Source organism: Sinohyriopsis cumingii, chromosome 16 (genome assembly GCF_028554795.1).
Source record: "Sinohyriopsis cumingii isolate HCF-2022 chromosome 16, ASM2855479v2, whole genome shotgun sequence".
In the NCBI taxonomy this organism is placed as follows: domain Eukaryota; kingdom Metazoa; phylum Mollusca; class Bivalvia; order Unionida; family Unionidae; genus Sinohyriopsis; species Sinohyriopsis cumingii.
This window is the reverse complement of record NC_142976.1, coordinates 69,507,724-69,579,812: the sequence shown is the minus strand read 5'-3', so window position 1 is coordinate 69,579,812 and position 72,089 is coordinate 69,507,724. Positions and strand designations below refer to the sequence as shown.

Below are 72,089 nucleotides of genomic sequence, written 5' to 3'. Positions count from 1 at the left end.
GCACCAACATGTCATGAACATGTGCAAGGCTGCATATCTTGAGCTGAGTCGCATCAGCTCAATTCGCAAATATCTTTCAGTTGATGCCACTAAAACACTTGTGTGTTCATTAGTACTTTCAATACTGGACTATTGTAACTCAATTCTGTCTGGTTCATCTCAATATCTGCTCCAGAAACTTCAAAAAGTTCAAAACACAGCTGCTCGGATAATACTTACAGTACCACGATCAGAGCACACCTCCCCGCTGATCTGTACCCTACACTGGCTATCCATTCGATCCAGAATCAAACACAAAATTTGTTCTCTGTGCTACGTTTCACTGTCGGACTCTAGTCCAACATACCTATCCGACCTCACCCATGTGTACACACCAGCAAGATACTTACGCTCCTCTTCTGACAATCGTATACTCATTATTCCACTATGAAAACAAAGTCATATGGACAGCGTTCTTTTGCATACCAGGGCCCAGCAACGTGGAATGAATTGCCCACTGAACTTAGACACAAAGACACAGTGATCGCATTCAAGAGGGCTCTCAAAACTCACTTATTTCGACAGCAAGAACAAACTTAAAGACCTAATAATATTTCCTACCTGAAATAGTCTCAGCATGTTTTGTATTTTTAAATGTTTTTCTAATTTCATGGTGTTTGTTTTTGTAATAATATTATTATATGTTTTTTTATCTTATAGGTGTTGTTTAATGTTGTAAAGCGCTTAGAGCTTCTAAAGACTGGGCGCTATACAAAGTCCTCATTATGATTATTATTATTATTATTATTATTATTATTATTATTATTATTATTGAACAGGCAAAGGAACGTGAACTTTTTTAAAACAAAAGTTGAACTTCCCATCAGGCAATATTAGAATGTATATTTTAGGTGAGGTACCCTTGGAACCCTCTCACACATAATCAACGTTATCGCGCTATATTCGTTTGACTTTTTATTGTATCGTAATCACTTTTGTACGATGCAGTACATGTTTTTCCTTACAGCCATTAGGAACTTTGCCAAGTGGGGTTCTACGAGATTGAAGAATATAAAAAGCAATGCTCATTTTTACAAAACCTACGTTTGAGCATCCCGTCGTTGGATTATCGGCTGAATTGGACTGAGAATTAGATTCATCGAGAGAGACTGCTGTATTTTCGGCTGACAGTCCGTTTTCTAGTCATGTTCTAATTAATTAAAAAAAAAAATTCTATAAATAAAACGACTTTGTATACTCTAAATATTTAAATATCTCTTACAAAATAGTGCGAAACAAACTGCTATTGATCTATAATTGTTTGCAAAATTAGCTACTATAATTACTTTACAGTTTGAGTTGAGAATTTAAAAAATATTAGGAAAGTTTCAATCTAAGCAAGCACCCCTTGAACGGTGTGAAATAATAATACACAAGTCTAGTCGACTATCCTGCGCATTAATTGGAAAATAAATAATTGTTGGGAGTTTGAATGAATGTAAATAAGGACATAAACACTTCTTCGATAGCACATGCTTATGATAAAGAAAATCTTTCTTCTCTCATCGTCGTAATTTATCTAATTCGTAAAATGTGCATTTCGTGATTTCATATTTTGTCAGCTGAAACCAACTTTATATACAAACATTAGAGATAATTAACCCAACAAATTTCGTTTTAAGTGTGGAAAAAAGCGCGTAATGTTTATTGAGCTAAAAAGGTACTCATTTTAAGAACTCGCCTCTGTGGGCTCTCTTCTCAGCACTATTGAACACAAAAGCATAAAAATCCCAGGATGCCAGTTGCATCTAAATCACAAAAACATGCATACTTATTGCATATTGGGGTGTACAGCCGTTTGAAAGAAGGAAACAGCCGCTACTTGGACGAATATATTCAAGTCTCAACTGAAGGCTGGAATTCCTTATTTATATGCAAAATAATTAAAGTGCGGATAAATTACATCCCTATATGTCACCCTGTAGTGCAAATGTTTTGAGCTGCAAATTGAAACCCAGTTTCGCTTATAGAGCATAAGATTTCAATTATCTGTACGCTTACATTGCAGTAATAAAATTAAATCAAAATCTGTTTGAAAAGAGATACAAATCTAAGTTATATTTTGGTATTACACGATTATTCCGGTAATTACTTTTATTCCGGTATTTATTCCAATAAATACGCTGATTCCGGTTAATCTATTGACCGGTGCTTCGTATGCTATTTAAGTGTGAAGTTTGTGATAGAAGGTCTAGTCAACATAAACATTAGAAGGTGTACATGATGATACATTGTGGCGAAACGCCATATAAATGCGAATTTTGTGACAAGATGGCTTAGACAGAGTGAATGTTTGAAGGAGCACACGATGATACATACTGAAGAAACGCCATTTAAATGTGAATTGTGTGACAAGAGGTTTAGACAGAGTGAATGTTTGAAGATGCACACTATGATACATACTGAAGAAGAACCATTTAAGTGTGAAGTTTGTGAAAAAAGCTTTACAGAGAGAACGTCTCTGAAGCTACACATGAGGATACTACATATGAGGATACATACTAGAGAAGAGCCATTTAAATGTAAATTTTGCTATAAAATATTTAGTAGCAGTAAACCTCTGAATGCGCACATGATGATACATACTGGAGAAAAGCCACTTAAGTGTCAATATTGTGTTAAGAGGTTTAGACAGAGTGATAGTTTGAAGGTGCACATGAGAAGACATACTGGAGAAGGCGCATTTAAATGTGAAGTATGCGATAAAAGGTTAAGTCGAAAGGTAGGCCTGAAGAGGCACATGAGAATACATACTGGAGAAAAACCTTTTAATTGTAAAGTTTGTGATGAAAGCTTTACACAGAGGAAGTCTTTGACGGTCCACATGAGGATACATACTGGAGAAATATCATTTAAGTGTGAAGTTTGTGAAAAACGCTTTACAGAGAAAACGTCTCTGAAGCTACACATGAGGATACTACACAGGATAATAAATACTGAAGAACAGTCATTTAAATGTGAATTTTGTTATAAAATGTTTAGTAGCAGTGAATCTCTGAATGAACACAAGATGATACATACCGAAGAAAAGCCATTTAAATGTGGATTTTGTGATACAATGTTTAGTAGCAGTAAACCTCTGAATGCACACATGATGATACATACTGGAGAAAAGCCATTTAAATGTGGATTTTGTGATAAGATGTTTAGACAGAATGAAAGTTTGATGGCACACATGAGGATACATACTGGAGAAAACCCATTTAAATGTGAAGTATGTGATAAAAGTTTTAGTTTGAATGGAAATCTGAAGAAGCACATGAGGATACATACTGGAGATAAACCATTTAATTGTGAAGTATGTGATAAAAGGTTTAGTATGAACGGAAGTCTGAAGAGACACATGAGGATACATACTGGAGAAAAACCGTTGTAAAGTATGTGATGATAGCTTTGAAGAAGTCTTTGAAGGATACATTTTGGAGAAAAGCAATTTAAGTGTGAAGTATGTGATTAAAGGTTTAGTGAGAATGGAAGTCTGAAGAATCATGTGATGGTACATACTGGAGACCAGCTTCAGGTGTGAAGGTTTTAATGAAATGTTTCTTGTTAGTAAAGCTATTAATAATCACATGATGATACATACTGGAGACAAAGCACTGAAGTGTGCATCTTTAGTTGGAATGGAAATCTGATGAAACACATGAGGATACTTACTGGAGAAAAGCCATTTGAAGTTTGTGATGAAAAGTTTAGTAGGAATTAACTGATAAAAATGCACATGGGGATACTGTTATGTATATCTGATTTAATTTATATTTGATTTAATTTAATTGTTTGTTTGTTAATTGTATAAAAAAATTATTCCATTACATGCTATTGTAATTTAACTTTATTTACTAGAGTTGACATTGTCCAGAAATTCAGTTCAGTTTTATGTGTTTTTCGTAAACAGATAATGATATAAACTTTTATCTAATGCTGACCAAGTTCTTGACCTTGATTCAGAATCATTGAGAATTGAAGTAAACAACTTTTTTTGAATATTTTTGTTTCTTTCTTTCCAGAGTAAAAATCATTAGTTTTAGTCAAGGCCATACTGGGAGTATGTGATGTTGGCATATAAAAAACTTCTTTGTTGTTCTAGAAGGGTGATCATGTGACCCTTGTATGGGAATCTGTTTGCTATAGAGAATTTGGGTGGTAGGGTTTTAAACCATTGACACTTAAAGTTGTTTTGTTGTGACCAGTTTGAGTTGAATTTTTAATTTTTCTTCAAATTATTTGGATTCCAAGAGATTATTTTTCCCTGGAAATACTTGTGCTCTAAAGTAATTTTGGACAAGGACAGTTATCAAAATTTACACAGAATTCAAACACTGGAATATTATTTTCTGTGATTCAACAAAGAATTGTTGACACATCAAAGATGACGCTGACCACAGCATACATCATCGCCTTCCATTCTGGATTTGAACTCAAATTCATTAGGACATTTTATTACTAGGACTTTTATTTTTTAATTCTTGGATTATTTTCTGGTTTGATTCGTTGAACCGTAAGTTCTTTTTCTCATTTTTACCTTGTTTTTCTAGATAAATAAACTATTTGTTCTTCACTCTTTTTTTGTTTCATTTTGTAAGAGCCTAAACGTAACAATACATTCTAAAGAAAAATTATTCAAGTGTGACATTTGTGATGAAATGCTTTGTCAGTGGACAGCTGAAAGAACATATGATGGAGGGGAAAAAATTAAGTGAAATTTGTAACAAAATGTTTAGTATGAGTAGATATCTGAAATAAAATTTGAGTACACATGCTGGAGAAAAAGCATTGAAATGTGAAGTTTGTGATAAAATGTCTAGTTAGAATGGAAATTTGAAAAAGCTTATGACAGTACATACTGGAGAAAACCATTGCAGTTTGAATTATGTGATACACCAGACAATGTTACAAATGAGGGGATATATATATATATATACAAACTTTAGTATTAATTTCTTTCCAGATTTAGTGATAATTATATCACTACATACAGAGAGTGATATTGTCGTAGAGTAGGTAGAAGGAATGAGGTTTTGAAACTTCTTCTGGAATTGTTTTTTAAATGACAACAGGAGAACTGAAAGTACAGAAAAATTCAAGCCATCAAAATGATATCCTTATTTTATAAAAGAAAATTCTCCTTTGGCTAGTAACTCAGTCATGTTTCATTGAAATTTTAATAATGTTGTGAAACTTTGTGTAAATCATGGGTATTTTAAAAGATAAACTTCTCATAGATATCAATATAGGAATTCAAATAATGATCATGGAGTGTTTATCTATGTGTACATTTTATATAATCATATAACTGTGTTATAATCATAATACTACTACTTCTATTTCTTCTTCTTTCGTAATGTCAGCAGATTTCATGAACCGAACACTGGAGTTTATTTATGTATCATGTATTTTTTAAAATTACCCTCTATCCTGAATCACTTGTCAGAAAATGCAGTCAGTGTACATGGATAAGAAGATATGGATATATGAATTCTTGTGAATTAAATATTTTTTGTAACTTACATGAACTGTAAAAAGTACATTTTGAAGTGTTTATAAGGGTTTAAAATGATAATGTGATCTTTTTATATTCAGTCACAATGTTATAATATATCCATGTTAAATGAATAAATTTCCTTGTACAAAAATCAAACATAAAAATACACAAGTTATGATACACATTTAGTGACTTTATCATATGAATGCTGTTGAGAGTGATGTTTTAAATGTGGGCCCCAAGTGGTCCAAAGTGCTCACCTTTACCAATCACTGCAATCTCACCTCTGTCTCATAGGCCAGTGTGGGTATGTGAGAATGCTGCCAGTAGCTTCCCATGTGTTGGTGGTTCTTACCAGGGTCTACCCCATGTTCTTCCTCCATCAGTTACACTGGCTGCCATATGTGAAGTGTCAAATTTTGAATTACAGAAAATGTTAAAGTTGAATGCATTGAGCAATTAAAGTTTTATCGCAGTTAAGCCAGAAAAGTCTTTGTGAAGGGTCACTTTGACCTTTCTTTGTTCATCTCCCCCCATATCAGTATAAACTTCAAAAGAATAGCATTCTGACCCAGTGAAATTGACCGAGGTATCTTAACACGGTCCTTAGAAAGTAAACATTTGAGCTACCAACCCTGACCACTTGGTAGGAACCTATGTCCACTTATAATATTTTCAAAGGGAAATTGTCATGCGCTGTTGTACACAGATTCTGAGCTGTCTAAATCTGATCAAAGGAATTATTTCTTTGGGAAAGATTGGGGACCACCGCCTACGCTTGGGTAGAATAAATTAGAGTGTACACTTTAGAGCAATCTGACTTTAAAGTGACAACCCTAGTCAAAATTCTTTAGTCTGAAGATTTCCTAGAAGAAACTTAGTTGGCTTAGTAGAAGCATAAAAGTGGTTAGTGCTTTCCTCGTGAAACAAGGAAGGGACCAGGTGGTCTTCGTGTAAAAAGAAAGGCATGTTTAGTGCTAGGACGCAGAAGTCCTGAAAGAAACAGAAGCAAGATGCGCAATTTTAGTTTCACGTAATATTCTATTATTTGTTTGTTTTATGAAAATGTGTTTGCTATGATTAAGTTTCCATATTATGTATCGTTTATTCAGTTCATGGGAATGGGTTGATGCTAGAGATGTTATGCATTTTTTTCTTCTTCAATTTCATGGAATGTGTTTGATGCTTTAGTTATTATGCAATTTATTTTATTCAGTTTCATGGAAAGTGTTGTTGCTAGAATTGTCATGCAATTTACCTTTTAATTTTACAGTTATTAGTTCATTGGAGAATTGATTGCATTCAATCCAAATGTTTATATGTATAGGATTTCATATGGTTATATGAAATAACTTCCTTTGTCATTAGGATGATACAGATCATTGTGAGTTAACGATAATTACCTAATTATATCTGATTTTGTAATGCTTGGATAATCTTGTAGTTAAGGAATGCCATGAGTTACATTTCTTTTGAATTTCATGCAATAGATATTGAACATGTAGTAGCATATGTAAAATAATACGTTGATATTTGGTAAGACGTTCACTTGGTAATTTAAGACTTGCTGCTGGAAAGCAAGGTCAATGTCCTACCGTACTAAGTCAGAATTTATGCGATGTGTGGATAGCAACATGCTCTCAATAACATTAAGTGAATTGTATGTACCTCTCGATAGAAGGTATACGGAATTATTGGGTAAATTTGTCCTTTAAGGAACAGCTTTCGGAGAGGAAGACGAGACAGTCCGAAGACAGGAGTACAGGAAAAGAAAGAAAGAAGGACGAGGTCAGAATAAAGGACCAGGAAGTCCATGAAGGGGCAGAACCTAGAGTTTAGGAAGGATGAACTAGGAGACGTTGATATACGGTCAAAGTGAATGAAGGTGATGCAATCGATCGTGGACATTGTGCTCTTTTCACCTCGTTATGATGTAACAAATCCAAATTGGACACTCCTGTTAAATTCTACTTGGATAATCTAACTTGAAGTGGAACTGCCGTTTTAATTTGTATTTTCTGTAAAAAGGGGGCTCATATTGTTTATTTCTTCCCAGTATTATCACTCAGTTCTGTTGAAATTCCATTCCACTCCCGCCAGGCTATAATATCGAGGGAGGTCATCATTTGGATAACGCCAGCCAAACCCAGTTAACCATCCATCTTACTAAGAGGGCGACGTTACACCATATATACCCAATCTTGCACTGAGAAATGGCATTAAACCCAAAACGGCAACAACATGTAATGAATGCACTTCGGTCATAAAACGCTTAAATATCGTTCCAAGCCCCTATATTTGTTCTTAGTCCGAATTTACTGTCCAAATATCAAAAATGTGGTGGCAAGGGTCAGAGGACACTCGGACTAGTTTGTTCAATGACAGGCTGCAGCAAAAATATGAATCAGTCGGTAATGGTGGAAGTGTACATACAGTTTTCACAGCTCTCATTTCTTGAGCTTTTTAATGCAATTTTATTTTAAATCTAGCCTTCTGTTAATAATATGTATTATTCTGCATCTCTAGGTATAGCAAAGCAGCGTATCGCTGGTTTTATAGCCAATTTGTATTGCATTGCTCCCTTTAACCAATAATAAGAATTCCAACGTAGTAGCTTCGAGCGAATTCGACCAGTTTCCCATTCAGAATCTTGAAATATTTTAGTATCTTAAGATTTTGTCTTTTTTATTTTAAACTTATTCCACTATTTTTTTTAATGTAATGATGTGTATCTCTATGTATATCACAGAAATTTATCGCCTGGTTGTGTAGCCAATGTATATTAGTTGCTCTCTTTAACCAATAATAAGAAATATGATGTATTAGGTAGTAGTCCGATAAATCAACACACCCCATCTTTGTTGATCCTGGTGGTCGATTTATGGGTGTGATGTCACCTGTTCTTAAAAATTTGAAGTTTTGCTGCATGCAACTCTTTCCGGAACAAATTTGTGTACGCTTTAGACACATAATTAGCAACAGCCATATCTAGCGCGAAATTCAAAATAGCCGCAGAGCACATGGCCGTGCTATTCAACGTGGATTTAGTCTCCAAAGATAGAATTTGCTCCAGAAACATAATGTACATGTCACCAAAAAGCTACGGTAGCTCCACAGACGCGAGAAATACCAGTAAATCTATAAAATGTACATCGATGTGTGCAGCCAAAATTGTCTGCACACATCAACGTAGCTTTTAATGTATAGGTGATATCATCCCCATAACCGAAAATCAAGATCGTCACAAGTGAGAGGCTGATTTATTGGCCTAAGTAGGTAGTTGCCACCATTTTTTCTTGGAGCGAAATCTACCACAGCGCCTCGTTCAGAGCCTTGAAATGTTTTACTATCTTAAGATTTGTTTTTAAAGAATGTGATAAGTATGTCATGATTAGGTATTTATATTGTAATACAAGAAATACCATCAGAAATCAGTATTACCTATCGGCCTGACCATAAATGGAGCAAAAGTTGAGAGTGAAATATAGGCCCACAACAAAACCGCAAAGAGAACAGGCGGCTCAGATTCTGCATAATGCTCTACTACACAAGCTCCAGTATGATGATCAATGGGAAATTCAAATAGCTTTTCTATGTTGATGGTAGTAACGTACTAGGTACCTTAGGTGATCATAACATTTTCAATTCTACAGATTCCATTCTTTGCCTCAGCATTTTATATTAGCTATCAGACCTAGAACAGATAGACGAGATCAGCAGTTATGTCCAGGGTACTGGGCCTGATAAAACTGGATTCGTCCCCATAAACTGGTCAATGATTCAGATGTCAACAGCGCAGATTTATGCCGCCACTGCCAGTAAGATGTGGAGAATGACATCATTGATGCACTTCTTCTGCAAGGGAATCAGAAACACTGAATTCAATAGTCATCTGACTGACGATTATCCCGTAAATCTACTCCATATGCCAAATTCTGGATTCTGAAGAAACTGTACAAGAAAACTACAATATTATCAAAGATACAATTGAATAACAAAGACCCCCCCCCCTTGTCTCCAATTAGGCAAATAGATAACAACCTTACAGTACTGAAGCAAGTGGCTTCATGCATCTCAGAACCCCTGCCTCCCCAGCAACCTAACGATACAAAACAAAAGCAGACATTTGACGGGACAGTGCAGCTCAGTAGAAGAGGAAACACACAACAGTAGTGTTTTGGGATACCCTAGGGACAATGGGACTTCTATGTTAAACTAGGGAGGCTGTACCCTGGGGACATTTGGAATTTAACATTGTGGGATACTCTAAGGGGATTTAACATAGGGATGTATAGCGACAATGGATTGGGACTGTATAATGACAGTATAAATGATGACGTCACAGTACTGGACATTGGCAACAATGTCCGCCAGGCGTTATATAAAGTTATATGTCCCGCTCCGCCAGGCGTTACATAAAAGTATATGCCTGGCGGGGCGGGACATGTAACTTTATAGACACATAATCACCCACCAAACAATCGATAGTGATGAGAGTGCTAATCTAAAATAATTTTTTTATAATAAAATCAAACACTCGTACTAACAAAATCCGTGTTATTTACTATCAATACATTGTGGAGATGGATCTTTTTTTATTATCTACAAAACACATCATTACCTACAATCACATCAACAAAAGAGTTAGTGGATATAGTCACACTATTCCACATCCACACAAAACAAACACATGGAACAGGGACAAAGTTTTTTTTTGTTAAGAGAAAAAACAAAAACACATACAAATGTGCGCTCGCACACAACAAAATACACAAACTAATGCGTGCATACAAAACCACATACAAACACTTTTTTGTTAAGGTAGAAGTTTTTTGCTAAGGGAGGAAAACAAACACATACATACACAAACACACACATGCAAACATCCACTAATGCACACAAACATACACATACAAACACTTGTTTGTTAACGGATAAGTTTTTTTGCTAAGGGAAGAAAATAAACACATGCACACATACAAACGTACACGAATGCACACGGACATACAAACACACGTACAAACATTTTTTTTTTAAGGGAAGAAAACAAACAAACACATATATACAAGCGTATGCTAATGCATACAAACTCATACAAACACTTTTTTGTTAAGGGATACGTTTTTTGCTAAGGGAAGAAAACAGACACATGTACACACATACAAGCGTACGTGAACACACACAAACACATGCAAACACACACATACACTTTTTTGTTAAGTTTTTGTTAAGGGAAGAAAACACAGAGACACACACTTTTTGTTAAGGGATTAAAAAAAAAATTGGTATGGGAAGAAAACAAACACACACAGGACTTCTATTTTATAATTCTTGGATTATTTTTGGATTTGATTCGAAGAACCATAATTTCTTTTTCTAGGTAAAAAATTATGTTAAATTTTACAAAGCTTGTTGTCTTCACGCTTTTCTTGTTGCATTTTGTAAGAGCCTAAATGTAACAAAGAAAACTGGGCGCTCGTCCTTGGGATATATGAATTTTGGCTAAATATTTCAAAAAACTTTTTTTAAATTTGAATTCCTCTAGTTTTTGAACTTTTTTAAATCCTAAGTATTATTTTACATTTTTGGAATCTTTAGTGAAATCAACAGTCTATTTTTTTTTTATACAATGTCATCAAAAGTGGAAATCTTTCTTTCAAAAGTAGTATATGGGGCCACCCTAGCGACAATGGGAATTAGCATTACAAAACCCCTTGGGCCACTCTAGCGACAAGGGAAATTTAACATGGAGAAAAACCCTGGGTCACTCTAGCAACAAGGGGAATTGAACATGGAAATTGAACATGGGAATGTCACCTGGGGATCAGTGGGAATTAAACATTGGTAACGTCATAGGTTTATAGGGTCAAAACCTTTTATAGGGTGAAATGTATTTGTAGGGACAAAGGGTTGATAGGGACAAACATAGACATACAGAAACAAACAAATACACATTGAAACACACAGAAAAGAGGGCAGAAATATTCTAAAGAAAGACTCACAGATAGAATAGAGACTCGATAAAGAAAAGTCTGTTGTATGGGTTCAAAACATTTATTCAAGTACATATATACATGGGCTCTCTGGCCTGTGCTTTGGTCTAAGCACTATCCATTAAATACATAAACATTTGAACATAAAAGAAACATATTTACGAGTTGTTTAGTTATTGACTCTAGTAAACTAATGTTTAAAATTAACGTTCACTCCTTTCTAAAATCACTTCATATGCAACGAATTTACATTAAATGTTCGTTTATAAGAAAAAGTTAAAACAAAACAAGTAACAAACAATCAAATAAGAGAAAGTTCGTGTTTGTCTCTCTATCCGTTACACACGTTGTTTAAAATCTGGTCAGCTACCACTTGTGTCCCAGCATAGATGTTTCCGATCTCGTATTCCCGGTCAGACGTAAATCTGCTGTTACGTCCATCGTGCTAGGTACACTTATCGGTAAGCAGATCAAGAGCAGTGATCGTCTTCTTCCCATGGAGGTACAACATATGCCATATGAATAGTCACTTTTCCATCGGTGATGTCAAATTTTTCTCTCACCGACCGCACGTCTTCAATAGCCCTCAAAAGTTTGGAAGAAGTTATTTCTGCAGGTGTGCTAAATCCGAGACATACAGGCGAGTTCAAACTGTCGTGATACATAGATAGGCTCAAACGACCTTCATCTTTGACTTGGCAATGACATTTGAGTTCCTCTAACAGTGAGTCAAGTAGATCCGTAATGAAACCTGATACTTCCTCGGCTGGAACGTCAGACGCGAAGTCTTTAAATTTCACCGTGTAGGTGTAAGTTGTCGTTCTAAATTTTCTCGAGGTCGCTGTCTGGGTCATTTGGATGCTAAAATACTCCTTTAGGTCTATTGAATCCTTTCCCTTCTTGAACGCACTTTGCTGTGACGGTATGGTGGTGAAAGAGGTCAATGATGTTTGTTCCTTCTCTTTTTTCTTCTGCGTAGAGTTATTCATCTTTCTCGTCGCTTGTCCTCGCAATGAAGTGTTGTTCTTGGAAGTCGTCCCTTTTTATACTGGGTGATATCAGCATGTCCATAAGGTAAAGTTTTGTGGTCTGGAAGTTTCACTGGTTGCACGTAGTTTGTCATGGCATTAGTACATAACAACTAAGATGTGGTATTGCATTGGTGATGTGATCGTGAGGCATAGAATCACACTCGAGTTTCTCGTTGGACTTGAGTCTTACGCTCTATACTTGCTGTTTGAAAGGATTAAATTTTGTCGATTGGTCTTGGTAGTGACAATGAACTATTGGTCTTGGACGTTGTCCCTTTTTATATGCTGACCAATATCGATGTGACCGTACGGCAACGTAAAGTGATTGGGAAGTCTCACTCGCTTCTGGTACACGATTTGATAGATTTTTTCCAGGGGTCGACTGACGATGTGGTGAGTGGGTAAACGTACAATCTTGTTCGGTTGGTGAGTGGTCACTTTAAAGTTTCCATCCTCTCCCGATTGCAAGGCTTCTTTCAATACCCCAAAGTTGACCACTCGACTGGTACGATAATTCAGAGTCAGTCCTTTCACTTTGCACTCCGTGTGCACTTCTCCTTGTTTGTCCCGGTATTGGTAGCCGTAATTTTTAGGACCGCCACTCGCGAAACTTAGAATCTTGTCGTCGGGGTGTTCGTCTGTCCAGGCTCCTAAACGGTTTTCTTCGATGTTAGGGTGTTGCTGACCCGGTCGATCGATGTAGATGCAACTGTCCGTGTCAAAGTACAGGACGCGTTCCCCTAACAGTTCTAAAGCTTCGTACAATTTTAAGCGAGCATGAGCTGTCACGTAAGCCGCAATGATGACATTTCCAAAAGGGTCGTCTTGTACAAAGTCCAGATCTTCTTCGTAATTGACCAAGATCAAATTCTCTCGAACGACGTCCACGTGTTTCATGTATTTGGTTTTGTCGTGAATCATCTGGAAGTAATGGGAAGGTTCTGTCAAATATTCCGTCTTGGGTAAACACGGTCGTTGTGCCATTTTACCCCACAAGCAATTTAACATCACTTTGGCAAACGATCGCCTGCCTTCGTTTTTCTCGATGTGGTCTAAAGAGATGCCTTCTTGTTCATAGTATTTCTCTTTGAATTGTATTTGGTCTTCGGGAGTGTGACACCAGGAAGGATAGCCGCTGGCTTCTTGTTTCAGTTTCAAAAAGGCATCCACGTAGTCAGCGAAAATGCCTTTCTGACTGGGATCACCCTTGTGGTATTGTTGTGTCTTGGGAAAGTGGCAAATTTCGTACACTTCTAACAGTTGGTATCCCATGTCCAGAGCTTTGAACAATTCTACGCTGACCCAGGTTCCCGTCAAGGCACGTTCTTCCTGGGTGTGCTGACAAGGCTGGTCTTGGTTGCACGTTTCGACACAAGTACGGCACAATGGAAACATCAGTTTGCCTTGACAATGGTGAGGTAAGACGGGATGGTATAGGTTCGTGGGAGGCAAAACTTTACACTTGATCAAGCCTTCGTATTGTCGAATGTTTTTCAGGTCGATGTGTTCCGTCAGTAATTGCGGGTGCCCTACAGGAAAGCGACAATATTTGCACACGTAGGGATACAGCGAACACACGTCCAAGTATTTGATTTCTTCTCCTTTCTCTTCGTCGGCTTGGTACAGCAAACAGGTGGCATTGGTCCTTCCTCCGTACAAACTATCCCTCGGGTTCAGCGGGTCCATGAACTGGTAACTTCCCACGAGGCGTTTAAACTCGGGATCGGTTTTCATACGGTGATCGTACTCGTGTTCCCACATTTCCACCACTTGGTATCCTTCCTGTTCCAACTTTAGGCGCCGCTGACAAGTGTCCTGGTACAAGTCTTCCATGGTTCGTTGTAAAAACTGATTTTTAGTGCTACGATCAGGGTAACAGACGGGACATCCGTGAAATAAGCAACCGTTAAACTCGTACACGATCTTGGGGTTTTCTAAGTCCCAGCCATCTACCGAATACGTTCCGATGGTCTTTTCACCCCCTCCGTTGCGGGCATGCTGAATCCATTTGTTTTCCTTGTCGCACAAGTAATGTAACCAACGTAGGGCTTTGACCGAGTATTGACGTTTGACATAGTGGGTCGTTTGAGGGCTGATGACAGCCACGGTGTTTTCAGGCATGAATCGTTGTCGATACACTAAGGAACACGCTTTGGCAATGGTGCAAGCTTCTTTCAAAGGATCGACCCCTCCGTGTTCCATGAACAGTTCTCGAAATTTTCCACAGCAACGCCGTAAAATGTCCACATCGGAACGACAATACTTTAGCATTTCTTCCTGAAAGTCGAAAGGGTCCGAGGCGTGAGCCTGGTACCAAGCGTAGAAAGCTTCTCGTTGTTCGGTACGCATGTTGTCGGGGTCGTAATAGTGAGCCTCAGGTAAATGGGGTAGAACGGCGTGTTGATTGGCTTCCGTATTGAAAAAGTGTGGAAAGTACCCTTTAGCCATTTCTGTCATTCCAAACGTTTTAGGCATTCGACTCAAAGGCATGGCCAAATAGCTCATCGAATCTTTAAACTGTACTTGTCCCACTTGCATGAAAATGATTTTGGCTCCGTTCAAAGTCACTTTAGGACGTTCGGTGCCATGTTCCGTATAGTATCTGAGAAGAAACTGTCCATCGTATCCGGAGAAATTGTGAGCCATCACTGTGGCATGACGATGACAATCTCCGTAACGTTCGATGTCCTCTTGGCTCCATGTCTTGTCGATGGGGTCTAAGACCCATCGAGCGAAATCGGCTAGCGTATTCGGTCCCCGAAAGATTTTTTCACGTCCTCCAGGAATCTTGCTGCAGTGAGGGCAATGACTGAAGATAGGTTCTTGAATGCACTTCTCGCACGCTCGATGAGCCACGCAGAAATTAGGAATGTGAATGCCAGTCTCTTGCATGCATTCGAAATCGAAAAAGATGAAATTGCTTTTCTTCTTGTGACCATCCTCTTTCTCTGGTTGGGGTTGGTATTTTTGCACGTAGCATTGGTGTTTCAAGTCCACGATGTGATGACAAATGTGACATTTTTTTTTTCCTGAACATACGTGTGCCTTGGTACTATTGGTACGTATGCCTTGTCCACACGTAGGGCACAATCTCAGGAGTTGACAAGCACATTTCTGCTGTGAACCTTGCGTCTTCAGATGTTGTTGGTAACAGGCAGGGCTGACAAACGTGCGCAGACAAGCAGGACAATGCAATGGTTTTTGCCCTTCGCTCAGACAGGGTGGAGAGGCCAAACATCCTCGGCATTTCGATCCACAATGTTTGTGTTGCTCTCGATTATTATAACCACGGTCACATTTCTCACAGTAATATCTGTATCCCAGGAATCCGGGGATGGCGGTAATGGTATCGAAATGTTCATCGTGATAATAGACATGAATGTATTTTCCGTCCTTAAAGTCTTGGCCTCGAAACAACAGAGGTCCGCGCACTTCTTGAGGGTGCACTTTCAAGGTGTATCGTGGAGCTAGGGCATCTTGCAATTTTTGCATCTCAGGAATGCCACAGGGTGTGTCTTTGGACAGTCCGGCTTGTTGTAACAGGAGTTCTGCTTCATTTCGTTGTTTGGCTCGATCGGATCGTTGAATAGTTTTCCAGGTTCTTTTCCATTCTACCGTGTCGTTCTTGTTGGCATAGGTTCGTCCCACCACGATGGCACGGGCTAAACACATCTGGTCTTGAGGGTTGTTAATTCGGACGAGACTTGTTTTGGTGTTGCGAAGGTCGTCCACCAATAAGACCTTTTTGCGTCCAGTCCCTTGAGGAGGAGAGACGTGGGCCATTTTCAGTGTGGCTTTACCATCGGTGATGTCAAACTGATCATTAGATTGTTGCACGTGTTGAATCTTGTCCATGACTTTGGAAGGGGTTAGTTCTGCGGGTCTGCTAAACTCGATCCAAACAGGGGATTTCAAGCTGTCGTGATCTATGGATAGTGTCAAGAAATCGTCTTCTTTGGGTTGACATTGTCGCTTTAGTGTGGTGAGCAAAGAATCCCACATCTCGGTGATAAACCCTTCTGCTTTCTCCAATGGTACGTCGGACTTGAAATCTTTAAACTTCACCGCGTAGGTGTAAGTCGTGGTTCTAAATTTTCTAGAGGGTCGCTTTTCCGTCTCTCGAATGTGATAGTACTTTTCAGGGTTAACTGGTGGACTTTGGTTTGGAGTGGGCTCTCTATGTCTGGTCGCAGACGTGGAAGGTGTTGGTTCAGGTTTGCTCATGTCTTCGTTTTGAGCGAACACTTCTTTTCGTGTGTGAGGCGATACGTCACTTCGCTGCCTCTTACGGTCTTCTTCTCTCTCACTGAAATCGTGCGATCGTTTCATCTCGATTGCTGATTCAGAAATGATTTAACCAAGTTCATTCTCTCCATATATATCCTCTCTACCTCTTGTTGTCACAATGACTTGGTATATTTCACAAGGGCAAGTGAAAGCCAAGCATATAGGAGCCCAACGACAGCGGTGCGTCTTAAACACCTCATGCATCTTGATGACCCTTCGATTCAAACCCTACCACGAAAGAAAAAAGTTGCAAGAAAAAAACCCAGACAGTTGGTGTCTTCAAGAGAGCTAGAGACGCAGGCACTGTGTCGCTGGGACACGTACGTACTCCAGAAAACTACGCCACTGGACAACGTTGTCTCCTTCTCTCAGTCACTTCTACTTTGTCGCTGAATACATTCTACCAACCCTGTTTTAACACACGTTTCTTCATCTGATATTTTTAAAAAATATACTAAACGCATTTTTAAAAGAACTACCCTTTTTCGACAGCAGTGACGGCGTCTCCTCCTGCTGTTACCACTGTTGCTGCACAAAGATGATCTTTCCTTAAGATCAAAATATGAGACAGAGCAAGTAAGTTGTGAAGTTGAGCGGAGGTGTCTAAACAACAACTGTCAAGCCCCTATGTTCCATTTCTGTTTGTGATAATAACTTGTGATACTTCACATTTTCTAAAGTGGAAATCTTTACAAACCGTACAAAAGTTATATGACTTTGGCTTCTGACAGTTGTACAGACTCTTCACTTTATAAGTGTCACGAGAAAATAGTGTATCCAAGTTTTACCATTTTCCAAAACACCCACACACTTGCAACGTGACCAGAATCTGTACTTCTTTATTTGTGGATATCCAACAGACCCGTCCCAGCATATATAGCTGGTTAAGAACTGTAGGAATATCACCTCATTTTTTTCAGAAATATCAAAGCTTTTATGTGTATCTTCCCTGTTCCACCCTTTATTAGTGCTTAGGTATATTCCCTAAAAAACACAAACAATTTGGAACAAAATTAAATTTTGAATTAAGGTTTCTCTCTGTTTATACATTTTTTTTTCAAGTTGTTGGTACATGGCATATGACATCCAAATACTTTCTCAAACTGAGAGGCATTTCTACACATGTCATTGCCTTTGTTAAATTCGGTTTTGTTGGTTAGTCATCGTTAATCTTTAATTCTATTTTTATGATGTATTTCTTTTTTGCTAGAAGATTTAATTTATTTATGTTGTTTAGTCTGTTGCTGCAAAAAAGAAAATGCATGTATCTATAGCAAAGTGTTTAAGTTTGTTCAGTTTCTTATTTCAAGCTCTACAAAAGGTACCAAGTTTGTCTTGCAAGGGGATTGAAACTTTAAGTTACGCGGACGTGAAGGAAAACATACCTTTGTTACTACAATTTGCTGTCTTTGTGTTCGTTCTAATCATGCTTGCCTTATATATTTTTGTTTTAGGATCATATTTTTTCTGATGTAAATACATACATCAATGGATAGACAGCTTGGGTTATCATCCTTGAGGTTCACTGTACTTTTAGTTTCTTTACTTCATACAAATCCCAAAATCACTAGCTTGAAAGGAAAAAAATAACAAAAAACTGACACCTGGTACTGTAACACATCTGTCTCTGTTGATGTGAGTGTGCTTGACAAAATGTTTGAGTAAAATTAAAAATTTTTGTCAGTTTCAAAACTCGAACCAGTACTGTGGCCGTTTAATATTTCCATGTGGCAAGAAGAAATGGTACAATACGCAACAAAGGGATTGTACATTACACTCCAATCTGTCTGCACTGCAATGGTAACAACGCTCTTGCGTTGACATTATTTTGCCACACTACCTAAGAAAAAACAATTCATCACTCATCATAAACGATTTCATTGGCTATACATATTTTCTTACCGCTTTCGCTTCGAATTGACTTCACTACCTTTTCGCACAGTGACAAGATCGGACGTGTTTTTTTTTTTTTTTTTTATTCTGCGGCTGGTCGCTACACTACTTGCTCTGAATTTACAACCAAACATTGTGTTACGCATTGTAAGTGACTTCATTGGGCCAACCGATATTTTACACTTCTGTCTCTATTCATGTGAGTGTGCTTGTCAAAATGTTTGAGTAAGATTAAAAATGTTTGTCAGTTTCAAAACGCGAACCAGTACTGTGGCCGTTTAGTATTTGATCTGGCAAGAAGAAATGGTACAATACGCAACAAAGGGTTTGTACGTGTACACTCTCCAATCTGTCTGCACTGCAATGGTAACAACGCTCTTGCGTTGGCATTATTTTGCCACACTAGCTAAGAAAAAAACAATGCATCACTCATCATAAACGATTTCATTGGCTATACTTATTTTCTTACCGCTTTCGCTCCGAATTGACTTCAGTACCGTTTCGCACAGTGACAAGATCGGACGTGTTTTGTTTTTTTTTTTTATTCTGCGGCTGGTCGTTACTCTACTTGCCCTGAATTTACAACCAAACAATGTGTTGCACATTGTAAGTGACTTCATTGGTCAGTCGATATTTTCCACCGCCTTAGCTTCAAATTGGTTTCACTTGTTATTCGCACCGCGAGATGATCAGACGCGTTTTTCTGTACCTGACCATTAGTCACTTCACAAACAATAAAACTAACACACAAATGATCACGCCATGGGCGACTCATGGAAATTATGTTAGTCATGTTACGAAATATATCACGACTTGTTTGGATGTACTTTTCTGTGGTCACTCTTTAATCACATGCGTCTTCAGTTCACTCTTGTGATATTTTTTAAAGGGTGTATTTTTTCTATGGATGTGATTGTTATGTTCTATATGTTCTTTTATGTTTTCAGTGATTTTACTTTATATCTGTATTTTAATTTAGATGTATAGACTATGTAGTCTGAAATAAAGAATTCTTATCTTATCTTATGTAAGTGGAATGAGTGTTTCTTTGAAACTTTCATAAGGAAAATATACCGTAAAAAAACAAACGTACGTGTCGTGATATTTTTAAAGTAGGAATACATGCTTTCTCTCTCTCTCTCTCTCTCTCTCTCTCTCTGGTTTTGATTTATACCCTAATGAAATATGTTCCCGTTTGAAGATACCTCTCCAAAATTGTGATCAGTGGTCACCATAATTACGCGAACTGTTCCGTTTGTCATCTTATTTTTTTTCAAAAGTTTAAACTCTAAAAAATTGTAGAACGATTTTTTTTCTTCCATCAGTAAATCTTTGGATAAAATAAAAGCTTGAGTTTGCACAATTCTGGTATCTTAACTTTATCCTATTTTGGAACTGCAACATGTCACGGAATGTTTTTTCTTCTAACATTAGATTTACAGTTTTTCAGAAAAAAAGACAATCACACGGCTTTTTCAAGAATGAAGCAAGCGACATTGCACTGTATAACCCTGCCTATGGTTAACTCTGAATTCTAAAGTCAAAACATGGGTTCAGGAGAAAATGTAACAATGTTCGTCCTATCCTCCTAAGACGAACATTGTTACATTTTTTCCTGAACCCATGTTTTGACTTTAGAATTCAGAGTTAACCATAGGCAGGGTTATACAGTGCAATGTCGCTTGCTTCATTCTTGAAAAAGCCGTGTGATTGTCTTTTTTTCTGAAAAACTGTAAATCTAATGTTAGAAGAAAAAACATTCCGTGACATGTTGCAGTTCCAAAATAGGATAAAGTTAAGATACCAGAATTGTGCAAACTCAAGCTTTTATTTTATCCAAAGATTTACTGATGGAAGAAAAAAAATCGTTCTACAATTTTTTAGAGTTTAAACTTTTGAAAAAAAATAAGATGACAAACGGAACAGTTCGCGTAATTATGGTGACCACTGATCACAATTTTGGAGAGGTATCTTCAAACGGGAACATATTTCATTAGGGTATAAATCAAAACCAGAGAGAGAGAGAGAGAGAGAGAGAGAAAGCATGTATTCCTACTTTAAAAATATCACGACACGTACGTTTGTTTTTTTACGGTATATTTTCCTTATGAAAGTTTCAAAGAAACACTCATTCCACTTACATAAGATAAGATAAGAATTCTTTATTTCAGACTACATAGTCTATACATCTAAATTAAAATACAGATATAAAGTAAAATCACTGAAAACATAAAAGAACATATAGAACATAACAATCACATCCATAGAAAAAATACACCCTTTAAAAAATATCACAAGAGTGAACTGAAGACGCATGTGATTAAAGAGTGACCACAGAAAAGTACATCCAAACAAGTCGTGATATATTTCGTAACATGACTAACATAATTTCCATGAGTCGCCCATGGCGTGATCATTTGTGTGTTAGTTTTATTGTTTGTGAAGTGACTAATGGTCAGGTACAGAAAAACGCGTCTGATCATCTCGCGGTGCGAATAACAAGTGAAACCAATTTGAAGCTAAGGCGGTGGAAAATATCGACTGACCAATGAAGTCACTTACAATGTGCAACACATTGTTTGGTTGTAAATTCAGGGCAAGTAGAGTAACGACCAGCCGCAGAATAAAAAAAAAAAACAAAACACGTCCGATCTTGTCACTGTGCGAAACGGTACTGAAGTCAATTCGGAGCGAAAGCAGTAAGAAAATAAGTATAGCCAATGAAATCGTTTATGATGAGTGATGCATTGTTTTTTTCTTAGCTAGTGTGGCAAAATAATGCCAACGCAAGAGCGTTGTTACCATTGCAGTGCAGACAGATTGGAGAGTGTACACGTACAAACCCTTTGTTGCGTATTGTACCATTTCTTCTTGCCAGATCAAATACTAAACGGCCACAGTACTGGTTCGCGTTTTGAAACTGACAAACATTTTTAATCTTACTCAAACATTTTGACAAGCACACTCACATGAATAGAGACAGAAGTGTAAAATATCGGTTGGCCCAATGAAGTCACTTACAATGCGTAACACAATGTTTGGTTGTAAATTCAGAGCAAGTAGTGTAGCGACCAGCCGCAGAATAAAAAAAAAAAAAAAAACACGTCCGATCTTGTCACTGTGCGAAAAGGTAGTGAAGTCAATTCGAAGCGAAAGCGGTAAGAAAATATGTATAGCCAATGAAATCGTTTATGATGAGTGATGAATTGTTTTTTCTTAGGTAGTGTGGCAAAATAATGTCAACGCAAGAGCGTTGTTACCATTGCAGTGCAGACAGATTGGAGTGTAATGTACAATCCCTTTGTTGCGTATTGTACCATTTCTTCTTGCCACATGGAAATATTAAACGGCCACAGTACTGGTTCGAGTTTTGAAACTGACAAAAATTTTTAATTTTACTCAAACATTTTGTCAAGCACACTCACATCAACAGAGACAGATGTGTTACAGTACCAGGTGTCAGTTTTTTGTTATTTTTTTCCTTTCAAGCTAGTGATTTTGGGATTTGTATGAAGTAAAGAAACTAAAAGTACAGTGAACCTCAAGGATGATAACCCAAGCTGTCTATCCATTGATGTATGTATTTACATCAGAAAAAATATGATCCTAAAACAAAAATATATAAGGCAAGCATGATTAGAACGAACACAAAGACAGCAAATTGTAGTAACAAAGGTATGTTTTCCTTCACGTCCGCGTAACTTAAAGTTTCAATCCCCTTGCAAGACAAACTTGGTACCTTTTGTAGAGCTTGAAATAAGAAACTGAACAAACTTAAACACTTTGCTATAGATACATGCATTTTCTTTTTTGCAGCAACAGACTAAACAACATAAATAAATTAAATCTTCTAGCAAAAAAGAAATACATCATAAAAATAGAATTAAAGATTAACGATGACTAACCAACAAAACCGAATTTAACAAAGGCAATGACATGTGTAGAAATGCCTCTCAGTTTGAGAAAGTATTTGGATGTCATATGCCATGTACCAACAACTTGAAAAAAAAATGTATAAACAGAGAGAAACCTTAATTCAAAATTTAATTTTGTTCCAAATTGTTTGTGTTTTTTAGGGAATATACCTAAGCACTAATAAAGGGTGGAACAGGGAAGATACACATAAAAGCTTTGATATTTCTGAAAAAAATGAGGTGATATTCCTACAGTTCTTAACCAGCTATATATGCTGGGACGGGTCTGTTGGATATACACAAATAAAGAAGTACAGATTCTGGTCACGTTGCAAGTGTGTGGGTGTTTTGGAAAATGGTAAAACTTGGATACACTATTTTCTCGTGACACTTATAAAGTGAAGAGTCTGTACAACTGTCAGAAGCCAAAGTCATATAACTTTTGTACGGTTTGTAAAGATTTCCACTTTAGAAAATGTGAAGTATCACAAGTTATTATCACAAACAGAAATGGAACATAGGGGCTTGACAGTTGTTGTTTAGACACCTCCGCTCAACTTCACAACTTACTTGCTCTGTCTCATATTTTGATCTTAAGGAAAGATCATCTTTGTGCAGCAACAGTGGTAACAGCAGGAGGAGACGCCGTCACTGCTGTCGAAAAAGGGTAGTTCTTTTAAAAATGCGTTTAGTATATTTTTTAAAAATATCAGATGAAGAAACGTGTGTTAAAACAGGGTTGGTAGAATGTATTCAGCGACAAAGTAGAAGTGACTGAGAGAAGGAGACAACGTTGTCCAGTGGCGTAGTTTTCTGGAGTACGTACGTGTCCCAGCGACACAGTGCCTGCGTCTCTAGCTCTCTTGAAGACACCAACTGTCTGGGTTTTTTTCTTGCAACTTTTTTCTTTCGTGGTAGGGTTTGAATCGAAGGGTCATCAAGATGCATGAGGTGTTTAAGACGCACCGCTGTCGTTGGGCTCCTATATGCTTGGCTTTCACTTGCCCTTGTGAAATATACCAAGTCATTGTGACAACAAGAGGTAGAGAGGATATATATGGAGAGAATGAACTTGGTTAAATCATTTCTGAATCAGCAATCGAGATGAAACGATCGCACGATTTCAGTGAGAGAGAAGAAGACCGTAAGAGGCAGCGAAGTGACGTATCGCCTCACACACGAAAAGAAGTGTTCGCTCAAAACGAAGACATGAGCAAACCTGAACCAACACCTTCCACGTCTGCGACCAGACATAGAGAGCCCACTCCAAACCAAAGTCCACCAGTTAACCCTGAAAAGTACTATCACATTCGAGAGACGGAAAAGCGACCCTCTAGAAAATTTAGAACCACGACTTACACCTACGCGGTGAAGTTTAAAGATTTCAAGTCCGACGTACCATTGGAGAAAGCAGAAGGGTTTATCACCGAGATGTGGGATTCTTTGCTCACCACACTAAAGCGACAATGTCAACCCAAAGAAGACGATTTCTTGACACTATCCATAGATCACGACAGCTTGAAATCCCCTGTTTGGATCGAGTTTAGCAGACCCGCAGAACTAACCCCTTCCAAAGTCATGGACAAGATTCAACACGTGCAACAATCTAATGATCAGTTTGACATCACCGATGGTAAAGCCACACTGAAAATGGCCCACGTCTCTCCTCCTCAAGGGACTGGACGCAAAAAGGTCTTATTGGTGGACGACCTTCGCAACACCAAAACAAGTCTCGTCCGAATTAACAACCCTCAAGACCAGATGTGTTTAGCCCGTGCCATCGTGGTGGGACGAACCTATGCCAACAAGAACGACACGGTAGAATGGAAAAGAACCTGGAAAACTATTCAACGATCCGATCGAGCCAAACAACGAAATGAAGCAGAACTCCTGTTACAACAAGCCGGACTGTCCAAAGACACACCCTGTGGCATTCCTGAGATGCAAAAATTGCAAGATGCCCTAGCTCCACGATACACCTTGAAAGTGCACCCTCAAGAAGTGCGCGGACCTCTGTTGTTTCGAGGCCAAGACTTTAAGGACGGAAAATACATTCATGTCTATTATCACGATGAACATTTCGATACCATTACCGCCATCCCCGGATTCCTGGGATACAGATATTACTGTGAGAAATGTGACCGTGGTTATAATAATCGAGAGCAACACAAACATTGTGGATCGAAATGCCGAGGATGTTTGGCCTCTCCACCCTGTCTGAGCGAAGGGCAAAAACCATTGCATTGTCCTGCTTGTCTGCGCACGTTTGTCAGCCCTGCCTGTTACCAACAACATCTGAAGACGCAAGGTTCACAGCAGAAATGTGCTTGTCAACTCCTGAGATTGTGCCCTACGTGTGGACAAGGCATACGTACCAATAGTACCAAGGCACACGTATGTTCAGGAAAAAAAAATGTCACATTTGTCATCACATCGTGGACTTGAAACACCAATGCTACGTGCAAAAATACCAACCCCAACCAGAGAAAGAGGATGGTCACAAGAAGAAAAGCAATTTCATCTTTTTCGATTTCGAATGCATGCAAGAGACTGGCATTCACATTCCTAATTTCTGCGTGGCTCATCGAGCGTGCGAGAAGTGCATTCAAGAACCTATCTTCAGTCATTGCCCTCACTGCAGCAAGATTCCTGGAGGACGTGAAAAAATCTTTCGGGGACCGAATACGCTAGCCGATTTCGCTCGATGGGTCTTAGACCCCATCGACAAGACATGGAGCCAAGAGGACATCGAACGTTACGGAGATTGTCATCGTCATGCCACAGTGATGGCTCACAATTTCTCCGGATACGATGGACAGTTTCTTCTCAGATACTATACGGAACATGGCACCGAACGTCCTAAAGTGACTTTGAACGGAGCCAAAATCATTTTCATGCAAGTGGGACAAGTACAGTTTAAAGATTCGATGAGCTATTTGGCCATGCCTTTGAGTCGAATGCCTAAAACGTTTGGAATGACAGAAATGGCTAAAGGGTACTTTCCACACTTTTTCAATACGGAAGCCAATCAACACGCCGTTCTACCCCATTTACCTGAGGCTCACTATTACGACCCCGACAACATGCGTACCGAACAACGAGAAGCTTTCTACGCTTGGTACCAGGCTCACGCCTCGGACCCTTTCGACTTTCAGGAAGAAATGCTAAAGTATTGTCGTTCCGATGTGGACATTTTACGGCGTTGCTGTGGAAAATTTCGAGAACTGTTCATGGAACACGGAGGGGTCGATCCTTTGAAAGAAGCTTGCACCATTGCCAAAGCGTGTTCCTTAGTGTATCGACAACGATTCATGCCTGAAAACACCGTGGCTGTCATCAGCCCTCAAACGACCCACTATGTCAAACGTCAATACTCGGTCAAAGCCCTACGTTGGTTACATTACTTGTGCGACAAGGAAAACAAATGGATTCAGCATGCCCGCAACGGAGGGGGTGAAAAGACCATCGGAACGTATTCGGTAGATGGCTGGGACTTAGAAAACCCCAAGATCGTGTACGAGTTTAACGGTTGCTTATTTCACGGATGTCCCGTCTGTTACCCTGATCGTAGCACTAAAAATCAGTTTTTACAACGAACCATGGAAGACTTGTACCAGGACACTTGTCAGCGGCGCCTAAAGTTGGAACAGGAAGGATACCAAGTGGTGGAAATGTGGGAACACGAGTACGATCACCGTATGAAAACCGATCCCGAGTTTAAACGCCTCGTGGGAAGTTACCAGTTCATGGACCCGCTGAACCCGAGGGATAGTTTGTACGGAGGAAGGACCAATGCCACCTGTTTGCTGTACCAAGCCGACGAAGAGAAAGGAGAAGAAATCAAATACTTGGACGTGTGTTCGCTGTATCCCTACGTGTGCAAATATTGTCGCTTTCCTGTAGGGCACCCGCAATTACTGACGGAACACATCGACCTGAAAAACATTCGACAATACGAAGGCTTGATCAAGTGTAAAGTTTTGCCTCCCACGAACCTATACCATCCCGTCTTACCTCACCATTGTCAAGGCAAACTGATGTTTCCATTGTGCCGTACTTGTGTCGAAACGTGCAACCAAGACCAGCCTTGTCAGCACACCCAGGAAGAACGTGCCTTGACGGGAACCTGGGTCAGCGTAGAATTGTTCAAAGCTCTGGACATGGGATACCAACTGTTAGAAGTGTACGAAATTTGCCACTTTCCCAAGACACAACAATACCACAAGGGTGATCCCAGTCAGAAAGGCATTTTCGCTGACTACGTGGATGCCTTTTTGAAACTGAAACAAGAAGCCAGCGGCTATCCTTCCTGGTGTCACACTCCCGAAGACCAAATACAATTCAAAGAGAAATACTATGAACAAGAAGGCATCTCTTTAGACCACATCGAGAAAAACGAAGGCAGGCGATCGTTTGCCAAAGTGATGTTAAATTGCTTGTGGGGTAAAATGGCACAACGACCGTGTTTACCCAAGACGGAATATTTGACAGAACCTTCCCGCTACTTCCAGATGATTCACGACAAAACCAAATACATGAAACACGTGGACGTCGTTCGAGAGAATTTGATCTTGGTCAATTACGAAGAAGATCTGGACTTTGTACAAGACGACCCTTTTGGAAATGTCATCATTGCGGCTTACGTGACAGCTCATGCTCGCTTAAAATTGTACGAAGCTTTAGAACTGTTAGGGGAACGCGTCCTGTACTTTGACACGGACAGTTGCATCTACATCGATCGACCGGGTCAGCAACACCCTAACATCGAAGAAAACCGTTTAGGAGCCTGGACAGACGAACACCCCGACGACAAGATTCTAAGTTTCGCGAGTGGCGGTCCTAAAAATTACGGCTACCAATACCGGGACAAACAAGGAGAAGTGCACACGGAGTGCAAAGTGAAAGGACTGACTCTGAATTATCGTACCAGTCGAGTGGTCAACTTTGGGGTATTGAAAGAAGCCTTGCAATCGGGAGAGGATGGAAACTTTAAAGTGACCACTCACCAACCGAACAAGATTGTACGTTTACCCACTCACCACATCGTCAGTCGACCCCTGGAAAAAATCTATCAAATCGTGTACCAGAAGCGAGTGAGACTTCCCAATCACTTTACGTTGCCGTACGGTCACATCGATATTGGTCAGCATATAAAAAGGGACAACGTCCAAGACCAATAGTTCATTGTCACTACCAAGACCAATCGACAAAATTTAATCCTTTCAAACAGCAAGTATAGAGCGTAAGACTCAAGTCCAACGAGAAACTCGAGTGTGATTCTATGCCTCACGATCACATCACCAATGCAATACCACATCTTAGTTGTTATGTACTAATGCCATGACAAACTACGTGCAACCAGTGAAACTTCCAGACCACAAAACTTTACCTTATGGACATGCTGATATCACCCAGTATAAAAAGGGACGACTTCCAAGAACAACACTTCATTGCGAGGACAAGCGACGAGAAAGATGAATAACTCTACGCAGAAGAAAAAAGAGAAGGAACAAACATCATTGACCTCTTTCACCACCATACCGTCACAGCAAAGTGCGTTCAAGAAGGGAAAGGATTCAATAGACCTAAAGGAGTATTTTAGCATCCAAATGACCCAGACAGCGACCTCGAGAAAATTTAGAACGACAACTTACACCTACACGGTGAAATTTAAAGACTTCGCGTCTGACGTTCCAGCCGAGGAAGTATCAGGTTTCATTACGGATCTACTTGACTCACTGTTAGAGGAACTCAAATGTCATTGCCAAGTCAAAGATGAAGGTCGTTTGAGCCTATCTATGTATCACGACAGTTTGAACTCGCCTGTATGTCTCGGATTTAGCACACCTGCAGAAATAACTTCTTCCAAACTTTTGAGGGCTATTGAAGACGTGCGGTCGGTGAGAGAAAAATTTGACATCACCGATGGAAAAGTGACTATTCATATGGCATATGTTGTACCTCCATGGGAAGAAGACGATCACTGCTCTTGATCTGCTTACCGATAAGTGTACCTAGCACGATGGACGTAACAGCAGATTTACGTCTGACCGGGAATACGAGATCGGAAACATCTATGCTGGGACACAAGTGGTAGCTGACCAGATTTTAAACAACGTGTGTAACGGATAGAGAGACAAACACGAACTTTCTCTTATTTGATTGTTTGTTACTTGTTTTGTTTTAACTTTTTCTTATAAACGAACATTTAATGTAAATTCGTTGCATATGAAGTGATTTTAGAAAGGAGTGAACGTTAATTTTAAACATTAGTTTACTAGAGTCAATAACTAAACAACTCGTAAATATGTTTCTTTTATGTTCAAATGTTTATGTATTTAATGGATAGTGCTTAGACCAAAGCACAGGCCAGAGAGCCCATGTATATATGTACTTGAATAAATGTTTTGAACCCATACAACAGACTTTTCTTTATCGAGTCTCTATTCTATCTGTGAGTCTTTCTTTAGAATATTTCTGCCCTCTTTTCTGTGTGTTTCAATGTGTATTTGTTTGTTTCTGTATGTCTATGTTTGTCCCTATCAACCCTTTGTCCCTACAAATACATTTCACCCTATAAAAGGTTTTGACCCTATAAACCTATGACGTTACCAATGTTTAATTCCCACTGATCCCCAGGTGACATTCCCATGTTCAATTTCCATGTTCAATTCCCCTTGTTGCTAGAGTGACCCAGGGTTTTTCTCCATGTTAAATTTCCCTTGTCGCTAGAGTGGCCCAAGGGGTTTTGTAATGCTAATTCCCATTGTCGCTAGGGTGGCCCCATATACTACTTTCAAATCCTACCCAGGAACAATTAGACCTTATGAAAAAAGATGAATCGATTCAGCTTGCCAGAAAATATGATCTTTCTGAGGCAAAAGCTTCTTTAACGAAGCAAGAAATAAAATATATTTAGGTCCAGTATTTAGTAGAAAAGTGTTTTGGATAAAAGTGCTTTGGTTTCGATCAGTAAGTCTGTATAAAATAAATAAGGAATTAAAATTAAAATATAAGATGGAATTAGAGTTAAGGAAGCTGGAACTTCAGAAAGATAAAGAAGAAAAACAAATGCAGTTACAAGTGGAGAAAGAGAAAGAACAAATTTTATTACAGACAGAAGAAAAAGATACAGTTGCAGTTACAGAAAGAAGAAAAACAAATGCAATTAGATAAGGAAGAAAGATAGAAAGACAAATGCAGTTACAAAACAAACAAATGCAGTTTCAGAATGATAAAGATGAAAAACAAATATGGTTTGATATAGAAGAGAGAGAGAGAGAGAGAGAGAGAGAGAGAGAGAGAGAGAGAGAGAGAGATGCAAATACAAAGAGAGAAGGAAGGGAATATCAATATAGAATAAAAGTAAGAGAACTGGCAAGTGAAATGCACGTTCCCACTTCACATACAAATTCAAGTTTTGATATTACTAAGAATATTAAGTTAGTGCCCCTTTTAGAGAAAAAGATGTAGACAAATATTTTCTTTATTTAGAAAAAGTTGCTGAAAATTTGAAATGGCAAAGGAGCATTGAACTCGATTATTACAGTGTGTACTGTTTGGCAAAGCCCGATATATATATATATATATATATATATATATATATATATATATATATATATATATATATGCATCTCTGTCAGTACAGCAGAGTCCTGACTATGACTTGGTGAAGGAATGCATCTTAAAGAGTTATCAGTTAGTTCCTGAGGCTTATCGGCAAAAAATCAGGAACTATAAAAAAAAAAGAATCTGGACAAACTCGTGTCGAATTTGCAAGAGAAAAAGAGCAGTTATTTGATAGATGGTGCTTAGCCAAGAAAGTTGATCAAGATTATGAAAGTCTTGAATAACTTATATTACTTGAAGAGTTCAAGAACTGTCTCCATACTGACATAAAAGCTTATCTTGATGAGCATACGGTAAAAACCTTGGAAAATGCTGCTCGTACTGCTGACGAGTATTCTTTAGCTCATAAAGTCTTTATGTAAGTCTTCTGGCACAAAAGTATTTCAGCCTAATACAAGCCCTTCTAAATCTCAGTCTGGCACAACTTTTTAAAAATCAAGCTTCTGATAAGCTTGATCAAAACTCCTTGTCTGTTCATATGTGTACCTATTGTATGTTATGTCTGATTGTTACAAATTGAAAAATAAGCATCAGAATCAAGACAAATGCTCTCATTTCTAGGAGGTCAAGATCACAGTCACGTATTGAAAGTAATACATTTGTTGGGTCTAATAAACCCCAGTCTGATTTTAGTATGAAAACTTATGAACCATTCATGTCGAAGGGATCTATATATATATATATATATATATATATATATATATATATATATTAAAAATTTAAGGGATACATGAGCTTCTCAAAGACTTTTATTATCAGGTACTTTGCCGCTTTCTGAGAAGTTTTGTTCTAATGAGAGTGTTCTTATTCAGGAAGTAGCGTGCGGCTTTGTTAATGCTCCTCTTTATTGTGTAAATTTGTCATCAGATTTAGTCTCAGGACCCGTGACAGTGGGAACAGTACTTGCTTTACCCGTTGAGAGCATTCATTTATTACTAGGCAACGACCTAGCTGGAGATAAGGTTGTGGTTGTAACTGACAAGCCTTGTTCGGAACAGAAAGTCGATCCAATTGAAAAAGAATTCCATGATTTTTTACCCAGCTTGTGCAGTTACCAGAGCTAAGGCAAAGAACGCTCTTGAGAATAATGATGATAAGGAAAGTATTCCTTTAGCTGACACGTGTATTGGTCACGCTTTTGATGAGGTCACTTTCACTCCTTGTTTGGATCAATCAAAATGTGTTGATCACGGCGATCCTCTTTTAATTACTCGTTCTCTTTATTCTAATCAGGGTGACAAACGACACTCACTTGTCGTCAAACAGGAACAAGATCCTGAGATCTCCTGTTTGTTTCAAAGGACCATTAGTGAAACTGAAGCCACTGAAGTACCTGTCTCTTATTTCATTAAAAATGGAATTCTTATGAGAAATGAGAGACCTCCCGAGGTACTTGCTGGTGACGAGTGGTCACTGAACTATCAAATTGTAGCACCAAAATCGTACAGACAGAAAATACTTAGTTTGATTCATGAAACTCCTTTGGCTGGTCATTTAGGGATTAATAAGACTTATCTTGACTCACTTTTATTGGCCAAAACTTAAAAGTGATGTTTGTAAATACTGTAGATCTTGTCATACTTGTCAAATGGTAGGAAAACCCAATCAGAAGATACCTAAGGCTCATCTGCAATCTGCAACCTATTCTTACATTTGACAAACCATTTAGCTGAATAATGGTAGATTGTGTTGGTCCCTTACCTAAGACCAAGTCATGTAACCAATACGTGTTGACCATAATGTGTGCGTCAACAAGGTTTCCAGAGGCAATTCTTTTGAGGAATATTAAATCTAAAGCAACAGTAAAAGCTTTGATAAAGTTTTTTTAAAACTTAATTTGGCCTTCCCAAATCTGTGCAATCTGATCAAGGGTCAAATTTCATGTCCGGAATTTTCCAGCAAGTTATGTACGAACTAAGCATCCAAGAATTAAAATCTTCTGCCTATCACCCTGAGAGCCAAGGAGATTTAGAAAGATTTCATCAGACTTTAAAAAATATGATTCGATCATATTTTTTTTGATACAGGTTAAGACTGGGATGAACTAATTCATTTACTATTGTTTGTTGTTAGGGAATAAGTTCAAAAATCTGTAGAATTCAGTTCCTTTGAGTTGGTTTTTGAACACACCGTGCGTGGATCATTGAAGTTGTTGAAAGGGGAACTTCTTTCTAATGAAGATACTGAAATTAATCTTCTCGATTATGATTCCAATTTTGAGTATAAATTGTCAAATGCTTGTGAGGTTGCAAGAGCGAATCTGCACTCTACTCAGTCAAAAATAAAATCAAGGTATGAGACAAACTCAAAGGAAAGGAGTTTCCAGCCTGGTGATAGAGTTCTGGCTCTCTTGCCCATACCACAAAATCCTATTCAGGCCAAGTAATATGATCACTACACAGTTGAAAAGAAAGTGAATTTTATAAATTGCATCATAAATACCAATGGGAGGCGAAAGCAAAATCAAGTTTGCTACATAAATGGCAAGATAAAAAATAAAAATCAAAGACTACTAAGATAAAGCTTTTTGTTACAGGAATATAATATTGACATCAGGCACATCAAGGGAAAATATAATTTAATACCAGATGCACTTTCTCGTGTATATAAATGTATTATTTTATGTACGCTTTGTATAATTCATAATAGTTCTTCTTATGTTATTCTTTTTTTTAAACCTCATATATAATTATTCTTAGGTAAAAAGAAAGCTTTATTATATCAATCTTTCTTTTTCTTTATGGGGGAAGTGTTATGTATGATTGATTTAATTTATATTTAATTTAATTTAATTGTTTGTTTGTTAGTTTTCAAATTTGTTTATTCCATTACATACTATTGTAATGTATCTTTATTTACTGGATTTGACATTGTCCAGAAATTCAGGTCAGTTTGAACTGATTGTTTTATGTGGTGAAGAGTAGTCAGTGAACTATACAATTTTAGTTTCAACATCTTACAGACAGTAAATACTTGTCTGGCTCATGAAACTCCTTTGACTGATCATTTAGGGATTAATAAGACTTATCACAAGACCTTGACTCACTTATATTGGCCAAAAATCAAAAGCGATGTTGGTAAATATTGCAGATCTTGTCATACTTGTCAAATGGTTGGATATGCAATCAGAAGATACCTAAGGCTCATCTGCAACCTATTCCATAAAACTGACGAACCATTTAGCAAAACTATGGTAGATTGTATTCCTTTACCTAAGACCAAGTCAGGTAACCAATACTTGTTGACCATTATGTGTGCGTCAACAAGGTTTCCAGAGGCAAATCCTTTGAGGAACATTAAATAAAAAACAATAGTAAAAGCTTTGATAAAGTTTTTACTCAGTTTGGCCTTCTCAAATCTGTCCAATATGGTCAAGGATCAAATTTTTGTGTCAGGAATTTTCCAGGTGATTATGCTTAAAGCAATTCAAAAGTGAAATTATGGTCTGACAGAACTACAATGGAGATAACTTTTGAGTCTGGTAATAGAGTTCTGTCTCTATTACTCATTCTTCCGAATTTTCTTCACTTCAGGTATTACGGTCCTTACATAATTCAGAAGAAAATGAATGAGTTAAATTATAATGATAATACTCCTGGGATCTAAATAAATTGAAGGAGTACCAGCATAATGAGAGAGAATTTCGCCATATAAACGTGTGGAATGAGTATATTGAGAGAGACAGCCAGGTTAAACATGTAATTAATTTAGTTGTACCTGTCCCACTTAGTGAAGATTTATGTGAAGGAATATCATCGGACTCTACTGATTTTGGAGCGACAAATCTTCGGAATTCAGAAATTATGAATAATCTGGACCAGAAACTTTCACATTTGCAACAACAAGAAAGTAATGAACTTAAACAGTTATTTTTTTTTAATATGAGCACTTATTTCCAAATGTTACTAAAAAAACAAAGAAAATTTTCCATGACGGTGATGTTGCAAATTCCAAACACGTGAAACAACACCCGTACAGGATGAACCCTCTCAAACAGGAATACTTGAAAAAAAGAAATTCATTATTTGCTGGAGAATGATTTCATATAGCCCATTAAAAGTGATTGGAGTTCACTATGTATATTTACTTGTTCTGAAACCAGATAAAACTTTCCATATGTCCACCGATTATGGAAAGGTGAACAGTGTGACATAAACAGATTCATTTCCATTACCAAGAATTGATGACTGCATTGATAAGATAGGAAAAGCCAATTATGCCACCAAATTTGACCTTCTGAACGGATTTTGGCAAATTCCACTGACGGAAAGAGCAAAGGAAATTTTGGCCCTCATGAATCCAGATGTATTTTATCAATATAATGTGATACCGTTTGGGATGAAGGGTTCGCCGAGTACTTTTCAAAGGCTAATAAATATGATCACCTCTGGTCTAGATAATTGATGCTTACATCGTTGATGTCATCATCTACAACGACACCTGGAAAGAACATTTAGCGACAATTCGGAAATTCTTTGATAGGCTCACTGTCGTGCTAGTGTAACACTTCTAGGACATATCGTGGGACATGGACAAGTTAAACCAATAGATGCTAAGGTCAAGGCTATCTCTGAACCCCCTGTGCCTGTTAGTAAAAAGCAACTGATGCGAGTTTTAAGTATGGCTGGATACTATCGGAAATTTTGTTCCAATTTTTCCATAACTGCTGAACTCTTGACAAATTTATTAAGCAAGAAAAACAAGTTTCTTTGGACTGAAAAATGTCAGGAGGCTATTGATAAGTTAAAAGCCACACTTAAAAGCGCGCCAGTTCATACAGCTCCAAATTTTAGCCAATCATTTAAACTCTGTTGATACACGTGATGTTGGAGTTGAAGTATTATTGATTCAAGAAGACAAAAATTGTGTTGGTCATCCTCTGTGATATTTTTCTAAGAAATTAAATAAGTGCCAAAGAAATTATTCAGCAATCGAGAATGAATGTTTAGCTTTGATATTGGCATTACAACATTTTGAAATTTACATTAGTTCATCTCCTTCTTCGATTATTGCGTTTAGTGATCACAACCCCCTTACTTTCATCGGCAAGATGAAAAACTAAAATTCAAAGACTCCTAAGGTAGAGTTTGTTATTAGATGAATATAATATTGACATCAGGCACATCAAGGGGAAAGATAATTTAATAGCAGATGCACTTTCACGTGTATAGACATGTATTATTTCATGTATACTTTGTATAATTCATAAGAGTTCTTATGTTATTTTTTTAAAACCTCATATATAATTATTATTTGGTAAAAAGAAAGCTTTTTTATATAATTCTTTCTTTTTCTTTATGTGGAAAAGTGTTATGTATGTTTGATTTAATTTATATTTGATGGATTCTGCTAGAAAGGGTTTGTGACCGTAATTGTGAAACTAAAGGTCAATTCGCCGGATTGAATTCATGCGATGGTCTTCCGAGAGTTATGCGTTGATATGTTACTGTCTTTTGAATTGATATGTGTAATTGTTTTAGTCTTCTTGCGATTATGAAGCGATACAAGACGCGTGAGAAAAGTCGAATCTAGCGGAGGGTTGGGGTCACGCTTGGACTCCTTGTGTTAATTTATTGTACCGATAAGGTGATTTCATTTTGTCAGAGAGTTCGTCGTACTTTACTGATGAAACGTCAGACTCGTGTGCTTTATATAACGCCTGGTTGAGCGGTACATATAACTTTATATAACGCCTGGCGGACATTGTTGCCAATGTCCAGTACCTTAACGTCATCATTTCTATTGTCTCTATACAATTCCAATCCATTATCGCTATACATGCCTATGTTAAATCCCCTTGTCTTTAGAGTATCCCACAATGTTAAATTTCCACTGTCCCCAGGATACAACCTTCCTAGTTTAATATAAAGGTCCCATTTTCCCTACGGTATCCCATTACGCTACTCGTAACTGTCAGTAGAGCTGGTCGCAGACGATACATTCCAGCCTTCAACTGACTAATCACAGAATAATAACATACGGGACAGAAGCATCCTGAAGTATGATTATACACTACAGATTTAACGAGACGCTCGAGACCTCCAACCTGAGCTCATGTACCACGCCACAAATCAGTTAGAGATACTGTTCCACTAACTTACCAATTTCTGTCGAAGCCAATTCCTACAAAAAGTCCATCAGCGAAGAGTGTATTCTTATCGCGAGGTCATGTTCCTCGAGATCAAGAAAGGCCAGCGATCAGGTCAAACATCTAGCAACTTGCAAAGTTGAAAATATCAAGCTTGAACAGAAGACCAAACAGTTGGAAGGCGCTATTCTTAACTTCAAGTTTCAGTTGGAACCGGATGCTCTCACGCCACCTTCAACCAAAACACTTTCTACATTACGCTATATTTACACATGAAGCACATAGTCCACCCAGTGCCACATGAAACATCAACTCGCACATCTCCGAATGACACGCCCCGAATTAGACACCCTCAAGCTACGACTAAAGCTGCTGGAAATGAAACTAAAGTAAGGAGGAAAGAACATTTAAATCAAACACAGGCACAACATGGTTAATTGTAATGTGTCAAATTAAACGTGTTTTTTTTTTAAAAAAAATATCATTTCTATAGTTTTTGTCTTTCGACTTCAAAGACGACCAGGCAGGTGATTCAGCTTCACAGGGTAACCATTCTTAGTGGTAGTTAATGGACATTGAAGTGCCTCCATTTATATGTTCTACGCCTGATGGGGTAGCGTGGAGTGATTGTAGTTGTGCATTTGGTGAGATTGTAGTGGGCTCCTTTCCTGGGACAGAAATTCCGTTTGTGTGTTATGAGTCAGTGGTGGGTTGAGTTTTTCTACTTTCTGGTTGACATCTGCTGGTTGCAATAGGCGGTGTGGTTATTTGGGTAACAGGTTTGTGAACGATAGTCGCCTGGGTTATTAGTAAGCTGATTGTCAAGTTTATTAGCCTCTATGATCTGAAAGTAACAGACAAGAGCGAAAACCAACAAGTTTTGTACAATTCAACAAATAATTTCTTTCCCTAGAATACAAAGTAAAAATTGAAAAAGAACTTACAGTATTGCGATTTAAATCCCAAATAGTCTAAGTTATATCACCCGTCATAATGAATAAAGTTTTTTCTTTTAAAATTCCAGTGGTATTCCAAAAAAGATCCAATGCTGAATGTTTTCATGTGCCTGTAGTGGCCTGTGACGTTGGAATATGTTTTCATGTGCCTGTAGTGGCCTGTGACGTTGGAATATGTTTTCATGTGCCTGTAGTGGCCTGTGACGTTGGAATACGTTTTCATGTGCCTGTAGTGGCCTGTGACGTTGGAATATGTTTTCATGTGCCTGAAGTGGCCTGTGACGTTGGAATATGCATCAACAGGTTTTTTTTAGCGAATCACAACAATAAAAATCCAAGATGTCCTTGTTTGAATCCACTATAACTCCACATTAATATTTCTGTCCAAGAATATTATTGAAGAGCACTTTATATTTCCAGTGAATAATAATTTTAATAAATCATTTTCCCAAATCAAATACTGAACACAACAACAAGAATGATTTTTGCAAAAGATATTAAATGCAAGAATGAATAATTTTTCAAGTAAACAAAATTGTAAACCCCTCTACTTGAACTAGGTCGCAATTACCAACTTCTGGAAATACTCTTTCACTAATGGAAGTTTTCATTCTAGAACGTTCCAATTTGTTAACAAGATAACAAGATAAAATCTGTTGCTCAAATTATAATAAAGAATGTGGTAAACATCAGATTGACCATGTTATTCTATGGGGGAATTCCAATGTCCCAGACTAAGACTAAGATAAATATGTTTACATTAATACTAATTTGAATACTTAATCCTCAATCATAGGAAAAATATTAGCTGTGTCTTCTGTTGTCCACAAACTAGATGTTAGTGGTCAGGTACAACATGAACATTTTATGGACAAAGTCATGTCCAAAATGCATTATCACATCACATCTAATCTTGGGGAAAAAAGTATGTATGTATGTATGTATGTATGTATGTATGTATGTATGTATGTATGTATGTATGTACGATGATTTCAAGTAAAGAGAAGATCACGTTCGAGATTCCCATTTCTCCTGATATTTTTTTTTTCCAGAGTTTGGGCACATTAACTAGTTGCATAAAGCTGGTGTGCTATATACATGTGTGTGTGTGTGTGTGTGTGTGTGTGTGTGAATATCATTACATATGTGGGGCTGATTTATCGGCCTATATGTGCTCCAGCTTGATAGTTTAGCAATTATTTTTATATAATGTTTTTGCAGTCTCTACCAGAAATACGGATACAACAATTTGAATGGACTGTAAAAACGGGTTTTTCGTTGAAAACTTTATATTTTTCATGAAGATGAAACCTTTTTGTCCAAAGAAAATGACATTCTTTGTGATTATTGTACATTTTTGCGAAAAAGAAACACGATCAACTCACTTCTCATACTATTTTTTTAAATTATCAATCATTATACCGTTAGTACATGCGTCTGTATTTTCTTCTCTGATTAAAATTAGTTGAACGATAACTGTTTTATGTAATACATTGCAGTTGTTATTGTTTAACTCTTCCCATTTCAATTTATGTACACTATTTAGGGAGAATTTTACAACCTTTGATCAGAAAACGGTTCAGAATAAACGTTTAAGAACAAGCCCCCACCCACAAAATATTTTTCCGGTAATTGGAGCAAACTGTCCGTGTCAATATTTTCAAGTTTGCCAGTTGGCACAGTTTAGTATAGATTTTCATTCTTTCTTCCGGGATTGAAAATGACCGATGTTGAAACACTTACTGCTGCTGAAGCGGGAAGCAGCCACAACTCTGTGGTGGAGGATGGAAAAAATATACATAATATATATTGTGAGAGGTGTTCTTCGTTGATATTATTGCAACAAAAAGCCATGCTCCATACAGACACTGAGGTACGTCTATGCCACAATGCCAGTCACGTATTTTCGAGGTGATTACAGACGAATATGAAACATGAAGTAGTCCTATCCTATCATAAATATAATAGCTGACGTCTTACATCATATGATTAGACACAGAAGTAAATACACTTTATTTATAGTCGCTTTTCATTAACATAATAACAAACATTTTCTGATTGGATTACAGACCGCTTCTCTTATGTGGCCTAGTACTAATATTAGTACCCTTACTCGTACCTCGTGGACAGGGTACTAACATGAGCATATACGTGTTAATGGAGCAAGCCGGGTGTGATTCACACCCGGCGCTCTTTTAGCCTAATAATAACACTTTAAACGTATTCCTTGCATATAATCCAATAAATTTAGTCCTCTTATTTAATACCGGAAGTATCGAAAATCATTGTAGAAATAGTTGCAAAATCTCGTTTACCTTTTTTAGCCGATATTTTCGTTTAAGATCGTCTGTCATATTATTTAAAATAATGATTACATCCGTTCTCAGCCTCGTTTGTTTGTGTGCCATATAAGGACATTGACACCTTATTTGGAAATGTAAACAAATCGTAGTAAAAATTTGGCGCCGATTGGGTCAGAAATTCTTCACATTAAAAGTAAATATGGTTTATCGGCAACTTTGAAATTCCACCAAGAAGGATTATTCGCCATTTGATTGATAATAATATAGCGTAGAATATCCAAAATATGGTCTGGCAAGCCTTTCGTAGAAAAGGGGTCATGGCGAAAGTCTAATGTTATTTGTCATGGCGGACAGGATGAGGTTAGAGTAACCATGCCAATTTATTTTATCGTGTAAGGGCTTAAAATTCAAAATAAGCCAAACTTGTTTCACAACATGATTATACTTATTAGTTGATTTCTACAGGTTTTTTTCTGACTTTAGTGATGATTTTTGTTTGCTCCATTACATGATATGGGATCAGTTCATGGCCTCAACCACAGCAAATCAAGTTGAGGCTACGACATCGTAGCTATTATGTGGCCTAGGCCTACATGTAAGACCTTGATGCTGATATTTATGTTTTGGGCATCCGGGTATTACTGCCTAACTAACAGCGCTGTGTGGTGTGTTTTGATGCCGACTAACATCGTAACGAAAGTCAGATTTTCAGGAATATCTCACACAACTGGCAACTAAAACAACGGCGCTTTTCTACAAAGTAAAGTGATCATGTTTTAGTCGGGGCCTCGAGTGGCGGAGTTGTCAAAAGCGATCTCCATTACGGATCACTGCAATCTCACCTCTGGCTGCGTGGCTTTGAGTCTCCGATTCGGCCAATGTGGGTATGTGAGAAAGCTTGCCAGTAGCTTCTCGTAGGCTTGTGGTTCTTTCTGGAATTTTCCCGGGTGCGTCCTCCACCATTAATACTGGCTGCCATGTATAGCCTATCTTGTGCTGAAAAATGGCATTAATAACAACATGTTTTGGTCAGACTTTACTTACTCTGATGTCTTTTCTGTAATAAATTCAAATTGTCACTAAAGAAATGGACCTGTTTTCACATGAACCTACTTAAACATACTTTGGCATGCCTCTCCTACCATCGCATTGCAACAAATTCAAAAGTATGTAAACGGAGCATGAAAATGCATCCATTTGCTAGTGTTTTATTTTCATTCCGCCAGGATAAATACAGCACAGTAAGTATAATAGTTACTCATAAATTAGTGGAAGAGTATCGATATATGCTGCCAAATCAATTGTGTCAGATATTCCTGAAACTTTGACAACTCATTCTGAAGTCAACAACATCGGAACATGCTATACAAGGCCGTTATTTGGATAGTAAGACATAGCACTAAAACAAAACCAACATGTGCTATGTCTTACATTGTATGACTATTATCATGGTTACAATTTGCCTGTCAATCATGCACTATACAATAACTACAAGCGAGGACACTTCTCTCCTTTCTCGTGCGATCTATTTAAGAATAAACACTGATATTTCAAGCTACATTTCATGTAGTGTAATAAATTTGGTACCAATGTTTAGCTCAGGCATTCGACTTTGTTAGTCCTACAATGTAAGACATAGCACTTGTTGTTTTTGTTTCAGTGCGAAGTCTTACTATCCAAATAACGGCCTTGTATAGCCTGTACCAATGTCAGTTGACACTGGAATGAGTAGTCAAAGTTTCAGTAATATCTCACACACTTGGCCACCTATATAGACACTCTTCCACTAATTTATGTGTAATTAATATACTTACTGTGCTGTCTTTATTTTTATTTCATGTTTTGCAATGGTATGGTTAATCCCTTTCATGCTCACACCACAGTGGAGGTGTAAATACCTACAAATAAACCACAACAACTTGACAGGCACATCTTGTGCTTCTCCACAATGGAAGGGACTGGTCATCATTGATATCTGACATCCAAATGGCCAATACAGCTGCCTGAAGACCACTCATAGAAAGACTGAAATGTCAGTGATTTATAATTAGATACCTTTTGAAGAGTGAAATGTTTCTTATGTTGATTATATATTTGGCAATAAAAAGATCACATCAAAAGAATCTTGTGTATTCAGGTCATCTGTGCTTAGAAATGGTTGATCAGCTTTAAGAGTCAGACTTTTTGTCTTCCCTTGAACAGCATAAATGTATCCTGTTGTTACTAAGGAAAATTAATCTTCTTTGACATGGACACTTAAATTCCAAATGACAACCACTACTATTTAAAGTAAGCAAACAAGCAGAAAAACTTAATTTACAGTGACATGCAAAGCAGGTGCTTTGTCCTTAAGCAGTAATGGCAGTACACACTCTCAACACCAACACATGTTCATGAGCTCTTTTTTCCCCACAAATCAGAACACTGTTGAAAATATTGACAAAAATTGGCTTGAAACAAATATCTCAGTTGACATGGCAAGGTGTCATTTCTATTACATGAAGTGGTTGGACTTGAAGCAGTGTATTTCATGGCCCCAATCATATCTCAGCTATTAACGGTGGAAGTTTGTTACTTGTCTACAATTAAACAGAATTAAATTTATTGATAAAATTAGCAATGATGTAGGCAAAAATTGTCATCATTTCATGGTTAATTCCTCTCTCCCATTATGTGATACTTAATTTGCAATCAGAAAATTTTCAGATTTTATTTTCCAACAAAGGAAAAGCACCTTGAACACCAATTATAGTTTGCTGTCATACATTTCTTGTTTTGGCATAAATTATACAATGTTTGAGACTTCCAAATCTCAGTCTCACTCTTTTCAATGCTAGGGTCAATAAATTCAGGTGTTTTTTGTTTGCTTATATATATATATATATATATATATATATATATATATATATACGAAAGCAGTGTGACTATAACAGCTACTGTACTGTGTATCATTAAAATTTGTTAAATGTTCTTATGCAAAGACATGTGTTATGTACCTTGTGCAGGGGACAAACCAGTTGTGGATGAACCATCTTTAATTGCCTTGGCACCTGAACAGTGTCAGTGATTTTGAGTGGAGGAGGGTGGGGGGCTAGACAGCTAGCCTGACCCTGTCTTGAATTCATGCATTGCTGTGCCATACAACCTCCAAACCAAACCAAACCGAACCAAACATGTAAAATCATGTATAAATATACTTTTGAATTATGTGAATAAGAACAAAGAAAATTCTAGTCCAATATCTCAGATTGCATTTTGTACCTTGTATCCATTTTTTTATTGTGAAAATGAGCAGTCATGTAGTGTCTGTCTATGGCAATATTGCATACAGCTCTCTCTCTCTCTCTCTCTCTCTCTCTCTTTCTGTCTCTCTCTCTCTCTCTCAAAGAAATTTGAGGATTCAGTATTTTCAGTATAATAGAAGATAAAACAAGATTAGTCTTTTTCAAAGGCATTCACCTGGAAGGCACACATGAGGTTGTGGCGAACAATAATTGCTGGTTTTGCATATTCAGACCTGGTTCCAGAAGTCAGTGGAGTTCCAAAGGCTCCTGCTTGTTCATGTCCATTAATGATCTGCCAAATTGCAAACTGCCATACAATACTTGACTGTTTGCTGATGACTAAATCATGTACAAGGTGATCCATACAACTCAAACTGCAGACCCCATAAATGTGATCTGAGTAGCCTTTCAGAGTTGGGGGCCCTGGGTGGCAGAGGCCTAATACACTCACCTTTACTGATCACTGCCATCTCACCTCTGTCTGCTTGGGCTTGAGTCTTGGGTTTAGCCAATGTAGGTATGTGAGAAGCTTCCAGTTGTGTCCTGTGGTTTATAAATAGGGAGCACTCTTTAGTTTTCAGGAATTTTTTTTGGTGTTATAAGTGAGGGGACACCCTATAGTTTTAACAAGTTAATCATTTAAATTGGAAAACTGCATCATTTGATATATATTTTTTCTCACAGAGATCTATTTTCCTTGGAGTACAGCCTGTTTTCAGCCCCAAAGTCCCTTCCATCATCCTCTCTTTCCAGCTTGTCACAGAAGTGGATATATCTTAGAAATTTCATATCATTAACAACTATTTCCATTCTGTTTCAGTTTTTTCTTCCTCACATGAAGAAAAAGTCAGAGATGTCAAGTCCTGGTGATGGAGAAACCGTCTCAGAATTCTGGCTAATTGATGACATGTTCCAGTTTGAAAATGTGGGATTTTCCAATACTGTGGATGGAGTAAAATACTTGATTTGTGCAGACTGTGAGATTGGTCCAATTGGTTGGCACAAACTGGACAATAAGAAAGCTTTTTATATAGCCCTCAGTCGAGTGAAAAATAAACCCTGATATTTGTGTTGGAATTTTTGATTTGTGATGATATTGAATAATGTTTTTGCAATATGAATTTCAAAGTAAACTTTGTTTGCAGTATAGATGTCACTTGCAAATAATGCAAAAACCTCTTGCGTGTAGTAAATTGTAACCATAATTTATTAATATAAGAAATACTTATATGAAATTTTGCTACTTAAAATTTATGAGCTATAGTTATTTAATGCAATTTAACAGTAGCTTATTTTTATGGGACAGTCATTAAATATTTCTTACTTTATACCATGCTTGAATACATCTGAGTCAGGCAAGTATTTTGACTGTATTCAGATGCTGTATACCAGTCTCTAAATAATTGGGGTTCATGTCAGAAAAAGGGAAGTCTATTAGCATGTATTATATCAATTACATTAAGTAAAATCAATGACATTTTGCTTATTTACTGTGTTTTCATTGCTATTTTGTTTTTTCATTTAAATGTGTACTTTATCCTCTGCACTGTTTTGAATGTAAGAACTCTTTCTCTTCCTGTAATCATATTTTGCCACATACAGTTTTTTTTTATAACCTGTTAGAGAAAATTTACATTTACAAGATTCACACATTCAGAACACAGAGCTTTGGATTACTTGTCAAGATTCACAAGATAAGATGACCAGTCATAGAACATTTATGGTCCAATCATTGGATTCATTTTGAAAGTGCCTACAGAGAAATCTGTATTCACATTATCATCACCAAGTATAGGGCAATAAATTTATCTGTTTATCGGTGTTTTTCTTGCCTGTATGGAATAGAAGGTATATGGGATATTTATTTTTTACTGTCTCATATATGGAAATGTAAACACAAAACATATATCATTCTTGATCTTGCCATTGTTGTTTTGTTTTATTATCCCAATGATGGAGTCTGAGTCAGAGTTAGTGTTGATAATGCCCAGTTTCACTAAGCGTCTCCAAATTTCTTCCCCAGATTGAGATTTTTGAATATATATTCAATTGCTTAGTTGGCAGATATGATCAGCAGGCTCTAATCTCAAAGAAAGTTTAGCATATTTCTTCAAATAAGAGCAATTTCTCAACTCTCTTTAAGGAATAAAACACTTTCTGTGTGTTAAATTGTATAACTAAAAAGTGATTTTATATTGTTCTCACTGTCTTTACCCATTAAAATAATATTGATTTTGTCTAAAGTATGTTTGAGGGGAAATTTTGGGAATTTGAAACCTGGACCAGGTGGGGGTCAGGGATATAACCAGGGTTTTTTCTTGTTACCTAAATTCTAAATTCACTTTTAATTACTGCCTTTTTAAAATGCTTGTTTTCTTATGTTTTTAAGTAATGTATTATATTTCCCATTGTTTCTATGTATTATGATGTGTTGGCATTTATTGCAAATCATGTCTGATTTAATGTCATTATTTTTTAAGTCAAGTTAGTATGAAGCTCATTAGAGTTTATGTTGAGTTGTTCTTTTTAATCATATAGACTAATTTTGTTTTATTTTATGACTTATATGAGTAATAACTTTCAGTTTTGTGCATTTGTCTTCATTTCTTTGATCCTGTTTTATGTCTGGTCATCCAATTAGTCAGATGTAAATATAAAAATATGGCCAATTTCAAACTTTGCATCCAGAAATTATCTCTCAATGATAGTCAAAGATTTTTTCCCCAATTTAGACATAATCCCACAAAAGCCATTTGCAGAAACAGAACTAAGTTTATGATTATTTTACTCCCAGGTTTGTAATTAATAGCACTTTTGTGAGCACTTCAAAACAAACAACACTTTATGGGACAGTCTTAATCATTAAGATGTTAATTCATGCCTTTTTGAATGCATTATGGGACAGTCTTAATTGTTAAGATTTAATTCATGCCTTTTTTAATGCATTATGGGACAGTCTTAATTGTTAAGATTTAATTCATGCCTTTTTGAATGCATTATGGGACAGTCTTAGTCATTAAGATTTAAGTCATGCCTTTTTGAATGCATTATGGGACAGTCTTAATCATTAAGAATTTAATTATGCATCAGCTGATTTAGTGACCAAGACTAATTCAGGATATGTTATATGGCTCTTATTGAGTGAGCATTCTCACATGGATCAAGTACAGTTAAAAGTTCTTTAAAGACCACTGCTATGGGATCCCACCTTTCTTAAGAGTCCATAGTTTATTCATATAATGTAAGTTTATATAGGGCTATGACCCTCCTCGATAGACCACATCTGTCTTGAGAAACCGTAAGCTTTTGGCAGAAGGTGGTCTGCCAGAAAAGGTTCTACTGTACTGTCATTGCAAACATGCAAAGAACATTTCAGACTTGAACTGATAGCATTGATTATATTGATCAAACATGCCATCAGATAACATGCACTGTGCTTACAGCTAGAGGAGTACACTGACAATTTGGTACTAAATGCTTACAATGAAATTATTCTGGATAATGTTAGTTTTGCATTTTTATTTGAATTGTTTTCATATGGTATGCAAATATACTGTTTATGTAATGTTCAGTGGAAAGTTAAAATAGAAAATTGTAGATTATGTGTTTGCATATCTGAGATAAAGTTAAACATAATAAAAGAATTAATTTGCATAACTAATGGAAAGGTTAAAGTAATACAAGCATTGGTGATGTTTTATCTGGAAATTAATGCCGAACTGGTGAAATTTCTGAATTAATGGCTGGATTACCCATCCATCTTTTGTGCTGCAACATCTAAAAGTCATTCTAGGTTTATGGCTTCCATGAATAGAGCTAGTGAGGGAGTGCTGTAAATCCAACTACATTTTTCTTGAACAGAGTTACAGGTATAGTGAGGGAGTACTGTGGATCAGATTTTACAGTTTTCTTGAATAGAGTTACAGTGAGGGAGCACTGTAAATTGGATTGTTCATTTTTCTTGGCAAAAGTATTTTGCCATAAAGAGTTTTGAATCCAAAATCGTGACATGCAGGATCAGGGTAGTAATCACTTTGTCATCTATCTGTCTGTATATTTCTCTTTCCTTCCACACCTTATTACCAGATAGCTCTGTAAGTTGTGTATTTTATGCCATTTAAGAAACTTTAAATCATATGACTATGTTCATTTTTGGATAAGTTTTGAATCATTAAATGATGTATGTAAACAGGAATGGTTTTCAGTCTTTATTTTTTTGCTATAATATTATGTAGCATACATAAAATATCACTGTGTCCTTTTATAGATCTGTTACATCTTTTATTTTGAGACATGGTGATTCTGTCATTAGCATACCAGAATCATGATCACAAGGTTGCAGTTTCAGATCCTGCCATTGGATCAGCCCATACTGGCTACCATGGTGTGTTCTTGAGCAAAGAACTTGACTCCAATTTCCTTGGCACTTAGTAGTCTACTTGTGTTGCTGTGCTGTAAAACACCAAACCAACATTTTTGTTTGTCTTGTATGCAGTAGTATAGGCAAGACATGGGTGTTACTCCAGCAACAGCAGAGGTTGCAGTATTAGCAATGGTTCAAACTTTGATTCATGTTTACGTGCAAGTATCAAACTGTTAGAGCAAAAGTCAGCATACTTAGACCGTAAAATTAGCAGTTAGAGTAAATGACTTCTCTCTAGAAATATTTTTTCTGCCAACAAAAACTGGTCTCACAAGACCAACAGTCTTTCATTAAAGATAATTACATTATATACCACAATTGGTTCAAGCATGAAAAATGTGGACTTAAATGTCAGGTGGTTTGCCAACACTTTTTTTTTTCAGTTCAGGTTTGACCGTATTGTCCATTCATATCCACAAGTCCCTAACATAACTTGTACCCCGGGCCGAGACAAAGGCAGTGAGTTTTTTGTCAAAGTATGGTCATAAGTTCAAAACTCCAGCTAGCATATTTAGTGTTTATAATTAGTGCTAAGTATTGTTATTTTATGTCAATTCACCTCTACCTTATCTCTGTTCTTTAGACCAGGTCAAGGTCATTTGGTAAACAACCACAGTCATTGATGATACAGATGAGAGCCATGGTAGCTCATTTGGTAAAGCATTGGACTTGTAATCCAAGGGTGACAGGTTTGATACTCACCCAGATGGAGTTGTTTCTTTCAATGCATAACTTTACTAGGCTATAGTACATATTGTAGTGTATTACATATTGTAGTCTATTACCTTAGATGGAGTTGTCTCTTGCAATGCATAACTTTACTAGGTTATAGTACATATTGTAGTCTAGTACCTTAGATGGAGTTGTTTCTTGCAATGCATAACTTTACTAGACTATAGTACATATTGTTGTGTATTACATATTGTAGTCTATTACCTTAGATGGAGTTGTCTCTTGCAATGCATAACTTTACTGGGATATAGTACATCTTGTAGTCTAGTACCTTAGAAGGAGTTGTTTCTTGCAATGCATAACTTTACTAGGTTATAGTACATATTGTAGTCTAGTACCTTAGATGGAGTTGTTTCTTGCAATGCATAACTTTACTAGGTTACATTACATATTGTAGTCTATTACCTTAGATGGAGTTGTTTCTTGCAATGCATAACTTTACTAGGTTATAGTACATAATGTAGTTTATTACATATTGTAGTCTAGTACCTTAGATGGAGTTGTTTCTTGCAATGCATAACTTTACTAGGCTATAGTACATATCGTAGTCTATTACCTTAGATGGAGTTGTTTCTTGCAATGCATAACTTTACTAGGTTATAGTACATATTGTAGTGTATTACATATTCTAGTCTATTACCTTAGATGGAGTTGTTTCTCGCAATGCATAACTTTACTAGGCTATAGCACATATTGTAGTCTATTACATATTGTAGTCTATTATCTTAGATGGAGCTGTTTCTTGCAATTCATAGTTTCTATCCTTTGTCTTTAGTTAGGTCAAAGCAGTACGGTTCTCCATATAGATTTTGTTTTGAGAAATTCATCCTATTCTGATCCCAGCAAAAATCAGGCATATAGTTGGCCTGTTTTACGTTTTTTTAAATCTGATTCTTTATTGATATTTATTTCTTTTTTCTGTAGATCTCCAATGTTATTCAGACATGAAAATAGTTCAGGTTTTCCCTCAGCTTTTGTGGTAGATGTCCTGATGCAGAGCTTGATGAGCCCAGACCGTTGTGAAGCTATGGGTACCAAGATATGTGTCTGTACATATATAACATAAAACAAAAGAGACATTATGTAACTTTATTGCAATATCAAATTCAAAATGTAATGAGATGACACTAATACACTTCATATGCAAGACAAAAATGTGTAAAAACATAGTTGGGACGAAAATCATGCCAGTGATTTGAGAATGGTTGAGTGCAAATTATAAAATATGTATTGAAAAAAACATTAGGTGCCTGAATCTTAGAAATCACCCAAGCCAACTTACATGTGTATATCATGAATTTAATATAGTTCTTAAAATTAGCTCAAGGTTAAAAACAAAGTTACATTTTAAGATGTATTACAAAATTAGTATCACAAAAGAATATCAAAGTCGACTGATACTCATTTTCAAGTAAAAAATTGTAAATAACTGAAATCCTGAAATGATTAATGGAAAAATAAACAAGGCTATTTTTGTAAAGGTCACTTGACATTGTAATATATCAATAAATATACCATTCAACAACCTGAATCTAATAAAAGAATAATGGTTAAAAATTATATCACAATTACTGCATTCTGTACAATACGCAGGCTTAACACACATTGCATTCAATATAAAATTTAATTCATGAAGGCAATTAAATCAACAGTTGTAAAATAACAACAGCATTTTATAACCTGTATTCTGTAAATAAATAATAGCACTATGTAATGGTGCTACTGTACAATATTGTGTCTAAAAAATGAGTATACATGTAAACAAGAAATTATATGATTCACTAAGAGTGTCAAGTCAACAATACATTATACAATTTTGAAGAAAAAAACAAGCAAAATAAAATACATAAAAGTCTCGCAAAAAACTGTCTATATAACTGTACATATGCCCTGAAACATTAAGTTAAATATACATTCATCTTCTACAATTAGTGCAAACAATGACTTGTAAGAAAGGAAATTATTGCAAATTTTATCATTACCTGGCTAAAAAAATATATTAAACAGGTTCATAAGCTTAGTACTCTCACTTCTTTTGTATGTCTCATATAAAGAAGTATTTTATAGCTGTTTACTTATTGGAAAGCAGTGTTGATGCTTAAAAGAAATGAAATCTAAATATATGTGTTAGCTGCCATTGTGACTTGTCTTTGTTTATGTTACTACAGTGTTCTGAAGTCTGTAATGGAAACAAGGAACCAATCCATCTTAGTCATCAGAAACCTTAGTAATTGTCTCAGCATCTTTATTCTGTGATGGAAACAATGAACCAATCATCTTAGTCGTCGGAAACATTAGTAATGACATCAGCATCTTTTGGCTTAGTCATATCAATTCTGATACCTGGGGACAAGAAAGAAAATGTTGTGTAATGTTGCTTATGTGAGAAAAAGTGTTTTTTCTTGAATAATCTGAAAATAAATCGATTCTATAGATATAACATATTAGGAGATGAAGCTCCAAAACCAAAGTAAATTGAAAATAGCACATTGTCATTTCAGATTGAGAGAACATTGCATGGTTTTATTACCTTACATAATACAATTTTATTAGAGTAAAGATAAAAAAATGTATAACTGGTGATTTAGTAGAATCAATACAGACTGCTCTGGCCTGAAAGGACAACAGTGTAGTGCTTGAGCACATGCTTTACACTTTTCCAGTTCCAGGTTCAATCTGCAAGGGTTAGTGATAACCCATGTTATGTATGTGGTAGGAAAATACTTCATTTTCTCCACCTCATGCCTCCTTCCTCCTTACTGGGCCAAAACCTTTCACTTTGCTGTCTCACTGTTTTTTGTACTGTATGTACACAACGTACATGGTTGGAGCATGTTCTTACAAAATTGTCTGTTTATTATATCCATATATACATGTAGCTTACTGTATTATCAATGCTTTCTTAAAAGTATTATTATTATTATTATTATTATTAAAGTGAATAAATGTTGCAAGACCGTCGTACATAGATGACATTAAAGAAATAAAGTTTAATTTACTTAATTGTTAAGTCCATTAACGTAAAAAGTGTTGTAAAAAAAATATGAAACTGTAATAATACTTACCAACATAAGTTGGAAATCGTGGACTCCCTGAGTTCGAGAGTTCCTGGAACTTATAAGTTATGATGGAGCCAATCTTGGGTGGATTTCTACGATCTTTCTGTGTCAGTCTGTATTTAAGCAAAATAATATTTTATGAAAGAATATATATATATATATATATATATATATATATATATATATATATATATATATGAAATTAAGCAAAGGGTTGGTCATTGAAAATATGATTATTCAAAATAAAAGAATTCACTATATGGCACCTGTTACAAGTTATTATTGCATAATAGGTTTTGATTACATCATGTGGTGATACAAAATTCTTGAATATTTTGCAATAGCTACAGAAAAGGTCTTGGGAAATTCCCTTGTCCAGCAGCCCTGGAAGCTTGTTCAGCAGTCCTGAACTTATAGGCAAGTCCATTTTGACAGTTTGACATGACAATCACTCTTGCATCTATGTGCATATCTGCATCTCTGTTCATTCCCCTCCCCCTCTGGTTTTATGACTCTGCCATATCTATGAAGAGGGCATACTGTGTTACCATGACTGTCTGTCCCCTCATGTCCTATACCCTCATCTCAGAACATTAATAACTGTGATAGGGGCATATTGTTTTATCATGACTGACTGTCCTCTCATGTCCAATCTGCTCATGTCCCATTGTTAATATCTATGAAGAGGGCATACTGTGTTACTGTGACTGACTGTCTCCTCATGTCCAATCTGCTCATGTCACAGTGTTAATATCTATGAAGGGGGTATACTGTGTTATTGTGACTGACTGTCCCCTCATGTCCAGTCCACTCATCTCACATTGTTAATATCTATGAAGGGGGCATAGTGTGTTACTGGACTGACTGTCCCCTCGTGTCCAGTCTGCTCATGTCACATCATTAATATCTATGAAGGGGGCATATTGTGTTACTGTGACTGACTGTCCCCTCATGATGAATCTGCTCATGTCACAGTGTTAATATCTATGAAGGTGGCATACTGTGTTATTGTGACTGACTGTCTCCTCATGTCCAGTCCACTCATCTCACATTGTTAATATCCATGAAGGGGGCATACTGTGTTATTGTGACTGACTGTCCCCTCATGTCCAGTCCGCTCATCTCACATCGTTAATATCTATGATGGAGGCATATTGTGTTATCATGACTGACTGTCCCCTCATGTCCATTCCACTTATCTCACATCGTTAATATCTATGAAGATGGCATACTGTGTAACTGTGACTGACTATCCCCTCATGTGTTGTCCAATATATGGGTAAAGAAGGCATATAGTGGCATATCAATTTTCTTCAAAAAGTTAACAGATTTATGCAAGTTAAGAATAAAATCACCTGCTAGATTTAAGGTAAAACTAATTTCTGACCAAAAGTATTTTAACATATACAGTGGAAGAAATAACTGAATAAATAAATTAATATATATAGACTCACCCTGATCCGACTTTGAAGTTTTTCCCACATGCCATGACACATTTGAGAGCTCCAACAAGGCCAGTGTTCATTCCTTTTCCTGGCTCATATCCAATAACTCGAGCCTGAAATATTATGTAGTTAGGTTACAACTTTGCCATACAATTTTCAAATATATAATACTTGTATATAACGAGCAAAAATGTTACAGCACATCTCCACTGTCAACACAGGTAGGCTGTTTTAAATTGGAAGGAGGGGTGGGGTGCAATCAGAAATATCTTTTTTAATGATGTCAACTTTTGTAAAATCAAAGTTTTATGAGCTACATGACTAGACCTAATCATTATCTTTGACATCATCAGTACGCTGTCATTTGTTCACTAATCATAGTGTTGCGCTATGAACTGTTGGAGGAATTATATGTAAAAAGACATGGTTGGGACTTCTGTCACTTCTTAAGTATGCATATACAAATTAAATACATAATTGCAATAAAAGTTATGTTAATATGTATTGTATAAATGAGGGTTTAACAGCTCATCAACACAATCCTGGCTATATCTACCAATTGAAAGCTAATTTCCCAAAACATTTTAAAGATAGTGAATTGCCAAAAGAACTTACTGTACAAAAGAATTTACTGTACAAAAGACCTTACTGTACAAAAGACCTTGCAAAAGAAAATTATAAGTTAATGAAAAATGTATGAGACTGGGAATATTTGGCAATTTATGACTTGCTACAAGTTGGTTACTTTCTGTTTCATACAACTGAAGTGTTTGTGTCATACTGAAAAAACTGAGTTGTCAATATGTTTTTTTTGGTGTACTTGATAAGAGGACATCAATCCTGTGCAAATTTGATGACTTTTTACATACTCCATCAGTTATTATATCAAGGACAAAAGGTGTTCTTTTTCCCATATTTTTTTTAATGACCCTTATATGCAAACATATGTTCAACTAGGAGTTGTGGAAGAGAGTGCAAACCAGCTTATACATTTAAAGTTATATGGGATAAATACTCTTCATTTTAAAAGAGATCATCTTAAAAAAAGTGATTTGTCATAATTATGTCAAAGAAGGGGTTGACTTAAGCATTGGCTTACCATCCAAGAAATATGCAATTACCATATTTTTTCCATGATAACACAAGGGCTCTAGCTAATATGTCATCAACCATGGGCTTACCGTGGAAAAATTGTGCTATCACAGTATTTTTTTCTACGATAACACTGGGAGGGGGACTCGTACTAATAAATCTGTCAAAACCTAGACTTTATGATTAGCATCAACCACCATGGGCTTACCATGTACAAATTATGGTATAACAAGATATTTCCAAAGATAAGACCCAGGAACTAGACTAATAAATTTGTCAAACGTAAGAGGCTGAATTTACGGTCAGACATATTATTTAGTAAATATTTGTCAGACATTTTATCAAATGGAGGTGGGCTCATTATCGGGTAAATATGATACTTAAAAGTCATTGCAGATAAACTGCTCTTCAGTGTCAGGAACTAAGGCAACTATAAATTGATAACATTTTTCATTTTTGCTAGACTCTATATTTGCCTACATGAAAGCATATCAGATATAACATATGTACTTGATTACAAGTTGAGTCAAACTGCAAACAACAATAATCCAGATCTTCCATTGCATAATGTGCCTGCAGATCAGGATCTATGTTGTTTGCTGTACTGATTACTTTTAACAAACTGCACTGACTCAGATCTGCTGATGGATAATGAGCCAGCAGATCTGGGTTTGTGCAGTTAAAGTTGGTTTAATCTTTTAAGCAAGTATATGCATTAGTATTTAGTTAATGTAACATGTTCAGAAGACAATGAGAAAGATATTACATTGTGTCAGCAGTGTAATAATGCAAGTGTTAATGATGATGAGAAAATAAATAATAATAAGGATGAAAATCATGATGATGATAATGCAGAAGGACCCAGCTTAGTACATAATTTCTCTCAATATGACATTTCTTGAGTGAATTTAAGAGAGTTTTAAACTAAGACATTTCAATAAATTGGAGAAATAAAGCAAACACTTTTCTTTGATACTTTTGATTGGGTTAGACAGATGTGACACAAATCCTGCTTGTAAATTTTTTTTATACCTCAGCATCATAAAATTTCTTTATTTTCAGGAGAGTGTGTGACCTGGTTTTCTCATACTGGGATTTAGGTTTTCTGATCATCAGTCCCTCCCCACCCTTATCCAGGACTTTTTTTAATTCTTCCTCTAGGTGCTTGGGTCCTTTGCACCTTGACTGCTCCACAAAGACTGCATACTGCGGCCTGAAAACAATAAGTGTATATGATGTTTACTAAAAAGTACACACTTTTCATAAGCATAATGTTTTTGCAGGTCTAGTGAAGTATTTTAATTCATTATAATTTTAGGAAATCTGGCTGCATATGACATATTCTCACAATTTCTCCTCAAATTGAGATTCTATGTTATATTGTTTATGATATTTCAGACAATGTCAATAGTTTTGTCTGATATAGACATAGTTTTAAAATGTGGCATTTGGAAACCATTTATTCTTCAAGAAAACAATTCCTCAGTTTTGAGAAAAAACACAGATAAGACAAGGCTCCTTCAAAGGAAAATTAAGATTTTATGAATTTATCTGAATCCCTCATACCTGCTGAATATTCTTTATTACAAAAATCATTGCTATCAACCAATCAATGAAAAAGATCTCAATCTGAGGATGAAATTTTGAGATGTTGAGTGAAGCTGTAGCCTTGCATGGTCACTACTGTCTGTATATTTAGTCTGTTATAAATAGGTACATTACAGTAATTTAGCAATGAAAAGAAAATAAAGGACATTTAATAACTCAGCTACAACATATACAGATTGTATTTGTTTAGGACTTTTTAAAGCCTTTTTTCCAGATTGAGCAGTTTACCTGTTTAGGACTTTTTTAAGGACTTTTTTCAGATTGAATTGTGTACCTGTTTAGGGCTTTTTTTTCAGACTGAGTGGTGTACCTGTTTAGGACTTTTTTCAGATTGAGTGGTGTACCTATTTAGGACTTTTTTCAGATGAGTGGTGTACCTGTTTTGGTCTTTTTTTCAGATTGTGTGGTGTACCTGTTATGGACTTTTTAAAGGACTTTTTTCCAGATTGAGTGGTGTACCTGTTTAGGGCTTTCTTAGGACTTTTTCCAGACTGAGTGTTTAAGACTTTTTGGTTCGGTATTGTAATTTCACAATTGAGAAGCCTTTTTCATGAGGCCACTCCCAAAGCAGTCACCTTGCCTGACACCAAAATAGCATATTTGTACTGTTTTGTCCAACTAATTGAGAGGACAAAAATAATATGTTGGGTCATCAACATGTTCTTTATTTTCTTTTTTCTTGTGGCAGCCTATAAAGGTTACTATTAACCTGTGGTGACATCTTAAGCCTCTATTGATTTGTATTGTGAAAATTTCTACATCATAACAAGTCAGCCGCAAATGTTTGATGCATAGTTATGTCCCTTTCCATTACATCAAAGATGATTTGGTAGGTAGAAATGGATTACAACGAAGGTGGGTGGGGGTAGACATATATTACATCAAATGTGATTTGGGAGGTAGATATACATTAAAAGTGATCTGTGAGTTTGACATAAACTACATTAAGGGGGTATACATGCATTATTACATTAAAGATGATTTGGGAGGTTGATGAACATCAGATTAAAGGTGGGTGGGGGTAGACATAAAATATGTTCATTCAGATGATTTGTTATAAAATTATACATGCACACAATATGAAAAAATTCTGTCCTCAATTTAATGTACTATAAATACAAATTTGGCCATGACATACAAAAGAAAATTTGCTTTATTTTTAAAATTACCTCAGTGGAAGCTTGACCTAGCAGTTGTTTGGGTATCTGCATGCATATATGCATGTCTGGCCCACACCCAAGATGCAGGTCAGTTTTACATTTTTTTAAATTAATCTCAATGTAAAATACGTGTAGCAAAAATATTTGGATGGATTATTTAAACATATAAACAACCAATAAAGAATGCAGCTACAGTATTGTAAAAATTTGTACACATATTCATACTAGTTAAAAAATATTTTTAGAATATTCACCTTAGTGCATCATTCCACCTTATTACAACCAATTCAAAAAATTATTTTGAGTAATGGGTATATCAGAGCTGTTTTGCTGCAGAGACACCATTATTCAGTGAAAATCTTGCAGTACAGTCAGTGTAAAGAATTTACAGTTTTAAAACTCTGACAGATTTAGATTCTAACATTTTCATGAAAAATTATGATTTTCAAAGAACGTGCACAAATACATGTATTGTACTATCAAAATTTCTTACTTTGCTTTATCAAAATATTCTTGGATGGTTTCCATTCGTTTTTCAAATGGTTCTTTCTCCATACTAGGGATATCAAAAACCTGCAATTAAAAATGTTATGGATTTTTTTCATGGTTGATTGCATGTTCTACCTCAAAAGATATGAAATAAAATGACCAATTAATTCCAGAAATAAAATTAAAAATTGAAATAATTATGTGGATATATCAGCTGCAAACTGGAGATGCACTGCAGGCTGCAAACTGGATATGCACTGCAGCCTGCAAACTGGATATACACTGCAGGCTGCAAACTGGAGATGCACTACAGGCTGCAAACTGGAGATGCACTGCAGGCTGCAAACTGGATATGCACTGCAGTCGAAAATTTGTGGAATGAGAAAACAAAAAAATGTAATGCAAGTTTTATGGTTACATTTGTTCTATTTTTAAGAAAGGAAACTATTTTCTACTTACATGAAGCTGATATTCAAGAAAAATGGTGACATATTACCAGTTAAACAGTTTTGTCATCCATCTTTTGATTCTCAACATTAAAAAAGATGATAAGCAATGAATATCACTCTGCTTGCACAGTAGGGTGATATTATCCTTCATGATTATGTAAATTAAATATAGCAGTATTAAAAGTTTAGTTAATAGTAGGCTTCATTATTATTTAAATATAGCAGTATTGAAGGTTTAGTTAATAGTAGGCTTCATTATTATGTAAAATAAATCTAGCAGTATTGAAAGTTAAGTTAATAGTAGGTTTCATTATTATGTAAAAATATACATGTAGCAGTATTAAAAGTTTAGTTAATATTATGCTCCATGATTATGTAAATTAAATATAGCAGTTGTTGCAGTATGAGACCTACATGAAATTTGACTTTATTCCAATGCTGGTGGTCAGGAGTCTTAACGATACTGACTGTGGATTGGAATTGCTTCCGTCCCCCAAACAACTCTCCATCTAAACACATATCAGTAGGTAAATCCTAACAAAGAAAATGCAAATCATATCAATGCATGCCTTAAAATAAAATATAATAATTATGTCTCATAAAATAATTCATATAAATAGCCATGGTGAAATAATGACCATGACCTTGAAGATCTTTCTATCAATACATTGAAACCAACCTTAGAATATACCTTTATACAAACAACATTTTAATTAACTCTTATTTTTACATACAAATTTTACCTGCCTAAGTGGGACACCTGCCCACAGAGAACAATATTACATGGAACCATGGGTGCCTTGTATAGTTTAGTTTGCTGTTTAAAGGTACATCAACACATAAAAGATTACACAACAAAACCTGTCTCAAAAGATAAGCCCTTCTGTCTAAAAATTGTGGTCTCTCAAGACAGGTGTTTTATGATTGGTAAAAGCACTGTGTAACCAATACATCTACACTGAGAATCTGGTGTCTTTTGATAAGTGGTCTTTCAGAGATGTGGTCTTTCAAAACTGGTATTACTGTCTAATGCTGAAACAACTGTGGTAAAGTGCCTTGATAACAGACACTCCATAATGACTAACAAAGTCTGATCTGGGCAGGACTCAAATGTGCAACTTGTTGGTAATGAGTCCAATGTGCTAACCACTGAGTTGTCATATTGTCATTTATGGAAAGGTTACACTGTTGAGGCTGTAATTGATCAATTAAACAAAATGTGTAACTGGTGAAAACTGCAAAATAATGGTTACAACAATAAGTGAAAAATAATTGCAAATGAATGTGAAGTTGAAATGAAAAAGACATCTATAAATATGTCAAATGAATCATTCCATTTTGAGATTTTGCTGTGTGAGTTGAATAAATTAAATAAAATGTATAAGAATGGTATTTTTTGCTGAAGTGGAGCACAAAGAAAGGATATTAAGAGTTATGTACCTTTGTGAACCATTTTGGTGCAATAAAAGCATTTCCAAGTCTTGAGTAGAAGCATCTGCAATAAAAATAGTTTGTTTTGTAGGTTTATGCAAATTTGGATTTTTATTTAAAAACAATCATGGAAACTAATCAATAAAAATTGCATCTGATGTGCATGCTGACATGAGTGTAATGATTTTAATTTATATCATCTGATGGGCATGTTGACATGTCAGTAATGACTATCTAAATTTACTGCATCTGATGTGCAGGTCAACATGTCAGTAATGATTTAATCTAATTTACTGCATCTGATGTTTATATCAATTAGAGAGTAACGATTGTATCCAATTTATTTCATTTGTTGTGCATGTCAACAGTCAGTAATGATTGTATCCAATTTATTTCATTTGATGTGCCATTGACATGTTAGTAATGATGGTATCTAATTTATTTCATCTGATGTGCCATTGACATGTCAGTAATGATTGTATCTAATTTGTATTGTCTGATGTGCCACTGACATGTCAGTAATGATTGCATATAATTTATTTCATCTGATGTATCACTGACATGTTAGTAATGATTGTATATAATTTATTTCATCTGATGTGCCATTGACATGTCAGTAATGATTGTATATAATTTATTTCATCTGATGTGCCATTGACATGTCAGTAATGATTGTATCTAATTTATTTCCTCTGATGTGCCATTGACATGTTAGTAGGTGTTGGTGTTATGTGGTTTAATGCCATTTTTCAGCACACGATAGGCTACACAAGGTGACAAGTATTAATGGTGGAGGAAACACCCAGGTAAACCCCAGAAAAAACCACCAACCCATGAGAAACTACTGGCAAGTTTTCTCACATACCCACATTGGCCAAATCCGAGACTCAAACCCATGCAGACAGAGGTGAGATGGCAATGATCCATAACTGACAGCGCTTTAGACCACTCGGCCACTCGGGGCCCCGACATGTTAGTAATGATTGTATCTAATTAATATCATCTGATGTGCCATTGACATGACAGTAATGATTGTATATAATTTATTTCATCTAATGTGCCATTGAATGTCAGTAATGACTGTAGCTAATTTATATTGTCTGATGTGCTACTGACATGTCAGTAATGATTGTATATCATTTATTTCATCTGATGTGCCATTGACATGTCAGTAATGATTGTATATCATTTATTTCATCTGATGTGCCATTGACATGTCAGTAATGATTGTATATCATTTATTTCATCTGATGTGCCATTGAATGTCAGTAATTATTGTAGCTAATTTATTTCATCTGATGTGCCATTGACATGTCAGTAATGATTGTATCTAATATTTTATAGCTTTCTGATTTATATATTGTAACATTACTCTGTGAATTTCTCATGCGGAACAGACTTTCATTTTCATGGTTTTTCCATGTAGAACTGGAACAGGTTAAAAAGGTTTTAATTTTCAGGGCTTTTTCATGTAAAACAGGTTTATGTTAAACAGATTATCATTTTCTGGGTTTTCCCATGAAGAACAGGAATATGTTGAAAAGGTTTCCATGGCTTTCCCATGTAAAACAGGAATATGTTAAAGAGGTTTTCATTTTCATGGTTTTCATAAAAATCCATGCAAACTTTAGTTGCATGAAATAATTTAGTTGTTAAAATGAATTTCATTTTATATACTGGTTATATATTTACCTGCCATTCCAGTAGGCACGGACTCCATCTAATTTTTCACTCAACCACCACCCTGTAGGGTCAATGTCCCTGTAATAATAATAATAATATTAGTAATGTCATTTTCTTGTAGCCTTACATACCACCTTATATATATATATATATATATATATATATATATATATATATATATATATATATATATATATATATATATATATATATATATAAAAAGGGATTCATGTTGGATGAATGAAGGAGAACAAATTATTTGTCATCTGTCTAATAAGAATACTTTTTTCACCATAATGACTGACAATCCGTAAGGCCTCTACTATATGTCCATGCTTACATGAGCATTCTTTAACATGAAAAACATGAATGATAGTCTAAAATGAGAGATAAAAGATGCATACAGACTCTAAGGAAAGATAACTGAGTGCTTTCACATTTATTAAAAATGCAATAAACATGAAACTTACCCTTCAACATATTTGTGAGCCAGTAAAACACTGACATGTATATGCTGTGCTGGAGCTCTTTCAACTTTTTTCTTCGAAGTGGGGGCTACAATTCCAAGCCTTGCATTTTCAAAATCTTCTCCCAAGTACTGCTGCAAGTGCTTACATGTCCTTTTCTTAGTTGGCACTATTTGTTTTGTCCATTGGAAGCACCTGGAAAAGAAAATCAGGAAAATCTATTTCTTTCTGATCAATATAGTTATTAAATTTAGCAATATTTTATTTTGATTATGCATAACACGGTATTTCTGACCAAAAAATTTCCTGTGGTACATAAATGTACTTCTGAAGTAAAAATGATGCACTATGTATGGAATTGGTAATGTGCTCTTTTTTCACCACTGTAAAGTTCCATCTCCAGTACTGACATGTGCAAGTGTAACTGGTTGAAAAACTTCCAGCCCCTCCCTAACAAAAAGTTTTTAAAAAGTCTGTTTCTCCCCCCTCTGCCTACAAGTCCTATATTGCAAACAAATACACAACATATTCCAACTCTAACCCTAACCCTAAAGAAAATCCCAGTCAAACTTCCTCCCATCCCTGAAAAACATATTCCATCTCAAAAGAAAATTGCAGTCAAACTTCCTCCCATCCCTGAAAAACATATTCCATCTCTAAAGAAAATCCCAGTCAAACTTCCTCCCATCCCTGAAAAACATATTCCATCTCTAAAGAAAATTTTAGCAAACTTCATCCCGTCCCTGAAAATGAATTAGTAGTCTTATGAAGTCATCAGTTTAGGATATTTTTCTGAGATAAATGAATCAAAGAATACTTACGAGCACTGATATGTACTTCCATTTCTCTTTAGTTTAAATCCTCCAGAAATGTTTACGGCCTCCCCATCATCGATTTTATTTTCTGGTTTGGCTCGTCCACTGGTCCTTCTTACCAGGGCAGGTTTACTAGGTCCAGGATCAGCATCTTATTGTGGAAAATTTTAATTAATAAATAAAATTATTTACAAATAATAAAATAAAATTACAGTATAACTTGGACAATTTGATCCTTTGATACTCCATTTGAATCAGCTTTAGTGGTAAATTGGGTCAGTTTTAAAGATAAAATTGAGTCAGTTTCTAAGGTATATTTTATCAGTTTTAGAGGTAGATTAATTTAAGTTCCAAGGAAGATTGAGTCAGTTTTAGAAGTAGATTGATTCAAGTTTCAAGGTAGACTGAGTCAGTTTTAAAGATAAAACTGAGTCAGTTTATGAGGTATATTTAATCAGTTTTAGAGGTACATTGATTCAAGTTCCAAGGAAGATTGATTCAGTTTTAAAGGCAGACTGAGTCAGTTATAGAGGAAGACTGAGTAGTTTTAATAATTTAACCTGACTGGGAATGCATATTTTTATTTTATAGTGTATTTTGATTTAAACAGTGATATTATTCTTTAATCTCACAATCTCCTAACTCTGGGGACTATCTTATAGGACTTGGGTTCTTCATGTTATGAGTAACCCAAATAAATCAAAACTGTACTGATTACTGTGTTTAAGAATTAACTTGATATCTTAGATGTCTCGAATTTGATTCTAGTTGCAGGATTTACATGCATCTATTTAACCATTAATGGCTCTTGTCCTATACTGCCAATTTTTACAATTAATAGATTAAAATAACATCTGAGCCATTTGTTGTTTGTTTTCAGGTTGTTTTCTTTTCATTTCAGGTTGTTTTGTTTTCAGGTTGTTTTGTTTTTCAGGTTGTTTTGTTTTTCAGGTTGTTTTGTCTTCAGGTTGTTTTGTTTTCAGGTTGTTCTGCACTTTTTTTTAAATTGGCTGTAATTAAACCAAGATCTAACATTTTATACAATGTACCCTTGTGTTAATATGAGATCACTGAATTTTAAGTAATTTGGAAAACCCAGAAGTAACTATGAACTTTGGATTGGTGGCCAGTAACCCTTATGAGTGCAGGAATCAGAGATCAGACATGGGACCTTAGATGTGCAAATCAAGCCAACTGCCACATCATATTCCTATTTAAATATTTTTTCCTCTTGTATAGAATACGTATAAATTAATACATTTTTCAGCTTTCTGAAAATTTTGGAGTTGTTATAATCTTGTGTATAACTGGTAATTTTGTGAAATAATTCTCTTTCGACAAACACAAAAAGACCTGGTTCCAAAGGTCCCATTTATGCATAAACCAATGCTTTAATATGGCTTTGTTGTGTTTTATGGCACATCAAAACAAGTAGGTTGTTTGGTAATGAAGCAATTGGAGTAAAGTGTCTTGTTCAGAGACACATAGTGGTAGCAGACCCAGGCCAGTCCCATAGCAGGGTCAAAAAAAACACCTTTTCATTCACTAGTCTGGCACACTAACCAAATTTTTGAACCACTGCAACCCAGTTAGTACATGTATATAGAGACTATCTATACAAATATACAACATTTAGATAGAATCCTGAGTTGTCAGCATACAAGGGTTTGACTGTTGATCCATATTAGCTAACCTTCTGGATCTCCTGGGTGAATGTAGGTGTTTTTATGAGTTTTGTCCTTTCTGTAGCACTTGTCCCAGTATTTGCACTTGATCTTTCTTGAATTATCTTCATCTGCACTGTCACAGTTATCTCCCTTTGTATCATCCTCATCTGCTGCATCAGTGGTTTTTTCTTCAGATGTCTCTTCGTCCACTTCCATCTTGTCATTATTGTCTTTCTTTGGGTGATCATGACCATCATCACTATTGATGCTGATGTCATGGGCCTTGCGCAAAGATGGTTTCAATGGTGTTTTTTCTGTGAACGAAATAAGTATTTTAAAGAAATTAATGAAGCATATACCTAAAACCCATCTTCAATAATGTCATGATAAATCCAATAAATATCTCAAAAAATTAAACAGTCAGACTAATGGGTTTAAATTTGAATGAGATTAGATAAATTATCCCACTTTGGAAAGTTGTGAAAATGTAAATCACATGAAAGAGATAAGTGTTTATCAGGAAAGAAATATGCTTGAAAGAATTGTACTCTCTGTGGTAATATGGTCTTATATATATCGAATTTCCCTACAATGGACATGGTTGGGACCAAATTGTTTGAGAGTTTGATGGAAGTGTAAGTATTCCAGTTTAAAGAGTTTCGGCTAGTATAATTAAAATAGAGAGCAAAATATGTGACTAGTGTGCAAATGAAGTCCAATTATATATGATCTAGTTCAGGGAAATTTTGCCAGAAATGGATGTTACAGCTGGATAATTAGTAATTAGCTGAAATATACATGTTTTATAAAAAGTAATTATTAGATAAACAATTTCAGATATAAGAGTTTTTGATTAATTTTGAAAATATTGTGTCCTTTTGAAGCAATCATTAACAAGCATTATTCACTCACCTGCTCTCATATCTACACATTTAGTAATTGCATGAGTAATATATTACCAAGAGTAATATATTACCAAGCAGTGAACAAAAAAGACACTGGTGCATTATGTGCTAGCATATCAATGTATATAATGTTTTTTTTTAACACCTTAGTAGAATAAATAACATAGACTTGGAGTTATGTGTTCAGTACCATTTGCAGCTGGGTCACTGGTGAACAACAGCAAATCTCAGTTCAGTACCATTTGCAGCTGGGTCACTGCTGAACAATAGCAAATCTCAATTCAGTACCATCTGCAGCTGGGTCACTGCTGAACAATAGCAAAGCTCAATTCAGTACCATTTGCAGCTGGGTCACTGCTGAACAATAGCAAATCTCAATTCAGTACCATTTGCAGCTAGGTCACTGCTGAACAATAGCAAAGCTCAATTCAGTACCATTTGCAGCTGGGTCACAGCTGAACAATAGCAAATCTCAATTCAGTACCATCTGCAGCTGGGTCACAGCTGAACAATAGCAAATCTCAATTCAGTACCATTTGCAGCTCAGTAGTATTATACATGCATAACAAATTGTAATTTTAATTTTCTTTCTTTCTTGACACCACAGGGATCTGGACTGAAAAGTATGACTTTACTTTATGTAAGTTTGTGCTAGCCATCCAAAAGGACCATACAACTTGATGTACCCAGACAACTTGAAGTACCCATACAACTTAATGTACTTACGTACCCATACAACTTAATGTACCCATATACCTATACAACTTAATGTACCCAAACAGCTAAATGTATCCATGTACCCATATAACTTAGAGTATCCATATAATGTATCCATATACCCATACAACTTAATGTATCCATGTGCCAGTACAACTTAATTTACCCATACAACTTGATGTATCCATACAACTTAATGTACCCCTACAACTTAATATACCCATGTACCCCTACAAATTGATATACCCACGTACCCATGCAACTTAATGTACCCATATACCCATACAGCTTAATGTACCCAAACAACTAAATGTATCCATGTACCCATATAACTTAGAGTATTCGTATAACTTAATGTATCCATATACCCATACAACTTAATGTACCCATGTGCCTGTACAACTTAATGTACCCATACAACTTGATGTATCCATACAATTTAATGTACCCATACAACTTAATATACCCATGTACCCCTACAAATTGATATACCCATGTACCCATACAACTTAATGTACCCATATACCCATACAACTTGATGTATCCATACAACTTCATGTACCCATATAACTTGATGTACCCATACAACTTCATGTACCCATACAACTTGATGTACCCATACATCCCATAAATAAAGAAGTTATGTGGTTGTATTGTATGGCAAACACATGCTTAGACATGTATGAAGTAAAATTATGCATTTCAGACATCAAATCCCTGAGCTTTCTCTGTGATAAGGTCAACTGCAGTGCTTGGAAAGATGATTTCCCCTGAGGTCATCTCTAACTAAATCTTACCTTCTTCCTCTGTATCGTCAGGTTTATTACCTGGATGCAGGAACTGTGCAAGATGGTTTTTATCTTTTCTGTAGCAGTTATCCCAGTATTTACATTTGGTCTTTGGTTCTTCTTTTGTGTCTGTACCTGAAGATGCCATTGTAGTATATTCTGAAAAAATACATATAAATATTTGAAGGTGATCACTGAAATCTGAAAAAATACATATAAATATTTAAAGGTGATCACTGAAATCTGATTATGTTTCTGCAACACAGCTTTTTGATTCTTTTTATTCACAGTATAAAACAAAATTAAACATTGTTGATTAAAGTATCAGGTGTTTGCAGTCTTTTGTGTTACCTACACACAAAAACATGCAAGAATGTAAACAGTTTTAGTTAAGCCTCCAAAATTAAGACATGTAACATGACTTTGGAAAGCAGACTGATTTATGAGAATGTCCATATACAAAGGACAGATTGCTATTACTAAAGCAAAAATTGTACTCAACATAACTGTAATTGGGGAGTGATTCTTATTTTTATGGTGGCTCTGATACAAAGGTTTAACTGTAATAAGTGTATATCAACTGAGAACACCTTTTTACATGTTCCATATACAGCTCCTGAACTGAGGACACATAATATGATCACAGTGTAAAGGTGACTCCTTGCAAAGTGCTTTTTATCCTCATGTGATGCCAGCAGATTGAAACAATGTTTTATATTTAATCATCCAATAAAGTAATTAAATGTAACTCTCAGTTTTGAGAGTATTCAAAATGAAATAAGTGTCAGTAGTAAGAAGTTTAAACAGAATTTTACTGTGCCTCACAAAATAGTATATAATTAATTAAAGTTGTAACACGTATTCAAAATGTGGGATTAATTTATAGGGATGAACAGTTATTTCAAAGTATATTTATGTCAGCAGAAGTTTTGCTGACTTTGCTATAAATCTGACCAATACACATGTATTGGGTTTTATAGTCTGGATCAATCACCAAAAACCCGAGTCAATTAATAAATCCTACTGTATAAAACTGTCGAGTTCTTGTCGACATAGTCGGACCCAATTAATGCTGGTCAGCTATTACAACACATGTATAATAATTATCAAACGCTTTGCAAACAAAATGTAAATATTGAGTGCTTTATTAGTGTAGACTCACATGTTTTCCAGACCTCGCCGTGGGTTATGCTCTTTCAGAGCTCGGCGATAGTCATATATAGAGAATATATCTATCGATGTTGCGAGTTCCAACATGTTCTTGTTGTCAACAGACACGCCTACTTTTTACGGGTCAGACTGGCTGTAAAAAGCATATAGCACGTATTCTAATATAGGGTTGAATTAACCAAGTTTGTGTACCATTCTGAGAAACACGTAATATCTAAATTTAGTTCAGGAGACTTAATTAGGCTTGATCGAACGAATCCTAACTTGCCCGTTCATGTGCAGGAGTTTGAAATTTTATGAATAAAATACGACGAATCTGTGACAACATGAAATCACCCAATCGGTACTGTATATTGAACTATTACTACAGATAAGGTGATTTCGTTTTGACACAGATTTTGTCATAATTCATAAAACGTCAGACTCCTTCCTGTGCTGAAAAGAGATTAGTCCGAGTTTCCTCTGACCCATGTCACCCCATTTTTGATATTTGGACATACACACACACACACACACACACACACACACGTGTGTGTGTGTGTGTGTTTATATATATGATATAAAAAATTTGAACGCTCCGGTGGCCTAGTGGTTAGAGCGTCCGCGTCGGATGCGGGAGGCCGTAGGTTCGATCCCCGGCCTAGTCATACCAAAGACTTACAAAAATGGTACTTACAGCTGCCTCGCTTGGCGCTCAGCATTAAGAGGTTAGTGTTAGGACCGGTCTGCCTGGTGTCAGGATAATGCGACTTGGTGGGACACCTTGTTACATATCTGCGGAATGATGCCCCAGTGCTAGACATGACTATAAACTGCCACATTGCAGATACCATAGCGATATGACTGAAAAATTGTTAAAGCTACGTTAAAAAAAAATCCAAATCCCAAAAATTGTCTCTGACCAGACAAATATTAAAGAAACAATAGACTGAATACATACATACATACATACATACATACATATATATATATATATATATATATATATATATATATATATATATATATATATATATATATATATATATATATATATATATATATATATATATATATATATATAATGAGGACTTTGTATAGCGCCTAATCTTTAGAAGCTCTAAGCGCTTTACAACATTAGACAACACCTATAAGATAAAAAACATATAATGATATGATTACAAAAACAAACACCATGAAATTAGAAAGTATTAAATAAAACATGATGAGAATATTTAAGGTAGGAAACATTATTAGGTCTTTAAGTTTGTTCTTGAAGTCGAAATAAGTGAGTGTTGAGAGCCCTCTTGAATGTGATCACTGTGTCTTTGTGTCTAAGTTCAATGGGCAATTCATTCCACGTTGCTGGGCCCTGATATGCAAAAGAACGCTGTCCATATGACTTTGTTTTCATAGTGGGATTAATGAATATACGATTGTCAGAAGAGGAGCGTAAGTATCTTGATGGTGTTACACATGGGTGAGGTCGGATAGGTATGTTGGACTAGAGTCCGACAGTGAAACGAAGCACAGAGAACACATTTTGTGTTTGATTCTGGATCGAATGGATAGCCAGTGTAGGGTACAGAGCAGCGGGGAGGTGTGCTCTGATCGTGGTACTCTAAGTATGATCCGAACAGCTGTGTTTTGAACTTTTTGAAGTTTTTGGAGCAGATATTGAGATGAACTAGACATAATTGAGTTACAATAGTCTAGTCTTGAAAGTACTAATGAACACACAAGTGTGTTAGTGGCATCAACTGAAAGATATTTGCGAATTGAGCTGATGCGTCTCAGCTCAAGATATGCAGCCTTGCATATGTTCATGACATGTTGGTGCAATGTGAGAGTACTGTCCAGAGTAACACCTCGGTTTCGTACTGATTGTATGAATTTAATGTTGGTGCTGCTGATATTTATTGTTTGAGATAAAGGATGTGAATGAGAAAGTCTTTGTGTTGTGATCAGAATGGCCTCAGTTTTATCATCATTCATCTGCAGCTTGTTACAAGTCATCTATGATTTTACATCAAAAATGCACCTCTCTACACCTTGGATGGTAGCATGAACTTCAGTTGGGTGGCTAGATTTGTATATTTGCGTGTCATCAGCGGACAATTGGTGAGACACTGGATGATGATCTATGACACTTGAGAGCGACTGAGTGTACAGAATGAAGAGAACAGGTCCAAGAACAAACCCCTGTGGAACACCACAACATAGATCAACTGGGCTGGAGTGTATTCCATTTGCAGATACAATTTGTATCCTGTTGACCAAGTAGGACTTGAACCACAGTAAGGCTGTATCATGAATGCCAAATACATGCTGGAGATGGTGAAGTAATATAGCATGGTCTATTGTGTCAAATGCTGCAGACAAATCAAGGAGGGTGAGGACTGTAATCTTTCCGCTATCCAACACAAATAGAATGGCATTAACTACTTTTAGAAGAGTATTTTCAGTACTGTGGCAAGGGCGATATGCAGATTGTACATTGCTAAAAAGACTGTTTGAATTTAGATGAGATACAAGCTGGGATAGAAGAACCTTTACTAAGATTTTTTTATATGAAAGGGAGATTAGAAACTGGGCGGTAGTTCTATAAATCGTTATGGTCTAGTGTTGGTTTCTTCAGCAGAGGCTTTACAATGGCAGTTTTGAAAAATGATGGGAATTCCCCTGATGAGAGAGATATATTAATAACATCAGTTAGCGAAGGCAATACTGGATCTAAGCACTCAAGCAGCAGTGATGTTGGAATTGGATCAAGTTCACATGACTTTGGTGCACTCTTCATCACGATTGTACGTACGAAATCCATAGAGACAGGTTCAAATGCTGCTAATCGTTGCCGCTGAAATTCTGTATCCCAACTGTACGGTGACAACGAGTCAATTGAAATTGTGGTGTCAAGCTTATCTCTAATGGTTTGTACTTTGTCACAGAAGAAATTTGCAAACATGTCCGGAAGGTCGACTGGAGAGAAGATAGTTGGAAGTGGTGTAGATTTGTTCCTTGACATTAGCTTGTTAGTAATCTCGAAGGGCTCTTTTGAGCTGGAACTTTCCATGATATTAGTAGTGAAGTGGGCTGATTTCGCTGCACGGACTTTATTTGTGATATTCTTCTTAGAGGCTTCATAGATTTGCTTATGAATAGTGAGTCTGGTGGAAAGCCAAAGCCTCTCAGCTTTACGGCGGTCTCTTTTAGCAGTGCGAAGCTGGTCCCTAACACTGCTATACCGTGGAGAACACTTTTGAATTGATACTCTGCACTTGGTAGCTGGGGCATGTTTGTCCAGCAATGAACGCAGGCATATATATATATACATATATATATATATATATATATATATATATATATATATATATATATATATATATATATATATATATATATATATATATATATATATCAGCTCAAGTACAGATAATAAACTTGTATTTACAATGGAGCATAGAATTCTACACAAAGTAGTGGAAGATCCTGGGAAAGATTTTATCCTGCGACATGGTATTGCTCGTCGTCTTATGGGCATTGTTCGGTTGCTGCATGAGGCAGGGTTCTGGAAACCAATGTGAGCTACAAAGTGTCTCCATCCACGATCAAATGGATCTCTGCACGAGTTGATCGAACGAGTCAGAGGAGCCATATAGGCGATGCCAAGAAACACAACGATGAAAAACTACCAAAAATCGATAAACAGGCCATTCAACAGTAATGCAATTCTATCAAAAAGACATCACCGATGTCCGCAGAAAAGTTTCCACCGCCAAGACAAACTAAAAAAGCGTATGGAGGCGCAGACAAAGGATTAATTTACCATCATCTGCACATGCTTCAACAAGGAGTCGATAAAAAAAAAACTTCTTCTAAAATCTACTGTTTTTCTAGAACTGCAAACACACATGGCAATCAAATTTGGAGTAGCTCTCAATGTTCATTATGTACAAAAGAGCATGGACGTGTGGATTAGAGCAAAGTCACTGATCTTTTATCGCAGCGATGATTTCAGCAGCGCCTCAACATTGCATGGTTGTTTATCCAACATCGCATCATAGATTATCAGGAGTCGGGATAGGCATTCGCCAGAGTCAATTCTGTCTCATTTCAAACTTCCAAATTTACACCAATACATGACAGTAAGCAGGCACCTATTCCAAAGCAAATCATTGCGACCAAATCATGCATGAATGTAAAAACTAACGATGACTTCTGTCTTGTGTGGGTCCGCGTTACATCCAGCAAAGGACAATGCCGATCGCGTCTCAAAGTACAAGCCGTATTTTGATACCATCAAAACTTTCTGTCATCGTACAAAGACATACCTAAACTTGAAGCACTCAACGATGGATTATCCATGAACATTTTTGGAATGGATGAAAAGAAAGCTGGCAAGAAACAGTTCATAGTCTATCCCATGCTGAAACAGCCTCACATCTCAGCATCAATTTAGTTTATTACCAAAATCATTTCATGTACATCAGAGACTTCAGCCCGTTATGCCGATGATAATACAACAACATAACAAATCATGGAAATTTCTGTTATCGTTGCATGCAGTGCTTTCCTCAACAGCAAAAACTACACGACCACGTCACATCAGGATACTGTCAAGAACTACAAACCGCTCAGATGCCACGAAAATCACTATAGAAAAATACGCACATACGTTTCATATCGTCTTTAAATTGGAAGCGATCCTTGAAAAAGTACAAGGACCATCGCCTGATCAAGACCATTTTTTTTTTACTTAAGTGGAACAAAAACACGTCCGATGCATGATCAGATATAAAACATGCTGATCAGTCGATAAAAGTTTGTCATCACCGTATCGACAGCATCGAGGTGAAGATTGCATCATCTGATTTTTGGCAACTTGTGGCTGAGCACAAACATATCAACGATATCCGAAAACAATCCAACACCGATGATTCCACTCACGTCGTCACAAGTACACAGCACAAATCAATGTAGCAATGCCACATCTGTGAGGCGTACTTTAAGCCGCACGATAAAAAAAAGGCAGAGATCATTGCCATGTCACTGGTCAATATCTAGGAGCTGCTCACGAAAACTGCAATCTATGTTTCAAAGATCGCTCATAA

General features: G+C 36.3%; 2 protein-coding genes across 2 annotated transcripts; one reads left to right on the top strand and one right to left on the bottom strand.

The window, feature by feature from the left end:
- The first annotated feature begins 39,009 nt into the window (after positions 1-39,009).
- Positions 39,010-47,094, top strand: LOC149780736 (guanine nucleotide exchange factor MSS4-like). The gene is made up of 2 exons (XM_089937796.1): positions 39,010-39,185; positions 43,720-47,094. The coding sequence occupies exons 1-2, from the start codon at positions 39,033-39,035 to the stop codon at positions 43,960-43,962; spliced, it is 396 nt and encodes a 131-aa protein (XP_089793922.1). The 5' UTR covers positions 39,010-39,032; the 3' UTR covers positions 43,963-47,094.
- A 2,035-nt stretch (positions 47,095-49,129) lies between these two features.
- On the bottom strand, positions 49,130-67,134 carry LOC149780735 (uncharacterized). The gene is made up of 13 exons (XM_089937794.1): positions 66,992-67,134; positions 65,839-65,988; positions 63,446-63,733; positions 61,759-61,903; positions 60,941-61,132; positions 60,480-60,548; positions 58,797-58,851; positions 57,771-57,890; positions 56,912-56,991; positions 54,683-54,863; positions 52,568-52,671; positions 51,120-51,226; positions 49,130-50,397 (listed from the first exon to the last, which is right to left on the bottom strand). Exons 2-13 carry the CDS (start codon positions 65,975-65,977, stop codon positions 50,333-50,335), a joined length of 1,545 nt encoding a protein of 514 aa, XP_089793920.1. The 5' UTR covers positions 65,978-65,988; positions 66,992-67,134; the 3' UTR covers positions 49,130-50,332.
- Between the last annotated feature and the right edge of the window lie 4,955 nt (positions 67,135-72,089).

Excerpts from the sequence above, each read along its gene's own strand:
- LOC149780736 (XM_089937796.1), top strand. The coding sequence starts at position 39,033 with ATGACCGATGTTGAAACACTTACTGCTGCTGAAGCGGGAAGCAGCCAC. Across the intron at positions 39,186-43,719 it reads TGCTCCATACAGACACTGAG|TTTTTTCTTCCTCACATGAA; the intron begins GTACGTCTATGC and ends ATTCTGTTTCAG.
- LOC149780735 (XM_089937794.1), bottom strand. The coding sequence starts at position 65,977 with ATGGCATCTTCAGGTACAGACACAAAAGAAGAACCAAAGACCAAATGT. Across the intron at positions 63,734-65,838 it reads TGACGATACAGAGGAAGAAG|AAAAAACACCATTGAAACCA; the intron begins GTAAGATTTAGT and ends TTTCGTTCACAG. Across the intron at positions 51,227-52,567 it reads AACTTCAAAGTCGGATCAGG|ACTGACACAGAAAGATCGTA; the intron begins GTGAGTCTATAT and ends GCTTAAATACAG.